The sequence below is a fragment of the Salvelinus fontinalis genome, chromosome 12 (assembly GCF_029448725.1).
Source record: "Salvelinus fontinalis isolate EN_2023a chromosome 12, ASM2944872v1, whole genome shotgun sequence".
NCBI lineage: Eukaryota > Metazoa > Chordata > Actinopteri > Salmoniformes > Salmonidae > Salvelinus > Salvelinus fontinalis.
The window spans coordinates 18,888,046-18,960,134 of NC_074676.1; the positions used below are offsets into that span (position 1 = coordinate 18,888,046).

Here is a 72,089-nt window from a genome sequence, read left to right on the forward strand (position 1 = left end):
TTGGAAAAAGTTTTGCCAGTGTCAGAAATGTTGAGCTTTTATGGTGTAGTGTGGCTGGTGTTACGAGTCGATCCCGGTGACTGACCAATAGGAACACAACCGGCACTGAGTATTGTTGTGGAAATTCTAATCAAGTAAGGGAGAAGAGACATTCAATTTCTTCAAACAATCAACCTTTAATATTGATACATTTTTGCAATAATGGAGCTGGTCAAGGACCACCCGTAGCTGATTGTTGAGAGCCCAATAATACAGAAAACGAAGAGAGGAACCATCCTTTCTCAGAAGCCCAGCATTGTTAGAATGGAAGTGTATTTACTATTGATAAGCATATAATTGATAACTAATAATATTCAACAAATGAAGTAAATACATACTTTTTCTCTCACAGTATACCCATAATAATACGATCATTGTGAATGGTCAGATTAATATAATAGTTTGATTTAAAACATTACATGCTTTGCAAAAAGAACGATTTCCATAATCTTGTTTACATGGACAAATCTGAAATCAGGCTACCTCAAAATAAACTTTCTACCGCGACAACCATGTTATTTTTGGGAAGCCTATTTCATTCTGAGTTAAGACATATCAAATTTGTATGTGAAAACTATTTGCATACTTTCAGTTTTTCAAAACTCACTTCACTTTTGCATAAGCATAGAGGGAGGCTTACGCTTCTGGTGCTGGAACATGCACAGACCAAATACACCGCTGCAGTTGACATACCCTACATCGGCTGACGTAGCCTCACAAGACAATCACAGAATGTGACGACAGAACTGAAGCGAATCATACAATCTGGCCATGTTGATATTAAGAATATAATTTGGTAACATCACACAATGTGACATGTAATAATCGTAAAAGACTAAATCCGACTTACAGTGTGGGAAGGAAGGCCTTTAGTCACTGTGGTTAATGCTTTGTCCTCTAGTTCCTACAGCCCAGTATGCCTCACTCAGGTTGATCCCATCATTATTCACACATGATTCACTCTCTCATCTTCTTGTGTAATACACAAGATTACAAAAGGATTTTGCTGTAAAATACAATCCACAGCCTGAAGGGCAGTCTAGTTCACATTCATGCCTCAAGTCAATTCAAGCTAATTCGGTTTTATCAGCAGTAAGTATTTTGCCTTCCACTTATCCACAGATCCTCTGGTCCTCTTGACTCACTGGCCTCTTGTGAAACCAGCTGTCTTCATCTCATATATGGTTATAAATCCCTGTACATTACTGCGTTCCATTGACGGGGCTAAGGCAGGTTGAGGAATAGGAAGTGGACAGGTTCTCTGACAGTGACCTGTGGGAACTTCATTGTTCCCAGTGTTTTCTACATTGTTACCAATTCCAGCAATTCAACTCACATTGTGTTTATTTACAGCGTTGGGTATTTCCTAATAAACTCCTGGGTTGGGAGGGATGATGAACGTGGCTGTTTAGCCCCACACTAGGTGTTTCCTTCATTTACAGCTGGCTGTGTTTCAGGAGCTAGCAGCAGTGTCAGCACTAGCAACAGGTCTAACAGCTGTTTAATGAATGGCTCAGGGAGAGCCACAGAAGAGTGGAGACTATGCCATGCATCATAATACTTTAGGGGAGTTTACTGTATGTTTGCTTTACTGTGTTGTTGGGATACAGATTATTCCAGTCACAATACATAGGATAGGACACACAAATGAATCAAAAGGACACTGAAGGACAATGAATCAAAAGGACACTATCAAAAGGATATCCACAGTGTTTTATTGCAATGTCATTGCTTTATGTGTTACACAAACCTGACTGTTTTCCTGTTAGCGTGAGATAAATGTGGCTTTTTACACAGAAAACACCTAGATGGCAACTTGCTATTCATAACACTCCCACACTGTCACCTGTCACAGTCACAAGTCCAAATCTCTAGAGATGTCATCGAGATGATAGATCATCGCCGATGGTGGGATTTATACAGCAGTGGTTATCTTTACCATCATCTTTCATAGGCGTGATAAAGATAAACTATAACAATGCTCTCTATATCTCTCCTGTGGTTAATGAACTGGACACAGTGCTTTATGTCTCACCTTTGCTCTCGCTATTACCTCATATAGATAATATACTGTAGATATACTTATAGCTATATACAGATACAATATATTTGTATTATATTGGCTTGTTGCATACAATATACAGTACATCATATTAATGTAGAATCACATATTCAAGGTGTTTTACATAGACTACTTTAGATACACATGTTTAGTTTATCCTGAAAGGTGCTTGCCTGACAACACAAACTGAATTCTTCCGCTGCTCTATACTGTCACTACATACTTCAGTCTGAGACTGCAATCATTGAAGTTGTTCGTGGTGATGTCAAAATGAGGGGTGTTGTACAAAACAAAGTCATCAGCGATTGGATCATCTCCAATAAATCAGAGTATCAAAGCCAATGACACATTTTCTAAATGTTGCTTTACCCACGTGTTCTGGCTTTGGCTCAACCCATCGGTTTCTGGGACCAATCAAAAGGTCTAGAACGTATTTTCATTGCAGAAATTGTCGGGAAGGTACTCAGTTCGAGACTCATACTCAGATCGAGACTTACTGCAGAGAAGAAACTAATGTCCATGGGTGTGGCATAGCATTTGGCCAGAGCAAGGAGTTTGGGTAGCCAAGCAAGTAAGGTGCCGTGGGTTACTTGAAATTAGTATCTGGAAAATTACTGTCCAAAATGGCCGCTCTGAAATCTCATTCGACATTATTCGAAATCGATTGTCCAGTGAAAGGGCCAAATAGAATCAATTGGGTGCCTTTGTGCTGGCCTTAACTCCTTGCCAGCATTGTGTTTTCACAGTGGGCCATTACAACATTCTTTATGCATGTTTGGTAAAGGAGCAGAAAACAAGACAACTATAATACAGCATTCATATTGTTGACCTGTTGTAAGTACATGGAAATGTAGAAACATTTTGTCTGAGTTTTTTCCTTTAGACCTGAAAGAACCAGTGTATTTTAAGTTAGAAGTTCAATATGAATGTCATAGTGATGATATCACCCTCATGGAAATAGAAACGGTGTGGTTGATAACGTTATTAAAACCTGTTAGGGGGGCAGCCCGACACCGGTACACTTATGACAACATCCAGCTCAAAGTGCAGGGCGCGAAATTCAAAAGATATTTTTTTTAAATATTTAACTTTCACACATTAACAAGTCCAAGACACCAGATGAAAGGTGCACATCTTGTGAATCAAGCCAACATGTCCGATTTTTAAAATGTTTTACAGGGAAGACAAAATATGTAAATCTATTAGATAACCACGTTAGCAAAAGACACCACTTTTCTAACTCCATCACTTTCTTACTCCATCAGGTGCTATCACAAATTCGACCAAATAAAGATATAAATAGCCACTAACCAAGAAACAAATTCATCAGATGACAGTCTGATAACATATTTATTATATAGCATATGTTTTGTTTGAAAAATTTGCATATTTCATGTATAAACCATAGTTTACATTTCAGCTACAATCAGAAATTGCACCGAAAGCAGCCATAATATTTACAGACACCAACGTCAAATAGCTAATTACTCATCATAAAACATTTCTGAAAAATACATAGTCTGCAGCAATTGAAAGACAGGCATCTTGTGATTCCAAACAATATTTCCGATTTATTAAATGTTTTACAGCGAAAACAAAATGTATCGCTATATTAGCGTAGCCACAATAGACAGAAACAATTGGGCGCCCACGGCCAGTTCACATGCACGACGGATATATGAAATAACATCATAAAATGGGTCTTACTTTTGCTGATCTTTCATCCGAATGTTGAACAAGGTGTCCTCTGTCCAGATGAGTCGTTGTTTGGATTCAGAATGGCAAATTTCCCTCTTCAATTAGCATTGGCACTAGCCGAGTGGCACAAATTTCTCCAACGTAAACACAGTCAGAGGACGGAACACGGCAAAACTCCCGAAAAAATTTCAATAATCTGATTAAACTATATTGAAAAAACATACATTACGATGATATGGTCACATGTATCAAAGAAAATTTGAGCCGGAGATGTTAGTCGTTCGTTACGGCAGCAAAACAGAAGTCAATCCCACTTCCTTCAGAGTACCGGAAGTGGATGGTCACGTCAAAGAAATAGTTTTTTTTCCACAACAGACCAAGATGAGCACAAAATGTCTTCTCTCACATCCTCTTTACACCAATAGGAAGGCGTATGGAGTGTAAGTAGACTCCTAAGTGTCAAGACCATGTATAGGCATCAAGTTGAAAAGAGCATCGATTTCTGACATTTCACTTCCTGGTCAGGAAAAGTGCTGCAGAAGGACTTCTGTTTCACTCAGAGAAATAATTCCAACTGTTTTAGAAACTAGAAAGTGTTTTCTATCCAAAAATAATAATAATATCCATATTGTACGAGCAAGATTTGAGTAGGAGGCCGTTTGAAATGGGCACAATTTCACTGGCTACTCAACACTTTGCCTTGCAGCCATATTAACAGCTTGCCTAATCTTCACATAGTTGCCATCTAAAGGTAGCTGGCAAACTATACAAAACACTTTCAATATATTTTCCACACTGGTGTGGTTCCTAAGTGAATTAAGCAATTAAAACATTCCATTTTTAGGGTCATGTATAAAAATGCCTAGTTGACCATTATTTTGGCTACCATGGCTAGAAGAAGAGACAGTGACTTTTAAAGAAGGGACTCGAAGGATAATAGGGGGTTTAAAGTGTGTGTGTGTTCAAATCAAATGTTATTGTCACGATCGTCTTGAGGACAATGAGTGGACCAAGGCGCAGCGTGTGAAAAATACATATTCTTTTATTTGGAAGACGAAAGCGAACGAAAAACAAAACAACAAACGTGAAGCTATAATAGACTAAGTGCACACATGCAACATAGAACATAGACAATTACCCACAAAAGCCTATTGCCTATGGCTGCCTTAAATATGGCTCCCAATCAGAGACAATGAATGACAGCTGTCTCTGATTGAGAACCATTCAGGCAACCATAGACATACCTAGACACCTACACTCAAACACAAACCCATCTACTCTATCTAAACCCCCTATACCATACAACCACCCAAGACAAGACAAAAACACAAACTTCCCCCCTGTCACACCCTGACCTAACCAAACTATTACAGAAACAAAGATAACAAAGGCCAGGTCGTGACAGTACCCCCCCTCCAACGGTGCGGACTCCAGACGCAAAACCTGACACAAAAGGGGAGGGTCCGGGGTGGGCCTTATATTGGCGGCGGCTCGGGTGCGGGACGTGGCCCCCACTCCACCATTGTCAATACCCGCTTTGGTGGCTCTGGTAGATCCTGGCTGACTGGCGGCTCTGGTAGATCCTGGCTGACTGGCGGCTCTGGCGGCTCCGGCTCTGGATGACGGCTCTGGCTGGTCATGGCTGGATGACGGCTCTGGCTGGTCATGGCTGGATGACGGCTCTGGCTGGTCATGGCTGACTGGCGGCTCTGGCAGATCCTGGCTGACTGGCGGCTCTGGCAGGTCGTGGTTGACTGGCGGCTCTGGCTGGTCATGGCTGACTGGCGGCTCTGGCTGGTCATGGCTGGCTGACGGCTCTGGCTGGTCATGGCTGGCTGACTGCTCTGGCTGGTCATGGCTGGCTGACGGCTCTGGTTGGTCATGGCTGGCTGACGGCTCTGGCTGGTCATGGCTGGATGACGGCTCTGGCTGGTCATGGCTGGATGACGGCTCTGGCTGGTCATGGCTGGATGACGGCTCTGGCTGGTCATGGCTGGATGACGGCTCTGGCTGGTCATGGCTGGATGACGGCTCTGGCTGGTCATGGCTGGATGACGGCTCTGGCTGGTCATGGCTGGATGACGGCTCTGGCTGGTCATGGCTGGATGACGGCTCTGGCTGGTCATGGCTGGATGACGGCTCTGGCTGGTCATGTCTGACGGAAGGCTCTGGCTGCTCCTGTCTGACGGAAGGCTCTGGCTGCTCCTGTCTGGCGGAAGGCTCTGGCGGCTCCTGTCTGGCGGAAGGCTCTGGCGGCTCCTGTCTGGCGGACGGCTCTGGCGGCTCCTGACTGGCGGACGGCTCTGGCGGCTCCTGACTGGCGGACGGCTCTGGCGGCTCCTGACTGGCTGACGGCTCTATCGGCTCCTGACTGACGGACGGCTCTGAAGGCTCAGGACAGACGGGCGGCTTTGAAGGCTCAGGACAGACGGGCGGCTTTGAAGGCTCAGTACAGACGGGCGGCGCAGGCGGTGCTTGGCAGACGGGCAGTTCAGGCGCCGCTGAGCAGACGGGCAGTTCAGGCGCCGCTGGGCAGACGGCAGACTCTGGCCGGCTGAGGCGCACTGTAGGCCTGGTGCGTGGTACTGGGCTGGGGCGGGGAGGTGGCGCCGGAAATACCGGACCGTGCAGGCGTACTGGCTCCCTTGCGCACTGAGCCTGCCCAACCTTACCTGGTTGTATGCTCCCCGTAGCCCGACCAGTGCGGGGAGGTGGAATAACCCGCATTGGGCTGTGTAGGCGAACCGGGGACACCATGCGTAAGGCTGGTGCCATGTATGCCGGCCCGAGGAGACGCACTGGAGACCAGACGCGTTGAGCCGGCTTCATGGCACCTGGCTCAATACTCAAACTAGCCCGGCCGATACGAGGAGCTGGTATGTACCGCACCGGGCTATGCACACGTACAGGAGACACCATGCGCTCTATCGCATAACACGGTGTCTGCCCGTACTCTCGCTCTCCACGGTAAGTACAGAGAGTTGGCTCAGGTCTCCTACCTGACTTCGCCACACTCCGTTGTAGCCCCCCCCAATACATTTTTGGGCTTGATTAACAGGCTTCCAGCCTCGCCTCCGTGCTGCCTCCTCATCCCACCGCCTCTCGGCTTTAGCTGCCTCCAGCTCTTCACGAGGGCGGCGATATTCTCCAGGTTGAGCCCAAGGTCCCTTACCATCCAATTCGTCCTCCCATGTCCAGAAATCCTGTGTAGGTTGTTCCTGCTGCTGCTTGACACGCTGCTTGGTCCTTCTTTGGTGGGTAGTTCTGTCACGATCGTCTTGAGGACAATGAGTGGACCAAGGGGCAGCGTGTGAAAAATACATCTTCTTTTCTTTGGAAGACGAAAGCGAACGAAAAACAAAACAACAAACAGACGAACGTGAAGCTATAATGGACTAAGTGCACACATGCAACATAGAACATAGACAACTACCCACAAAAGCATACTGCCTATGGCTGCCTTAAATATGGCTCCCTATCAGAGACAATGAATGACAGCTGTCTCTGATTGAGAACCATTCAGGCAACCATAGACATACCTAGACACCTACACTCAAACACAAACCCATTTACTCTACCTAAACCCCCTATACCATACAACCACCCAAGACAAGACAAAAACACACAAACTTCCCCCCTGTCACACCCTGACCTAACCAAACTATTACAGAAACAAAGATAACAAAGGCCAGGGCGTGACAGTTATTTGTCACATGATTCGTAAACAACAGGCGTAGACTCACAGTGAAATGCTTATTTACGGGCCCTTCCCAACAATGCAGAGAAAAAATATATTCAAAAAAAGAATAACACGAGGAATAAATAAACAATGAATAACGATAACTTGTGTAACACACTAGGCGTAGTGGGTGCAGAGTCAGGTGCAGGAGGCAGAAAGTTCAGAATAGCGCTTTATTGCGCACAGGGAAAAGTAGTACTCTCCACGAAACTGGGCGTAATCAAACAAATGCCCAAAACAGGTAACTAAACAACACGCACTACCACACGTCAACACAGTGGGAAAAATAATCAAGCCCGCACAAAGAGCAGGCGGGCCTACCGGCTAAAATAGCCCAACTCAAAATCTAAACAAGAAACAGGTGAAAGAAATCAGACAAAACCAACAGAAAAGGGAAAAGGGATCGGTGGCAGCTAGTAGGCTGGTGACAACGATCGCCGAGCGCCACCCGAACAGGAAGAGGAGCCACCTTCGGTAGGAGTCGTGACAACTTGGCTATATACACACAAGGTACCAGTACCGAGTCGATGTGAATAAGCATTTCACTGTGAGTCTACGTTGTTTATGAATTACTTTTTCCACATTTTGTTACACCTTATTCTAAAATGGATTGAATTAAAAAAAAAAATCCTCAGCAGTCTAAACACAATGACAAAGTAAAAACAGGTTGTTTTTTTGTTTGTTTTAAACATAAATACTTTATTTACATAAGTATTCAGACACTTCTATGAGACTCGAAATTGAGCTTAGGTGCATCCTGTTTCCATTGATCAACCTTGAGATGTTTCTACAACTTCATTGGAGCCCACCTGTGGTAAATTCAATTGATTGGACATGATTTAGAAAGGCACACACTTGGCTATTCAAGGTCCCACAGTTGACCAAGCCTTGAGGTTGAAGGAATTGTCCGTAGAGCTCAGAGACAGGATTGTGTCGAGGCACAGAACTGGGGAAGGGTACCCAAAATGTCATGCAGCATTGAAGGTCCCCAAGAACACAGTGGCCTCCATCATTCTTAAATGGAAGAAGTTGGGATCCACCAAGACTCTTCCTAGAGCTGGCCTCCCGGCCAGGTGAGGTGGCCAAGAACCCGATGGTTACTCTAACAGAGCTCCAGACTTCCTCTGTGGAGATGCCAGATTCGTCCAGAAGGAAAACCATCTCTGCAGCACTCTACCAATCAGGCCTTTATGGTAGAGTGGCCAGATGGAAGCCACTCCTCAAAAAAAGGAACATGACGGCCCGCTTGGAGTTTTCCAAAAGAATGCTAAAGGACTGTCGGATCATGAGAAACAAGATTCTCTGGTCTGATGAAACCAAGGTTGAACTCTTTGGATTGGAAACCTTTCTCCATCCCTAAGGTGAAGCATGGTGGTGATAGCATCATGCTGTGGGGATATTTTTCAGTGGTAGAGACTGAGAGACTTGTAAGGATCTAGGGAAAAATTAACGGAACAAAGTACAGAGAAATCCTTTACATCTAACATCGATAAACAGTCATCTTATTAATCATTACCTTTTATCAAATACTCAGTCAAACGATCGTAACCTTTTTGGATTTGCAAATCTCCTTCTTGGGTTATTCAGTTCTAAACAAATTGGTAAAATCATTCATTTACTAGCTAACTAAATAATAACACAGAATACCCACACACACCTACATGAAACAAGGTTCTTAGTGAACTGTCAAGATATGACGGCTTGTTACAACATAGATGGGAGGGGGTAGAGAGAGAGAGAGAGAAAGAAAAAGGGACACTTTCTATAACTATTCTCACGTTAACCATATACTTTGCACACAAACCGCTGCCCGTTTGTAATACAAAATCATGAATGTATTTACATGTGCCTTCGTCATCTCGGTCCTGATTGTCTGAAAGTGGTCTCCCCTTTCCCGTCCTCTACTGTTGTTCACTCTGGAAGATAACCAGCCATGTCGACGGTTCCCATTGGTGATGAGTGTAGTAGGATAGTCTCACTTAGATTCACTTTTCTCGATATCTGACTTAAGACAGCTAATCAGTTGTACCAGTGATTGTCTGAGGTGAGCTTCTCACCGCTTCCTCCTCGTGTTGGTATTCAGGATTCGGACCACGATGGACTTGAGCTGCAGCTCGTCGTCTTTCTGGTCTAAAGGAAGGTGAGTTTATTTCTTCACCTCGTGTTGACGTTCAACATTTCAACCATTTCCAACATGAAGCTACCGCTCCATGCCTTTCTGTTCTAATGTTATTTTCGTTACCAAGGCTTTTTATGCACTCAGGCCAAAAGGGATGTCTCTGTCTGTCTGACACGCTGTCTGACCTCACTTTGGGCATGGCTACTTACTTATGCACAGTTTATAGGAGTTAGATTTTCTTATCCCTCCTAAAATCACATTCATATCATAGCAAAAATATGTTCATAATTGTTCATATTGTATTCACAACATATTGGATGAAAACATGACAGATAAAGGGGGTATCCTTTCCAAGTTACAGTATTTGGTCCATATAATTTTTAATAACATCACAAAATGAAAAACAATATGACATTAGTGACCACTTCCCACATTGCTGTGTTAGAAATATTGCTCCATTATCACTTTTTGGACATTAGAGTTTGGGTGGGAAAAAGTCTCTCTAGACAAAGTTATTCCTTTGGTTGATACGAAACGGTAGAGAGAGAGTTTTCCCCTGCTTAAATTTACGACCGGGTGTGAGCTGTCTGGTTATTGTCAGCAATTGCCAAGCTGATTCATTGAGATCCTCCCAGGACAGTCATGACATCGGTCAATGCAGATAATCCAGGTAGCTATTTGATTAACTATTTAGTGGTCTTACGGCTTGGGGGTAGAAGCTGTCCAGGGTCTTGTTGGTTCCAGACTTTGTGCATCGGTAATGCTTTCCATGCGGTAGCAGAGAGAACAGTCTGTGACTTGCATGGCTGGAGTTTTTGACCATTTTTAGGGCTTTCCTCTAACACTGCCTGGTATAGAGATCCTTGACGGCAGGGAGCTTGGCCCCAGTGGTGTACTGGGCCGTAAACACTACCCTTTCTAGCAACTTGCTGTCCGGTGCCAAGCAGTTGCCATGCCAAGTGGTGGTGCAGCCAGTCAATATACTCTCAATGGTGCAGCTTTAGAACTGTATTGAGGGTCTTGTATTGACACTTTGCGTGTTTTATGGCTCATCAGAAGTTGTAGTGGGATTTCTTATAAGCGTTTCGATTCATGTCCCGCTCCTTGAAAGCGGTAACTCTAGCCTATATCTCAGTGCGGATGTTGCCTGTAATCCATGTTTTCTGGTTGATATGTTGTATGGTCACTGTGGAGACAAAGTTGTCAATGCATTTATTAATAAAGCTGGTGACTGTTGTGGTAAACTCCTGAATGTTATCTGATTAATCCCGGAATATTTTACAGTCTGTGTTAGGACGCAGTCCTGTAGTTTAGCATCCACTTCATCTGACCACTTCCGTTTTGAGCGTGTTGGTGGTACTTCCTGTTGGAGTTTTTCCTGTAAGCAAGAATCAGGAGGATATAGCTTTCCCATAACAGTCTAACAGCTATATGGAATTGTTTAAAGAAAGTTATACCAAGGATCCTTTTGCTATTTGAGTTGGAATTTTAAGACACCTTGAAGTATCCAAAAAAATAAAAGTATTTGATGAAAATTACATGTGTGGCCTTACTGCTATTAGCCCATACAAACACATTGAATAACTGATTCACTACATGGAACAACAGATAGTCTCTCAAAAAATCGGAAGGAAGCTTGTTCTGAAGTGTCTGTCCTATATCTGAGAGTGTCACACCCTGACCATAGAGAGTTTTTTATTCTCTATTTTGGTTAGGCCAGGGTGTGACTAGGGTGGGCATTCTATGTTCTTTATTTCTATGTTTTCTATTTCTTTGTGTTTGGCCGGGTGTGGTTCTCAATCAGAGGCAGCTGTCTATCGTTGTCTCTGATTGGGAATCATACTTAGGCAGCCTTTTCCCACCTGTGTTTTGTTTTCTGTATAGTTTAGTTACCTTACAGAACTATTTGTTTTTCTCTTTATTATTTTTGTTCAAGTGTTCTGATTTAATAAAATATCATGAACACGTACCACGCTGCGCTTTTGTCCAGTCATTTCCAGGAAGAGGATCGTGACAGCGAGATATAAGAAATATCAGGAATTGTTTTGAATTGTTTAAATGTATTTAACTTATTTTTGGCATTTAACAGTCTCCATATATACAGTACCAGTGAAAAGTTTGGACTCATTCAAGGGTTTTTCTTTATTTTTTACTATTGTACATTGTAGAATAATAGTGAAGAGAAAGGAGAAACTTGATTTAGAAAGAAACACACCTGTCTATATAAGGCCCCACAGTTGAGAGTGAAAGTCAGAGCAGAAACTATACAATGAGGAAGATCTCCGAAATAGAATAGTGAAGGTTATAAAACTATTTCTAGAGTGTTGAATGTTTACAAGAGCGCAGTGGTCTCCATCATTGGGACATTTTTAAAATATGGAACTACCCAGACTCTGCCTAGAGCTGGCCGTCCAACCAAACTGAGAAACCGAGCAAGAAGGACCTTGGTCAGGGAGGTGACCAAGAACCCAATGATCACTCTGACAGAACTACAGAGTTCATTGGCTGAGATGGGAGAACCTGACAGAAGGACAACAGTTTCTACAGCACTTCACCAATCTGAGCTTTTGGGAGAGTGGCCAGACGGAACCCACTCCTGAGAAAAAGGCACGTAACAGCACGTTTGGAGTTTGCAGAAAAAGCATGTGAAAGACTGAGCGCATAAGGCAAAAATATTCTGTGGTCTGTGAGACAAACATTTTACTCTTTGGCTTGAATGCATAGCGCTATGTCTGGAGAAAACCAGGCACAGCTCATCACCCGTCTAACACCCTCCCTACCTTGAAGCATGGTGTTGGCAGGATCATGCTATGGGGAGGCTTTTCAGTGGCAAGGCCTGGGAGACTGGTAAGGATAGAAGGAACAATGAATGGAACCAAATACAGGCAAATCCTTGATGACAACCTGCTTCAGAGTGCAAACAACCAACAGAACAATGACTCCAAGCATACAGCCAAAGCTATGAAAGAATGGCTTCAGAACAACAATGTGAAAGTCCCTGAGTGGCCCAGGCAAAGCCCGGACTTGAATCAAATTGAAAATCTGTGCAAAGACTGGAAGATTGCTGTTCACCGTCGCTCCCCATCTAACTTAACAGAGCTTGAGAAAATATGGGAGAAAATCCACAAATCCAGATGTGCAAAGCTGATACAGACATACCCAAGACGACTCAAAGATGTAATCGCTGCCAAAGGTGTTTTTACAAAGTATTGACTCAGCGGTGTGAATACTTATTTAAATGAGATATCTGTATTTCATTTTCAATCAATTTGAACATTTTTCTAAAAACATGTTTTCACTTTGTCATTATGGGGTATTGTGTAGATGGGCAAGATTTTTTTTTATTTCATCCATTTTGAATTGAGACTGTAACACAACAAAATGTGAAATAAGTCACAGGGTATGAATCATTTCTGAAGGCAGTGTATGTCCAGTCAGTTCATGGTTCTGTTTCATATAGGCTCACCTTGAATTCTCATTGGCCAGTGATCTATAATATGAATATGGCCGAAATCCATCTAGTCGTTTGACCTATTAGTTACAATGGAAAAGAGACTCGGATAGGGAAGGTCTTGAAAAAAAAGCCCATGGTAAGAATAAAAGTGAGCTTTATTTCATCGGATGACAGTGTCACTGTATCATGGCAGTTGTTGAGATTGGGAAGAGAAGGGGGAGAAAGAGGGGGAGAGGTTTACTGGAGAAAAATGAGATTAAATGAAAGCAGAGCAAGGAGTGAACAAAAGACCAGATGCACTCAGAAACTGTTGCTGTCAGAGACAGAATTTAAGAAAGGTAGAAGAGGGAGTGAAGGAGAGGGGATAGTCAGCAAAACACAAGAGAGGGGCACCTTCCAAGCTAATAAAAAATAAAAAACAAACAGTGACAGGAAGGAGAAAAGAGAGTGTGAGAGAGAAAAAGAGAGAGGCTGCACAAGGTAGGGAAGGAGGGGGGGAGGAAGCAAGAGAGGGAGAAGCAGAAGGGTGTGTACACACCGGCACCACCCTCTTCCCCCTTCTGCCTGTGTGTCACTAAGCTCTGAAACCCTCTCTCACACACAGAATATAAAAAAGTTGGCTAAAGTCAGTCTCAGCTCCAATAGCTACCAGACACCCACAACAACCTCTCTCTCTTTTTATCGCTCTCTCTCTCTCTCACACACACACACCACCCCTCACTCCTGGCACAGAGAAGACAGGACCACTGGAGAGACCATACACACCTCCTCCTCCTCCTCCAGTCACTCACCCAGCCATCGCCAGACGCTAAGCCCAGGATGTGGACTTTGCTCTTGGGGGTCACCTTTGGATTACTGGCCTCCTCCAGGTCGGAACCGGCTCAAGGTGAGGGCACTGCATCTCTCTCTGCTCAGCGGATACCTCTTTGTCTGGGGCTTTTTTCCTCTGGTTTCAGCCTGGAAACACTCTCCTTTGTTGGTGGATTTTATGGCTAGACAGTTGATGAGCATGTATAGTGTGTCTATTTGTGTGTAAGGAGAGAGAACGATAGGCTGGGGCAGTGCCAAATGGATGTGTAGACGCTGGTAAAGCAATGTGCGCTAGGCTACACTAGCTTACGTCTGGCAGTCTGAGACTCATGACAGCACAGACACAAAGGAGACAGTTGCTTGTGCTCTCTCACACACGCACACTCAGACACACACTTACCGGAGAGTGTGTTAGGGAAAACGATGAGCCCATTCCGGGCAGCTGCTCTTTTCTCATGCTTTCAGACAGTTATCTTGGTATTGTATTGCCACTGTAGCCTTCAGAAAGCATCTATCTGCTCTTCATTCAATGTGAGGGTACGAAAGAGCTCTACTCATTGTCTGACCACAGCTTAGGGATATGTCGATGTGCTTTAATGCTAATTTTCTAATTCAAAGGAAGAAATTCATAAATTCCTCTGCATCTCTTTCTCTTTAATTTTCTTTGGCTTTCGCTCCCTCATGCTTTCAGTGAGGGATCTTGATTGGATGTATGTCAAAGGGGCATCTTTTTGAGGAGGGGAAGTTGGTGCTGAATCAAACAGGTCTGGCTTAGTCTCGCTCTCTTTGACTTGGCTGGGTGGGGGGAGGGGAGGGGTATCACTGTGCCTCCTCTCTGGCTCTGTGCCATTATACAGCTATAAATATGAACGGTTTAAAGGCAAACAAGAGAGGAGGTATAAGGTAGTTTGTGCGTGTGTGTTGTATGTGTTTAAAGGTTTAGAAACAAAGGGGTGTGTGCTCACATTTCCCCCATGTGTTCCTACTGTATATTTGTTTGCCCAGTGGTTTAAGCTTAGGGCATGCAGTGTTGTAAGAAACTGATAGCTGTGTGTGCGTGTGTCTATGTGCGTGTGTGTGTGTGTGCGCGCGCGCGTGTGTGTTAACAGTAATTGGGTGTCTGGCGAATGCAGTCCTGGGGTGGTTACAGCTCGTCCTACCCTGGCCTTGTCTTTGAACCCTACATGTGCTGCAGTCTTTCCTCCTAAAGCACACCATTAACAACAGGACTCATGGACATGTGTTTCGTCCAGACATCCATGTAAACCAAGATCCTATTAATGGAAGCTTTTTACAATGGCTCTCGCATTACTGTGGATCCAGTCCACATGTGGTTCTGTAAATGTCCAAGGCAATAGGAGGTACCTTGAAATGTGACCTTCAGAAAATGTTTTGCTCTCCTACCCATTCTGGTTAATGACGCCTCCTATTGGATCCACTTTTTAAAAATAATGTTCTGCTTTAGACACACTCACTCGCAAACACACACAAAAAAACATTCATGCAACATCCATGCATGTCCATGTTATAGAAATATTATGATGGCTGTTTTCATCGCTAGGTTGTTTGCTCAGGGTGACTTGGCTAGTGGCCAGCTTTACTCCGCTCCTCAGAGCATGTTAGACAAGCCCTGTAAGATCAGATCCTGGCTAAAGGAATGCACAGGGCCAGATCAGGCTGTGTCCGTCCAGGCTGGACACACACACCATCGAGGCCAGCCGGCCCCCAGTCTGTGTGCATGTATTGGCTCCCCTGGCGTAACTACCCCTCCCGTACCTGTGGGTGTCACATTTCAAGTTGAGGGTCGGTGAGAGGCCCCTGTGGACCAGGACTAGGGCCTCACAAAGAGGGCTTGTGCCCATGCAAGCTGGGAGTACTGTCACCTGCCATCTGATCTGCATGGACACGTGCTTGACCCTTGTACTACCCTCCTCTAGCTTTCTCTACCAACCAACCACCCGTAGGTGTCACAGCCTGGCCATCACTAAATTCAGCAATTGCTTTTCTTCCCTTTTCATTGAGTTTCAGCCTCATCCCCCTCTCCAGTGCTTTTGGTGGCCCCTTCTCTCAGTCAGAAGCTGATCTGCATTTGAACTGTATTTCAGCCCTACTGTATCTCCCAGAACGTTGTTCAACCAATTAATTACGCTGTAATGCCTCTCTGTGAGTCTCAGGCTCGCCGGTAGCAAGGCTGTACCCCCGGCCCTGCATTCTCTTCCCTGATCATATACACTGCAGTCTTTGTAGCCCAGGCAAAGCTTCTCCAAAGGCCTCTCTCTGTAATGTATACAGATCCTTAATGCATGAGGCAAGCCCAGCCATCTCTAACCCCACCCCCCCAAATCTCCAACCAGACTACATTTTGTAATTGGTACCAATACAGCGGCTGTAGCTAAGTGTATTTTTCTATGGCATTTCTGTGAGCTTTCACTGCGAGTCGGTAATCATGTAATAACTCAAATGTTTTCTCAATTTGGATGTAAGAGGTGGGAGCTGAAAGTCTTTGAAAGACATAATGGTGAAAATGAGCGGTCACTGAGATTTGAGAAGCAGAACCTCTTCATGCCAAGCCTTCAAAAAAGTAAGAGAAGAAGAAAGGCGGAAAAAGGGAGGGTCGGAGAAAGGTTGAGGAGAGGGAGAGAAAAAGAGAGTCCTTCAGGTGACTTTGCTTTGGTGAGTTTTGTGTGAGAGGGATCTCATGTTTCTCCTGTACCACTGGTCTATTAGCTCTGTGGATCTTGTGACCAGCAGAGTGAGGGCTAGCCACAACATACATGCTGACAGCACCGTCTTCTACTGAGAGAGAGATGAACAGAAAGAACATGGTTCACAAGATCAATGTCACACTGATGTTGCCAGAGTTTGTGAGAAATGTACACTCTTAGAAAAAGGGTTCCAACAGGATTCTTTGCAGAAGGAACCATTTTCTTTGAAAGAACCCTTTTTGGAAGACGAGGGTTCTTTGTAAGGCAAAGTGTTCTACCTAGAATATTTGTCATCCTAAGAACCGTTTTTTGTTGTAAGACTGGGTTCTTTGATATTCTTTGGGAGGCCAGAATGATTATTTGGAAGGCAAAAAGGGTTTTGCATAGAACCCTTCTGAATCTGAATAAGCTTTTTTATTGTAAATATTTTTCTTTCTTTTAAATAGTGCCTGAGCATTAGTCAGTGTTTAAACTTTACCATCAGGAGTTTGAATAATCTGATCCATTTAAAAAGATAGGTGTGAGAATGGTTTAAACTGTACCTACTATATATGGGAATATTTTTGCATTTATTTGGTATGTCCTTACATTTTTTTATATATACACTACTGACATATTTGATATTTGAGAGAGAGAGATGCATCAGAGAAATTCAGACAGGTGGGAAAGAGCTGTTTGGCTTTCAAGTCTGATAAGACAGCTAGGAGAGCACAAACTGCAAATTGACTAATGTGTGTGGTGGTGGTTGCCAGTGTACAGTGTTTACTAGAGTATGTGGTGTAATATGCTGTGTATAGCAATAGGAGAGAGAGGAGCCTTTCTCTTCCAGTCAGAGCACCTGGAGGTTCTGGCATGCGCTAAAAGCTCCCTTTTCTCCTAGCTAGCAGCCTCTGTATATCCAGACCCTCTGTGGTCTCTGGCCCTTTCAACTCCATTAACTGACAATAGCAGCTTTTCTAGAGTCACTGCCTTGGAATAGCAGGATCTTGGAGTGACAAAGCAGCACATGGCCACTCTCCTTGCATGCTAATGGTAACACCTCTGAATCATGGGTTCCCTCTCTTTTCAGTCGTCCAAACGCTGTGTTCACTTTGATCCACTCTGGGCAGGTCTGTGATGCCAGGGGTTGTTTTTCTCAAGTTTAGAGACATTGTGGTGTGTGTGGGTATGTTTGTGTGGTTGGGGAGGGGTTTGTGGTTGTGAGTCTGTGCATGTGTCTCTGTGCCCAACCGTCACTAATGGTAAAGTAACTTCCTGTTCAACTTCCTGCCTCTGCTAGGACTCTAGTGTACACCAAAGGGCTGGGCCAGGCAGCTAAACTGATGCCCTAAACATGTGTTTACTTTCTAAATGTGATACATCATCAGTTAACGTACCGGGTTGATAAGGGAACTGCTGTGAGTGCATTGACTCTCCACAACTCTGTGATGTGGGTGGCAAAGCAAACTGCAGTCGGACAGGTAGAAGATCTAAGCCAACTATTATACGCTCACCTATCCACTCCAAACAACCACCCTACTTTTATTTTTTTTACTTAATTAGCTATCTGTCTCATGTAACCATATTAAATGTAAGATCTCATAATTTACTGAACAAAATATAAACGCAACATGTAAATGTTGGTCCCATGTTTGATGAGCTGAAATAAAAGATCCCAGAAATGTTCCATTAGCACAAGAAGCTTATTTCTCTCAAATTTTGTGCACAATTTTGTTTACAGCCCTGTTAGTGAGCATTTTTCCTTTGCCAAGATAATCCATCCAATTGACAGGTGTGGCATATCAAGAAGCTGATTCAACAGCATGATCATTACACAGGTGCACCTTGTTCTGGGGACAATAAAAGGCCACTCTAAAATGTGAATTTTTGTCACATAACACAATGCCACAGATGTTTTAAAGGAAGCGTGCAATTGGCATCCTGACTGCAGGAATGAGCTGTTGCCAGAGAATGGAATTCCCTACCATGAGCCGCCTCCAAACGTCGTTTTGACAGTACTTCCAACCGGCCTCACAACCGCAGACCATGTGTAACCATGCTAGCCCAGGACCTCTACATCCGGCTTCTTCACCTGCGGAATTGTCTGAGACCATCCACCCAGACAGCTGATAAAACTGTGGGTTTGCACAAGCTGTCAGAAACCGTCTCAGGGATTCTCAACTGCATACTCGTCGCCCTTGCCTTGACCTGACTGCAGTTCGACGACGTAACCGACTTCATTGGGCAAATGGTCACCTTCGATGGCCGCTGGAGAAGTGTGCTCTTCACGGATGAATCCTGGTTTCAACTGTACCGGGCAGATGGCAGACGTCGTGTGGGCAAGCGGTTTGCTGATGTCAATGTTGTGAAAAGAGTGCCCCATGGTGGCGGTGGGGTTATGGTATGGGCACTTATAAGCAACGGACAGCGAACCAATAGCATTTTATCAATGGCAATTTGAATGTACAGAGATAGCATGAGGAGATCCTGAGAACCATTGTCGTGCCATTCATCCGCCGCCATCACCTAATGTTTCAACATAATATTACACGGCCCCATGTCGCAAGGATCTGTACACAATTCCTGGAAGCTGAAGACATCCCAGTTCTTCCATGGCTTGCATACTCACCAGAGACCTCATTGAGCATGTTTGGGATGCTCTGGATCAACGTGTATGACAGCGTATTTCAGTTCTCGCCAATATCCAGCAACTTCGCACAGCCATTGAAAATGAGTGGGACAACATTCCACAGGCCACAATCAACAGCCTGATCAACTCTATGCGAAGGAGATGTGTTGCGCTGCATGATCTACACCACAGGTGTCAAACTCATTCCACGGGGGGCCGAGTGTCTGCGGGTTTTCGCTCCTCCCTTGTACTTGATTGATGAATTAACATCACTAATTAGTTAGGAACTCCCCACACCTGGTTGTCTAGGGCTTTATTGAAAGGAAAAAACAAAAACCTGCAGACGCTAGGCCCTCCGTGGAATGAGTTTGACACCCCTGATCTACACCCCTTCTTTTCTTGTTTTACATATCTTTGACTAACAGATGCATATCCGTATTCACAGTCATGTGAAATCCATAGATTAGGGCCAAATTTATTTATTTCAATTGACTGATTTCCTGTAACTCAGTAAAACATTTTGAAAATGTTGCATTTATATTTTTGTTAAGTGTAATTTGAGTGTACTCCATTTACGTTTACTATGTTGCGTGTAGTCTATTAGACCAGGCTGAACTGTCAGATACACAAGTCAAATCATTGAGACATCAAAACAGACAGCTGTAAAATAATGAAGACAGCTAGGTTTCCATCCAATTGACGATTGATTTTCAGGCAAATATTTTTTTTATCCACATAAAAACTAAATGCAAATCTTGCCAGCATGTTTCCATAAAAATAACTTTTGCTGTTAAATTCCCATTTACCGAATAAAACATACAAGTAAAATTGGTTTCCATCGCATTTTTAACTCTTCTGATCATTTTGTCACAAATATTTTGCGTTATATATTTCGAAATTGCCCTCTCCGTTCTTGGCACGGGTGCTCTAGCCAACAGCTCGCAGATACAGTTTGGGTAGGCTAACTACACGATGAGATTATTATGGACAAAAGAGCAATATTATTTTCATTTGTGAAAAGGCAGCTAAGCTGTAATGGGTATGCTAGGAGTCGAGAAGCAAGTAAAGGGAGTGAATTTCATAATAAATGAAACAAGGAACAAAACAAGAAACACAAGTAGCGTACAGATATATAACACAGGAATAGAATCAATAACACCTGGGAAAGGAACCAAAGAGTGACAGATATAGGGGAGGTAATCAGGAAGGTGATGGAGTCCAGGTGAGTCTCATGAGGCACAGGTGCACTTAACGATGGTGGCAGGTGTACGTAATAATGAGTAAACTGGCAACAATTAGCGCCAGAGAGGGGGAGCTGTAGTAGACGTGACATAAGCATCAAGCTCATCACCATGCATTTTCACCAATACTTTCTCCTAATAAACTGCATGCTTTCCCGAGTCATAGTGGGAGGACCACAAAACAAATAAACGCGTTAATGATACGTTTACTTAAATAAGTTTACTTCGATATGAAGGCTATTATATCAACATTTGTTTATAAAGGTGTTTCCACCACCATTTCTCACATAATTAATTTTACAGACACAAAAATATCCCACCTTATCTAGCGTATTTTGTAAAGTTTACCAGAAATGTACGGTTTCCATCAGGCCTGTAGTAAAAAAATATATATATTCTACATGTACTTTGGTTGCATACAAAGGTTGGATGGAAACCTGGTTACTGAGACGATTTTTCTCTGGTATAGTAATTTGTCAGTAATTTAACAACATCAATTCAGCTGATGTTTTATTTTTCTGTGTTATCTTGAGTTCATGGACAAATTCTGTGACATTAGTGCTAGTACGAACTCGGACCCAGGTGAGAGAACCACAGCAGGCAGAAGTAATGGTAAATCCAGAATATTTACTTAAGGTCTTCAAAGCAAAACAACAAAGCAAGGGCACACGAGAACACTGAACAAAACATGAGACCTGAGCAACTGGACCTGTCCACAGAGGATCCTAAATAGCCATCCAGCAGGTGATCCCAATAAGCCCAATCAGGGTCACCTGGATACTAGATGTAACCCAAGGGTGTTCTCCAGTGACAACCTCAGGTTGTACCCTCAAGGGAGAAAACCTGACCTGTGACAAATTCAGGCCTACATTTCAAAACCAACTATTAAAGTGGCCAAGGCTGCAATCCAAACAAGTTATTTCAACCCCCTCAGCCCTCGTGCTAGCCACTTTCCCCAGGGAATCCCTGTCGAAACCGGATGCAGTTGAATTGCCATCTTAAGTGGAGGTCCAATTCACAAACGTTGCCCCCTCGGCCCTCGATTTAGCTCGAGGGAACGAGTGAAGAATTTTGATCACTTCTGGGGTAGATACAGTATGAGCCACAATTCAATGCAAACTGTAGTCACTTGTCAAACTCCGGTCACTGCGAAGTGTCACATTTTATCAACAGGTCTGTATTTTGGGCATGTCAGACAAAATTATCATGATAGCCTGCTATAAAATATATATACAATACCGTTCAAAAGTTTGGGGTCACTTAGACATTTCCTTGTTTTTGAAAGAAAAACAATTTTTTTGACCATTAAAATAACATCAAATTGATCAGAAATACAGTGTAGACATTGTTAATGTTGGAAACGATTATTGTAGCTGGAAACTGCAATTTTTTTATGGAATATCTACATAGTTATCAGCAACCATCATTCCTGTGTTCCAATGGCACGTTGTGTTAGCTAATCCAAGTTTATCATTTTAAAAGGCAAATTTATGATTAGAAAACACTTTTGCAATTATGCTAGCACTGATGATCTTCTTGGCCTTCCTGCGGCAACGGGTGTTGTAGGTGTCTTGGAAGGCAGGCAGTGTGCACCCAGTGGTGTGTTCGGCTGAGCGTACCACCCTCTTTAGCGCCTTGCGGTCCGCGGCGGTGGTGTAGCCGTAACAGGGTGTGATGCAGCCCGACAGTATGCTGTCGATGGTGCTCCTGTAGAACACTGTGAGGGCTCTCGGGGACAGACCACATTTCTTCAGCATCCTGAGTTTGAAGAGTCACTGTCATGCCTTCTTCACCATGGTGTCCGTGTGATTTCACAATTTCAGCTCCTCAGAGATGTGCAAGCCAAGAAACTTTTTGACCTTCTCCACAGCGGCCCAGTTGATAAGGATGGAATGCTCGACCTGCTTCCTCTTGAAGTTCACAATCAGCTCCTTTGTTTTGCTGAAGTTCCGTTTTTTTACCTGACACCATGCCATCAGACTGCCTACCTCCTCCCTGTAGGTCATCTCATCATTGTTGGCATTTAGACCTACTACTGTCATCAGCAAACTTGATGATAGAGTTGGAACTGTGTGAGGCCACACAGTCGTGGGTATACTGGGAGTAAAGGAGGGGACTGAGGATGCACCCTTGTGGTGCCCCTGTGTTGAGAATCAGTGTCGAGGAATTAATGTTGCTTATCTTCACCACTTGGGAGGGGGCCCGTCAGGAAGTCCAGGACCAAGTTGTATAGGGAGGAGTTCAGTCCCAGGGCTGTGAGCTTTATGGTGAGCTTAGAGGGCACTGTGGTATTGAAGGCCAAGCTGTAGTTGATGAAGAGCATTCTCACATATGTATTCCTTTTGTCCAGGTGAGTGAGGGAAGTGTGCAGTGCAATAGAGATTGCGTCGTCTGTGGATCTGTCAGGGCGGTAGGTGAATTGTAGCGCCAAACCCATGAGAAGAGAGAGAGATGGAGAGAGGCAGGTTCGGACAGAGATAGATGTAGACAGGTATTGAAGCGGGTGGCTCAGCACTAGGGGGACCCATTGCTTTCGTGGTCCATCGTCATGGTCTGTTGCTCTGCCAGTGCCCAACACTCTGGAGACACAACACAATTCTCACTTTCGCAACTGATGTTTGTGCCTGTCGCCATGGTAATCCTATATCAACAAGTACCATGGAGATAGAATATCTGGGGTGAGATATCCTGTGTGCACATGATGTTAATGCTTTTGCAGTCTGTAGATTAAAAGGCCTGACACTCTAAGAATATTGATGTTACAGTATGTGGAGGGAGATTTTTTTTTAAACTGAATAACTCAATGTCCATTGATGATCAAAGCTGTGTATAGCCAAACCCATGAGAAGAGTGATAGATGGAGGGAGAGAGAGATAGGTTCAGACAGAGATAGATGAAGACAGGCATTGAAGCGAGCGGCTCAGCCCTACGGACCTCGCTCTTGACATCCCTCTTGTCCCTACACACTTATCCTCTTGGCCTGTTATTCTGCCAGTGCCCAACACCCTGGAGACAAAAGACAAAACACAATGCTCGCTTGAACCACATCTTTCGCAACTGATGTTTGTCTCTGTCGCCATGGTAATCATGTATCAGCAAGCACCATAGGATAGGATATCTGGGGTGAGATTTCCAATGTGAGTGTGTGTGCGTGTTCATGATGTTCATGCTTTTGCAGTCTATATACATATTTATGTAGTATTTCTATCCATTTTATCCTGACTATCTTTACAAACTTCCTCAGAAGGTGAATATATGTACTATTCCCAAGTACTCGGAAGGCCCTTTTCTGGAGGTGAAATCACAACCACACTGTGAAATAACTCTTGCACTTGAATTCTTTCTGAGCACTGACTTTGCTGATTGAAGAAAATGTATAAGAGCGTGTGCTAAATGACGAAAATATAAATGTAAAAAAAGCCCCCGTTCAAACGTTTGGGGCCACTTAGAAAATATCCTTGTTTTTGAAAGAAAAACACGTTTTTTTTGTCCATTAAAATAACTTCAAATTGATCAGAAATAGAGTGTAGACATTGTTAATGTTGTAAATGACTCTTGTAGCTGGAAACGGCTGATTTTGTATGGAATATCTACATAGGCGTACATAGGCCCATTATCAGCAACCATCACTCCTGTGTTCCGATGGCACGTTGTGTTAGCTAATCAAAGATTATAATTTTAAAAGACTAATTGATCATTAGAAAGCCCTTTTGCAATTATGTTAGCACAGCTGAAAACTGTTGTCCTGATTAAAGTAGCAATTAAGCTGGACTTCTTTAGAGTAGTTGAGTATCTGGAACATCAACATTTGTGGGTTCGATTACAGGCTCAAAATGGCCAGAAACAAAGAACTTTCTTCTGAAACTCGTCAGTCTATTCTTGTTCTGAGAAATGAAGGCTATTCCATGCGAGAAATTGCCAAGAAACTGAAGATCTCGTACAACGCTGTGTAGTACTTCCTTCACAGAACAGGGCAAACTGGCTCTAACCAGAATAGAAAGAGGAGTGGGAGGCCCCGGTGCACAACTGAGCAAGAGGACAAGTACATTAGAGTGTCTAGTTTGAGAAACAGACGCTTCACAGGACCTCAACTGGCAGCTTCATTAAATAGTACCTGCAAAACACCAGTCTCAATGTAAACTGTGAAGAGGCGACTCCGGGATGTTGGCCTTCTAGGCAGAGTTCCTCTGTCCAGTGTCTGTGTTCTTTTGCCCATCTTCATCTTTTCTTTTTATTGGCCAGTCTGAGATATGGCTTTTCCTTTGCAACTCTGCCTAGAAGGCCAGCATCCCGGAGTCGCCTCTTCACTGTTGACATTGAGACTGGTGTTTTGCGGGTACTATTTAATGAAGCTGCCAGTTGAGTACTTGTGAGGCGTGTGAAACTAAGCACCTGACCTGACAAGAGCAAAGGGTCACCACAGTGACAAGGTAGAGACATGGCAATTCCCACTCGGCTGCCCCAATACTGTAGTTTCCATTTCTCATTTCGGTATGTCACAAGACTGTATGATTGTGTCACAGAATAGATTCTCACCCAGATGCAAATGTGCTGTTTACCATTTTAGGAACTGACTGTGGAAAAGTGATCAGAAGCGTCCCTTAGTGTGAAATATGATAATGATTCTGTTTGTTGCTGTGTGTGTGTTGCTATGTGTGTGTTTCTGTGTGTGTGCTTCTGTGTTTGTGTGTGGGCGTGCCACATCCTGTTAATTTGCAGTTCAACCCGTTCATTTCTGCCAGAAGATAGTTCCGTAGAACTCTCCCTTTTATCCAATGAGATAGTGTTGTTGTACCCTACAATGAGGGGCACATCAGAGAAATGTTAGCCATATTGTATTTAACCTGTCTAGGATGAGCGTGCCGCTAGCGGCACAGCCCCCCCCCCCCCCCACTGAAAAACCAGTGCCGCGAAATTCAAATAAAATATTTTTTTTAAATATTTAACTATCACACATTAAAGTCCAATACAGCTAATGAAAGACACAGATCTTGTGAATCCAGTCAACATGTCCGATTTTTAAAATGTTTTACAGGGAAGACACAATATGTAAAGATGTACATCTATTACCTAAAAACACATTAGCATAATCCACCATCTTTTATTTGTCCACCAACACCAGTAGCTATCACCAATTCGGCTAAACTAAGATATTTATAGCCCCTAACCAACAAAAAAACTCATCAGATGACAGTCTGATAACATATTTATGGTATGGGATAGGTTTTGTTAGAAAAAAGTGCATATTTCAGGTAGATGGCATAGGTTACAATTGCACCCACCGTCACAAATGGACTAGAATAATTACAATGAGCAACGTGTTTACCTAACTACTAATCATCAAACATTTCGTAAAAATACACAGCATACACTAATCGAAAGACACAGATCCTGTGAATACAGACAATATTTCAGATTTTCTAAGTGTCTTACAGCGAAAACACAATAAATCGTTATATTAGCTTAGCACATAGCACATAGCAGCCCAGCATTGATTCTAGCCAAAGTGAGCGATAAAAGTCAACATCGCCAAAATATATTAATTTTTTCACTAACCTTCTCAGAATTCTTACGATGACACTCCTGTAACATCATATTACACAATCCATATAGAGTTTGATCGAAAATGTTTATATTTAGCCACCAAAATCATGGTTAGACAATGTGAAATGTAGCTCAGCTGGTCAGAAAATGTCCTTGCGCCACTTAGACAGTGATCTACTCTTATACATAAATACTCATAAACGTGACTAAAAAATATAGGGTGGACAGGGATTGATAGACAATTTAATTCTTAATACAATTGCGGAATTACATTTTTTTAATTATCCTTACTTTTCAATACAGTTTGCGCCAAGCGAAGCTACGTCAAAAAACATGGCGTCCTAAGCCACTAACATTTTTCGACAGAAACACGATTTATCATAATAAAAATGTCCTACTTTGAGCTGTTCTTCCATCAGTATCTTGGGCAAAGGATCCTTTCTTGGGAGTAATCGTCTTTTGGTGGAAAGCTGTCCTCTTGCCATGTGGAAATGCCAACTGCGTTCGGGATGAACTGAAAAGCGTGCCCAGCTATTCACAGAGTTTCAAAAATAAATGTCCCAAAATCGCACTAAACGGACATAAATTGCTATAAAACGCTTTAAATTAACTACCTTATGATGTTTTTAACTCCTATAACGAGTAAAAAGATGACCGGAGAAATATAACAGGCTAAACTAACGCTTGGAACAGGAGCGGGTCGGTGTCCTCCACGCGCGTTACGCACCAAGAAAAGACTTGCTAGCTACAGGGTTTTTTAATTTATAGTGCCTGTGAACGCGCAATCGACCCCATTCAAATCGTCATCACGTAAAGGCATCCAGGGGAAGACGTAAGCAGTGTCCGTATAGTCATAGCAATAACAGTGCCCTTTTAACTGACTCCAGAACAGTGGCCAAAATTTCTGAAATCTGACTCCATGTCAGGGAAATTGCTGTAGAATGGGCTCTGTTCCACTTAGAGACAAAATTTCAACTCCTATAGAAACTATAGACTGTTTTCTATCCAATAATAATAATAATATGCATATTGTACGATCAAGGATTTTGTGGGAAGCCGTTTCAAAAATTACACGATTAGCATAAATAGTCACAACAGCGCCCCCATCCTCAACAGGTTTTAAACAATTGGTTACATAATCTCATCTAGTTAATTAACCTCTTGACGCACGGAACCCTTTAGTGGGATCATTTTCGTAAACAACCGCTGAATTGCAGGGCGCCAAATTTAAAAGAAATACTACAAATATTTATAATCATGAAATCACAAGTGAAATATACCAAAACACAGCTTAGCTTGTTGTTAAGGGTGCTGTTGTAATTGCAGTTTTTCATAAGTTGTGTTTAGGAAAGTTTTAACTCTATGTTTCTCTGAGGTACAGGCCAAAGAACAGGGCATGTTTACAGAAGGAGTGAAGTCATGTTTAAATCCTTGACCTTTTATACTCATGGAAATTGGCCTATGTGGATCGGGCTAAATTGAAATGTTTTTTAAAGAAGAATATTAAAAGTATACGCATAAGCATCGTAGAAATTTAAAGGGAACATTTTGGAGATTATGGAAAAATTATTACACCAAAGTTGAAGGCACAACAGTTCACCTGACACCAGACTGACACCAGACTGAATCCAAACATTACACTGTTTGGCACATTTGTTGTTAATGAAATCTGAAAATACTCTGGATACATTCAGTAACATGATGCAAATATTACTGGAAAATCTGGGATAGATGCAAGTTGCAACAAAAACGGCCCATTTTAAATCGCAATCTGGGTCAGGTAGTCATCATTTGAAAGCTTGTTCTATTATCAACATGACTACCTAAGTTATAAAATATGATCTTACAATGTCAGGCTTTCACAAGGCAATTCCGAGAAACAGTTTGTCATTTTGGTGCGCATACCCACTGTGCACACACTGGTTGAATCAAAGTTGTTTCCACGTCATTTCAATTAAATTATGTTGAACCAACATGAAATAGACCTTGAACTGACGTCTGTGCCCAGTGGGTATATTCAAATGCATGATATATTTTGGTGAGTGTTCTGTGGCAAATTTTTGTCACAATAGACAAACATAGGTTCAGAACAACCCAGGGTATGACGCAACGTCATCTTGTAACCCTATCAGACCCGAGGCCCCAGCAAAAATTGGCTTTTCATTCATTCATTCTTTCTTTTACCTGTATATCCAGTGCTTATATTTAGCCTCACATTGAAGTGTTTCACCATTTTCTTTTCAGGACAACCTGAGTTACAAGTATAAAACAACACAATTTGACATAAACAGTTGCATTCATGAGTTATATTGACAAATGTCAAAATAGAAATGTCAGCCAAGGCAAAAACCTGATAAAAAATGAATTTATATGAATGCTGTAAGTACAGAAAATGTTGCTTAGTGGAAAATTAATATCCAACTAGTGATAATTGTTTGCAGTTTGTGACAGCAACTATGTAAACTATTATAGACACGATGTCCTGGGATTTCCTGTGATTTTCTATGCAGAAGAACCACTCACCTTCTAACGACTCTAGTGTAGCTTGTGAACGTCATTGAGCAAAAAACGTTACACGTGCGTGTCCGTTAGAGTCTCAGCTTTTCAATAGTTTGTAGTTCAAACCCTTCTGACTCTACGACATTTTTATAAAAAAGACCCAGCTCATGGCCTCTTTGGGATCCTACATTGTCTTACAAACACCGATCTAGGTCAGCCCCTGTTAATCACACAGACCAATTGTACAACCCAGAAGTCTGTAGCTCAAACACACAATGTTTAAACAGGGTTAGAAGACCTAAGTCACACTGGCGAGACAGTGGGACTAATATAACTTATGACATCAAAGCAGTATGACATTGTTTGGCTTGCTTGTATGACATTAAAGCGATATTTATAATAATCCTCAACTTCTCATCTTTCAAAACACATTGAGTCCTCTTAATTTACAGCATTTCCCTCACTCAGACAACAAACAAAATTCTACATTTGCCCAATTAGTGGGTTCTTTAACAAGGTACTGAGTAAAGAGTCTGAATACTTATGTAAATGTCATATTTATGTTTTTCATTTTTAACAAATTAGCAAACATTTCTGAAAACCTGTTTCTACTTTGTCATTATGCGGTATTGTGTGCAGATTTATGAGGGGGAAAAAACAGTTTAATACATTTTAGAAGAGGCTGTAACCCGAACAAAAAGTGGAAAAAGTCAAGGGGTTTAAATACATTCCGAAGGCACTGTATACTATAGTAATCACTGTAGTGTTTTTGTTTTTTACATTACCGTAGTATTCACTGAAGTGTTTTTGCTGTCTGTATAATACCTAAGTAATAATGCCCAAGGGGGTGTGGTAAATGGCAAATACACTCTGCCATGGCTAAGGGCTGTTCGTAAGCATGACACAAGGTGAATAGCCATATACCACAAACCCCCGAGGTGCCTTATTGCCATTATAAACCAACGTAATTAGAAGAGTAAAAATGAATTGTTTGTCATAACCGTGGTATACGGTCTGATATACCACGGCTGTCAGCCAATCACGGACAAACTGAAATGGTCCACCCATACAGACAGCGTGGTGAAGAAGGCGCAACAGCTCCTCTTCAACCTCAGAAGGCTGAAGAAATTTGGCTTGTCACCAAAAACACTCACAAACTTTTACAGATGCACAATCGAGAGCATCCTGTCGGGCTGTATTACTGCCTGATACGGCAACTGCTCCGCCCATAACCGTTAGGCTCTCCAGAGGGTAGTGAGGTCTGCACAACGCATCACCGGTGGCAAACTACCTGCCCTCCAGGACACCTACACCACCCGATGTCACGGAAAGGCCAAAAAGATCATCAAGGATAACAACCACCCGAGCCACTGCCTGCTCACCCCGCTATCATCCAGAAGGCGAGGTCAGTACAGGTACATTAAAGCTGGGACCGAGAGACTGAAAAACAGCTTCTATCTCAAGGCCATCAGACTGTTAAACAGACATCACTAACATTGAGTGGCTGCTGCCAACAAACTGACTCAAATCTCTAGCCACTTTAACAATAAAAAATGGATGTAATAAATGTACCACTAGTCATTTTAAACAATGCCACTTTATATAGTGTTTACATACCCTACATTACTCATCTCATATGTATATACTGTACTCTATACCATACTGCATCCTGCCTATGCCGGTCGGCCATCCCTCACCAATATGTACAAATTCTTATTAATTCCTTTACACTTGTGTGTATAAGGTAGTTGTTGTGAAATTGTTAGATTACTTGTTAGATATTACTGCATGGTCAGAACTAGAAGCACAAGCATTTCACTAAACTCGCGTTAACATCTGCTAACCATGTGTATGTGACCAATACAATTTGATTTGATTTGATTTAAACAGCATTCAGGGCTTGATACCTCAGTTTATAGTACACTCCAATCTCATCATTAAGCTGGAGGCCCTGGGTTTCAACCCCGCCCTGTTCGATTGGGTCCTGGATTTCCTGACGGGCCACCCCCAGGTGGTGAAGGTAGGGAACAACATCTCCACTTCGCTGATCTTCAACACTGGGGCCCCACAAGGGTGCGTGTTCAGCCCCCTCCTGTACTCCCTGTTCACCCCTGACTGTGTGGCCATGCATGCCTCCAACTCGATCATCAAGTTTGCAGACGACGGGCCTCCCAAGTGGCGCAGTGGTCTAAGGCACTGCATCGCATCACAGTGCTAGCTGTGCCACTAGAGATTCTGGGTTCGAGTCCAGGCTCGGTCGCAGCCAGCCTCGACCTGGAGACCCATGGGGCGGCACACAATTAGCCCAGCGTTGTCCGGGTTAGAGGAGGGTGGCAGGGATGTCCTTGTCCCATAGCGCACCAGCGACTCCTGTGGCAGGCCACTCGGAGTGTGGTGTCAAGAAAATAACCTCATACTCAATGTCATCAAAACAAAGGAGATGATCGTGGACTTCAGGAAGCAGCAGAGGGAGCGCCCCCCCTAAGCACATCGATGGGACAGCAGTGGAGAAGGTGGAAAGTTTTAAGTTCCTCTGCGTACATATCACGGAAAAACTGAAATGGTCCACCCACACAGACAGTGTGGTGAAGAAGGCACAGAAGGGACAGCGCCTCTCAAACTCAGGAGGATGAAGAAATGTGACTTGTCACCTAAAACCCTCACAAACTTTTACAGATGCGCAACTGGTGACCTAGAGGCCGGAGAGGGAGCACACATGACACATGTGATTAGCATGAGGTTGTAAGTAAGAAAAATATTTCCCATGACATAGACATGGCTGATATGGGCAGAAAGCTTAAATTATTGTTAATCTAACTGCACTGTCCAATTGACAGTAGCTATTACAGTGAAAGGATATCGTACTATTGTTTGAGGAGAGTGCACAATTATGAACTTGAAAATGTATTATTAAACCAATTAGGCACATTTGGGCAGTCTTGATACAACATTTTGAACAGAAATGCAATGATTCATTGGATCAGTCTAAAACTTTGCACATACACTGCTGCAGTCTAGTGGCCAAAATCAAAATTGTGCCTGGGCTAGAATAATACATTATGGCCTTTCTCTTGTATTTCAAAGTTGATGGTACAAAAAAACAAGAAAAAAACGCATGCTTTTTTCGTTGTATTATCTTTTACCAGATCTAATGTGTTATATTCCCCGACATTAATTTCACTATTCCACAAACTTCAAAGTGTTTCCTTTTAAATTATATCAAGAATATGCATATCCTTGCTTCAGGTCATGAGATACAGGCAGTTAGATTTGGGTGTGTCATTTTAGATGAAAATTTAAAAAAGGGTCAGATCCTTAAGAGGTTTTAAATCTACTGGGCACAGACGTCATTCAAAGTCTATTCCACGTTGGTTCAACATAATTTAATTGAAATGATGTGAAAACAACATTGATTCAACCAGTGTATTGTGTGTATTGTTGTGAAATGATTAGATATTACTTGTTAGATATTTCTGCACTGTTGGAGCTAGAAACACAAGCATTTTGCAACACCCGCAATAACATCTGCAAATACGTGTATGTGACCAATACAATTTGATTTGATTTGTGTGCCCTGTGGTGTGTTTCTCATGTCTGTTATACATTTGTTAACCCAAAATTGTGATAAAAATTATAACTTTATTGCAAATACCACTGGGAAATGAATTTGTTTCACCCATCTGTTTTATTTGTCACCAGTTGATCTTGTGTCTAGTACGTTGTGTGAAACTGACCACCTGACCTGCCAAGAGCAAAGGGAAAATTGTGATGGAAACTTGACTGTGAATACCAAATTTATTGCAAATGCCAGTGGGAAATGAATTTGTTTGACCCATCTGTTTTGTTTGTTACCAGTTGGGCTTGTGCCTAGTTAGGTGTGTGTAACTGACCACCTAACCTGACAAGAGCAATGCCTCGTTATTTTTGGACATATTGAAAAGTAACCTTTCTTCCACCATGTGTTCTTTCAGTCTTTTGATGATGTCCAAATATGATAGTTTTCAAATTCATAGTAACAAAATGGCCGCCATGCAATGTCTCACTGGCAAATTTCCTTAAAACTAACCTCTCTCCCACCTTCTCCTCCTTCCCTCAGCTACAGTAAAATCACGTAGCTGCAGCCATGCCGGAGTGTTCCACGTGGAAGGAGAAACTCGCTACTCATTGACCTTGGACCTAGCCAAGAAGCTGTGTGAGAGCCTGGGTATCACCATTGCCAGCAAGGAACAGGTCATCGAGGCCCATGCCCAAGGCCTAGAGACCTGCAGGTGAGGTCACACACCTGTCTTCATGATAACAGAGCCTCTGCTTAGGAACCGCAGGACATGCCGTATCAAAGAGTAAAGAACAGCTTTAAGGAAAGAGATCAGCAAGATGTTTCCCTGAGACTAGTGGTCCTGTTCCAATATTCACACTAGCATACCACTTAGAATCAAGCTACGTATGTATTGGACATGTGTTTGTGGTATACTAGTATGGCCATTGAAAAATACTTGTGAATCCCTTCTGTAAGTGTTTTTAAAAAATGTGGTAGGCTTATCACTCACTGAATGACGTTCTCTAAATCAAAAACACCCCTGTTGAAAAAGAAGCATAGACCAGCATATGATGGTAACTAGTGCTGGTTTTGCTGGTAATCAGCCTTCGTTGTGATTTTTGAAAAACATTTCGGCCATACTTAGCAGCTAAAAGCTGAATTGCAGTACACGGCACATACAAGTATCTCGAAACACTTTAAAAACAAAACAAACATTAAAAAAATATGAATGATGTGAGTATGCAGAAGGACTGGACTACTAAGTTCTCAGTACGTTACTTCACGCCTCCAACAGATGGAGAGACAGTCAATAGCACAAGGTTTGAGCAGAGGGAGGTGCAGGTGGTCAACAGGAGGAGCTGAGCAGTTAGATCAGGTCGTCCAGGGGCAGGCAGGTAGCTCAAAGAGTCTCCCCATCTGTCTTCTCTGTAGTGGTAGGACACTTGTAGAATGAGATGCAGTTTGCATTTTAGCTCCACATGCAGGATTCAGTCCACACATCAATTCGGAGAAATACTCTTGAGTAATGAATTCCTCACTGCCAACTTGTCATGGCACTGTAGTCCCACTCTTGGATCGAGACCGTAGAAACATCCCAATGTAGGCCAATGTACTGAAATCAAAACAGCTTGTAACTAGCATTATTTACTTGCCAACTTTCAAAAGCTGGTTTGCAATTAAATCTTGGGAAGGAGGTTTTGTTTGTTTATCCAGACTAAATCTATACACATGTGGCTATTCAAAAACAAAAAGAAAGTAAAATGATTAATTAAAAAAAGTGTAAATATTTCCATATTTAGAAAATATACATGGGCTCTCTGCCTAGGCTGCCAATAGAGTGCCATGGCAACTGTACAACTTATGCTGGTGAAGTTGATATGCTGATGACCAGTACTAGCTGGTCACCAGAAAAACCAGCACCAAAGTGCCTAATTATTTAAGACAATATAATACATATCAAAAGGCCTGCAAATCACATTATGCTGGCTTACAAAGTGATGTTTCATTCCTATTAGTATCCAGACAGAGTGGGGATATCCAACAATTGAAACTGTTCAGTATGGGTTAGGATGATGAATAATTGAGACTACCTAAACATCTAAACTGGACAACCATTTCAGTAACGGTGCATTCAATCCAACTAACAGATTGGATTCGTTTGGAAACATTTATGTAATTTTTCTTTGTGTAGCATAAAACTAACAAATCAATCAATGTACATGCAAAAACACAGATATTGAATAAAAAAAATTAAAAAATCTAACTGCAATAGAGGATTCTGGGAAATATGATAATGATGGGCGTGGTTTTACCAGCTAGACCATGCTGGTCAGACCAGCTTGACCAACTAGACCATGCTTGACCAGCATGGACAAGCTTGGTCACCAGCATACCAGCATCACCAGCATATCAGCATGAGCTGGTCACCAGCATCAACAGCTTGACTAGGTAGTCAGACAGCCTTACCAGCTAGATCATGCTAGTCAGACCAGCACTGACCAGCATAGACCAACATGGACCTTTCGGTTTCGGGGGGTTTTGCAGGGAAAACGGTAATGGTCAATAAATTGTATGATTACGGAGCCCTGTATGGTGTTCCTTATCTCAACTTAAACACTGCTAGCAGTATTGATTTATTGTGTCAATATAAATGATTGTTTACCTTAATTGACATTTAATCTCCTATTTAGATCAAGTACAAGGACACACCGAAAATAAAAAGTATTGTGTTATCTTGCTTCACCTCTACTTTAACTACATACTTTTTTGCCTATATTTGACATATTTCTTAAGTATTGCTGATAATTCTGTGGTGTAAGCTACAAACATTCTAAAGCTAATGGCTAACATACTATAGCAATTGGATCTTAAATTCTATTTGCCATTTGATTCTAGATATGGTTGGATCAGCAACGGAAACACCACCATCCTCAGACAAAAGGCTCGTGTTAACTGTGCAAACAACACCACTGGGGTCTTCTTCCATCATGTCTCTCCGGAACAACCCTTTGATGCCTTCTGTTTCAATGCATCAGGTGAGTTTTTATTTTTTCATTGTTCATATTGACCAGGATCTGGCTTCCCAAAAGTATGTTAATGCTAAGATAATTGTTAGAACCTTTGTAGGAGCTGTAACGGCTTTCTTCCTGGGATGAAGGAGAGGACCAAAATGCAGCGCAGTTAGTGTTCAACATGTTTAATATAATGAACACTTACAACAATACAAAAACAACAAATGTGAAAAACCGAGACAGTCCTATCTGGTGCAGACCACAAACACAGAGACAGGAAACAACCACCCACAATCCCCAACACAAAACAAGCCACCTATATATGATTCTCAATCAGGGACAACGATTGACAGCTGTCTCTGATTGAGAACCATATTAGGCTGGACACAGAAACAGACAAACTAGACACACAACATAGAATTCCCACCCAGCTCACGTCCGGACCAACACTAAACAAGCAAAACACATAAGAACTATGGTCAGGACGTGACAGGAGCATCGTTAATTCTCAGAGCTGTTTCTCCAAACTATTGTAACTTAAGTTGAACTTGAAAACACTCATTAATTACCAACTGCCTCAGACCACTTATAGAACAGTGCGTTAATAGATGCTTTTTTGCCCTTTGTTTTATTGTCGTATGAAGCTGGTCTTCTTTTTAAACAATCTTTATTAAGAGTTGTCATTATATTGCGAGGATCTGCAGTTTTATCCGAATTTTTGTTCTGTTTTGTCCTCCGTTATTTGAGTGATTTATACACAGAAGATCTCCGCGAAACATAGAGACAATGAGATGACTGCAATCAAAAAATATACATACATTATAGGATACATAGCACATAGGCCTATATATTTAACTCATATTAAAATCTATTTCATGTTCAACCGAGTTCTATTTTGCTAATTGTAGGCTATTGTCTGTAATTTTTCAGTATATGTTTCATGATGTGTAAAAACAAATGTGCGCAATGATGTCCCAAATCTGTGATTTAGTGCATTATTAATGGGAAGCATTAGAAAAAGCAGCAATATTAGCAGCCATATAAGTGATAATATTTCTCTAGGAGCTGATCCGTCGTCAGTAAGTAATTCCAATGTTATGGGAAGATTTGAATGGAGAAAGCTCATCCAAGATTAGCGCTGCCTTTCTCCCGATCCTACCAGTATCGACACATGCTCCAACAACGCACTTAGGGAAAGTTCTCCCTATGTGTTGATTTGAGAAATGCATGTGTCGTCCGGAAACTGGGCCTAGTTTTGGCACAATGATCCCTTAAAACACACATAAATCTTAATGACTCTTGCCATCCTCGCCATTCTTAGAACTTGGACTATAATATATGCTGAAGATAATTACACATTTGTGCTATGTTTCTCATCCCTGATCCCAACCTCTGTTTTTGACAGATTTGGCTGACAAGAACTGTGATGCGGCCACCAACCTTGATTCAACAGGACCAGAGAGTGTTCAGGTGACAGATGTAGACCTTGCTTCAGATGCTGCAGGTCAGTCCTGTCTTTTTCACCAGTCACGTCATCAACACCACAATCAATAGAATCATCAAAATCATAACCTTTTCCGTCACCTCTGTATTTCATACAGTATGCCATTCCGCGGCTACACTTTGATTTATTAGGATCCCCATTAGCCAATGCCAATAGCTACTGTCTTACTAGGGTCCGACACATAACGAAAAGACATTCCAATTTAACATGTAGTGTGTGTGCGTGTATATCAGTTACACATACGGTACATACACACAACAAGTAGGTCACATGGGGGAGAGGCAGTGTGCCATGAGCTGTTGCTTTACTTGTTTTTTGAAACCAGGTTTGCTGTTCACTTGCGCTATAGACAATGGAAGGGAGATTCTTATTTTTTATTTAACCTTAATTTAACTAGGCAAGTCAGTTAAGAACAAATTCTTATTTTCAATGACGGCCTAGGAAAAGTGGGTTAACTGCCTTGTTCAGGGGCAGAACAACAGATGTTACCTTGTCAGCTCGGGGATTTTATCTAGCAACCTTTCGGTTACTGGCCCAATGCTCTAATGCACTAGGATACCTGCCGCCCCAGATTCATGCACTCATGGTTCTGTATAATACTGTATGTTTCCTTGAATGTGTTCTGGACCTGGGGACTTTGAATAGACCCCTGGTGGCATGGCTGGTGGGGGAAGTGTGTGTATCAGCGCTGTGTGTAAGTTGACAAACAATTTGGAATTTCCAACACAGTAATGTTTCTTATAAAAACAAGAAGTGACGCAGTCAGTCTTTCCTCAACTCTTAGCCAAGAGCACCTGGCATGCATAGTATTAATATTAGCCCTCTGATTACAATGAAGAGTTCGACGTGTCGCTCTGTTCAGGGCCAGCTGCAACTTAACTAGGTCTTTCTTTGCAGCACTTGACCATATGACTGGACAATAATCAAGATAAGAAAAAACTAGAGCCTGCACGACTTGCTTTGCGGAGTGTGGTGTCAAAAAAGCACAGCATCTCTTTATTACAGACATACTTCTCCCCATCTTTACAACCATTGAATCTATATGTTTTGACCATTACAGTTTACAATCTAAGGTAATACCAAATATTTTAGTCTGCTCAACTTGTTCAACAGCCACACCATTCATTTCCAGATTCAGCTGAGGTCTAGAACTTAGGGAATGATTTGTACCAAATATAATGCTCTTAGTTTTAGAGATGTTCAAGACCAGTTTATTATTGGCCACCCATTCCATAACCTCTCTGGGATATGTGGGACGCTAGCTTCCCAACTGGCCAACATCCAGTGAAAATGCAGAGCGCCAAATTCAAATAAATTACTATAAAAAAAAAATTCCCCAGAAATCACACATGCAATACACCAAATTAAAGCTACACTTGTGAATCCAGCCAACGTGTCAGATTTCAAAAAGGCTTTACGGCGAAAGCAAACGATGCTATTATCTGAGGACAGCACCCCAGCAAACAAACATATACAATCATATTTCAACCCTCAAGGCGCGACACAAAACGCAGAAATAAAGATAGAATTCATGCCTTATCTTTGACGAGCTTCTTCTGTTGGCACTCCAATATGTCCCATAAACATCACAAATGGTCCTTTTGTTCGATTAATTCCGTCGATATATATCCAAAATGTCCATTTATTTGGGCGTTTGATCCAGAAAAACACCGGTTCCAACTCGCGCAACATGACTACAAAAGTTACCTGTAAGCTTTGTCCAAACATTTCAAACTACTTCCTAATACAACTTTAGGTATTTTTTTACGTAAATAATTGATCTAATTTAAGACGGGATATACTGTGTTCAATACCGGAGGAAAACAATGTGTAGCGAGCCTCTGTGTAACGTGCCTCTAACAATGATTACACTTCCCTCTAGTCTCGTTCTGAACAGTGCTACTTCTTAATTTCTCAAAGGAAAAACCTCAACCAATTTCCAAAGACTATTGATATCCAGTGGAAGCAATAGGAACTGCAAGAAAGTCAATTGGAAATCTGGATTCCCAATGAAAACACATTGAAAAGAGAGTGACCTCAAAAATAAAAAAAATCTGAATGGTTTGTCCTCTGGGTTTTGCCTGCCAAATAAGTTCTGTTATACTCACAGACATGATTCAAACGGTTTTAGAAACTTCAGAGTGTTTTCTATCCAAATCTACATAATAATACACATATCTTAGCTTCTGGGCCCGAGTAGCAGGTAGTTTAATTTGGGCACGCTTTTCATCCAAAATTCCGAATGCTGTCCCTTATCTTAGAGAAGATAACAAACTGTAACTCTTTGTAAAGGTTATCAGTGACTTCATTAGCTGTGGTTGCATTAGCTGTGGTTGCTGATGTGTACATGGTTGAATCACCAGCATATATGGACACACATGCATTGTTTATTGCCAGTGGCAGTTCACTGGTCAAATTAGAAAAGAGTAGATAGCCTAGAGAACTGCCCTGTGGTACACAACACTTTACATGTTTGACATTAGAGACGCTGTAAAGGGTGCGTGCTGGTGTCAGGGAAGTCAGGCGCAGGAGAACAAACTTGGTATAAATGGAGTCGTTTAATAAGTAACATATACAAAAATAATGAAAGTGGGTACAAAACCTGTCACACACCAGAATATAATAAGCACCAATACATGCAACAAACAATCACCGACAAGGACATGAGGGGAAACAGAGGGTTAAATACACAATATGTAATTGATGGGATTGGAACCAGGTGTGATGGAAGACAAGACAAACCCAATGGAAAATTAAAAATGGATCAGTGATCTCTAGAAGGTTGGTGACGTCGACCGCCGAACACCGCCCGAACAAGGAGAGGGACCGACTTCGGCGGAAGTCGTGACAGACGCTTCCATTAAAGAAAACCCTCTGAGTTCTATTAGATAGATAGCTCTGGATTCCCAATATGGCAGAGGTTGAAAAGCCATAAAACATACATTTTCTCAACAACAGTTTATGGTCAATAATATCAAAGTATGCACTGCAATCTAACAGTACAACTCCCACAATCTTCTTATTACCAATTTCTTTCAACCAATCATTAGTCATTTGAGTCAGTGCCGTACATGTAGAGTGCTCTACTCTATAAGCATGCTGAAAGTCTGCTGTTAATTTGTTTTCAGCAAGCTGATAGGTCTGCAGTTAGAACCAGTAAAGGCCGCTTTACCACTCTTAAGTAGCGGAATGACTTTGGCTTCCCTCCAGGTCTGAGGACAAAGACTTTCTTCTAGGCTCAGATGAAAGATATGACAGATAAGAGTGGCTATAGAGTCAGCTACCATCCTCAGTAGCTTTCCATCTAAGTTGTCAACGCCAGGATGTTTGTCATTACTGATCGATAACAAAACATTTTCCTCCTCTCCCACACTAACTTTACTAAATTCAAACTTGCAATGCTTTTGTTGTTGGCATTTCCCGCCTAAGGTTTGCCCACTTTGCCAATGAAGTAATCATTAAATTAATTGGCAACATCAACATCTTATTAGTTGAAAGATGGAGTTGAATTTGTCTTTTTGCCCACTATCTAGTAGTAAGTAAGCCTTGGACAAGTAAGGATTATCTAAGCCAGAACGGCCCATAGGGGCAGGAGCCTATGTCCTGATTCTGTAGCATATGGCAGCTTGATGTACAAGTATAGCCCCTGGACAGGGCCTACACTATCTTCCTCTGGATTTTTGACAGAACGGATTTCCTCAGATATTCACTACTAGGATGTCCGAGAGAATGCCAAGAGTGTGCAAAGCTGTCATCAAGGCAAAAGGTGGCTACTTTAAAGAATCTAGAATATGAAATATCTTTTGATTTGTTGAACACTTTTTTGGTTAGTACATGATTCCATATGTGTTATTTCATAGTTTTGATGTCTTCACTATTATTCTGCAATGTAGAAAATAGTACAAATTAAGTAAAACCCTTGAATGAGTCGGTGTGTCCAAGCGTTTGACTGGTACAGAATATCTCTGGTCTGTTTTTCACACAGGCCCTGAGGATGGAGCCCAGCCTGAGGCCACCGTCAACCCCGATCCTGACACCCAGGACACCACCTCCGCCCCTGGAGAAAAGGGAGCAGAGAGCACCACTGAGGTAATGGAAGCAGTGGACACAGACCAGCCTGCACCCACTGAGGCCAGCCCAGTAAACCCAACAGCATGGGCTGAGGATGATGCTTCAGAAGGGGCAGCCACAGAAAGCTCTGTCATTAAAGAGCAGGTTGAGGGAAATGAGACCCAGGAAGCCAGCCCCACGGAGCACCCTGTGATGGTCACTGAGATGGAAGAAACCACTGTGTCTGGGATGTTGCCTTCTGCCTCAGAGGAGGAGGGGGCCTCTTCTATGGCACCAGCTGTTAAAGAGCCAGGAGAACCACAGGGCCGGGCCAGAGAGGAGGATTTACAGGAGGAGGTGGAGGTACAAGGTAAGGAAAGACTGTTTGTAACATACATAATATTACATACATAATGCTGTTTTTTGCTTTGTCGTTCAGTTTGGTATCTTGAAAAAAATGCTGACAATTCATTTCAATAAAATAGCACACTTTAAAATACAAATACATCTCAAGTAAATCATCTCTCATGTCAGAACAGTAAAACATAACATTCATAAAACATGTTTGTCATAGGATGTTTGTCATAGGATGTTTGTCATAGGATTGCTCTGACAGGATGACAGCTCACCACCACAAAGCTTCCCCTGAGCCTAAGAAAAAGCTGTTTCAATACTCAAGTGCAGAATTTTCAAAGGGTAGAATGTCCTTTTGTACATTAATGCATTGCTTTTGGCAAAATGTTGAACTAGCAACCTTTGTCCAGTCAGTGTTATCACCTGTGAGAGAGCGAATTTATGTGAATACCTTATGTTATTTTTAGTGCTACATTGATATTGGTTACTGCATTGTTGGGTTTGGAGCTTCCAAGAAAGGCATTTCACTGTACTTGTGCACGTGACATTAAAACTGAAATATTTATATACATGAAGGTGTTCTTCTTTAGACACTTGGTGACACCCCAGCGAGAGAAACGTGGTGGGCTGTGGTTAGGAAGCCTAAACTAAAGACACACTCTATGATTATTTCAAATAGCACGTCAAATAGCACGTTTAGCCTAATATAAATATACTTTGACGACTTTTATTCCAACAAAAAAACACCAACAAAAACATAGACAAATCTCCACGATGAAACTTTAATACTATGACATGAATCTATATAAGAAAACAAAATATCCTGAAAGTTGTACAAGACTTTTACAGATGTATCAACGAAACATCTTCAGTTCTACTGAACGGATCAACGCCATGTAAGAACTGGTCTTGCCAGAATCACTAAAACACATCACTATAATATCACTTCTCTTCTCTGTCCGTACTGGACTTTTCTACTGTTTCCAAGGCGACTCAAACATTTAGTGCTTTGAAGGTGATTCATTTAATCATATGAATCTCTAAATATACATCTGCATGCTCGTCATTCTCCTTAAAACTTCTGTCAGGATGCATTATCATGCAATCTCTAATACAGTCTTCTATGACTTTCCTCTGCAGCTGAGATGTTAAAAGTTCATATTAAAAAAGTGAAGAGCAGAACTAACACCATATTTACCTGTTGAAACTGAATGACTTTTTGACATTTAGAACTATCCCTAACATTTTCTTGAGAAGGATTCTTGTAACAGATGGCCGACCACCCACACACAACAAAGTTTGGTCCGACTCTGGAAAGTTAGAGAACTAACCTCGCCCCCTGGTGTTGGGGTGTGAAAATGATTGTGGATTAAAACTCAGAACTCTCACTTCAATTTCAACTGTTGTTTGTGGCTCACTATGTTTGGGCATTTAGTGTTATATAGGACATATGGTAACAGTTCTAAAAGCTATACCCCACTTTATAGAAACCTTCTCAAGTGCAAGGATTCATTTGTATTTACATAGTCCGCTCTGGTTGCTGAAATAAGAAGCTAGAATCAAAACAGTAAAGCTGTATTTTAATTACACTCAGATTCATGAAAACATATTCCATAGAGACTTGAAAGTTTGTCTTTCTGTGCGTGTCCTCTGAGGAGTTTGTTTGAAGAGGTCTCCCCCTGTTGTGACCAGATAAGGGAGAGGGAGAAAGAGAGGAACACTACTGACAGTGTCACAGAATGACTCTTCCTCACAACTCTGAGTCTGCACTGGCTCAAATTCTCAATGCTTTACGTGACCTCTCTCTGCATAAATGGTTTAATGTAAACTGTTTATAGTACTGCTGTGCAACACTGAGCTATATATTCATCCTGATTAGTGAAACCCAGGTTGGGTTATAAAATAACATCTGCTGCCTCACTAGCTTTTATTATGTGAATTATATCACATTATGGTTGGATTCTTATTATTGCATTTTTTTCTGTATTTTGAGACAGTTTCTAAGTGGTAGAGAGGACGACAGTAGGAAGGGTGGAAATGGGAGTTGATCCGGTTCCGGCAGAGGACATAGGCCTATTTCTATGGGGAATAGCTCCCCATTCAACCAAATCATGCACTACCTTTCCACCAGAGCCCTGTGTGAGGAATATGGTGACATTGATTTACCCTATGAGATAGAATCTCAGATCAAAAATCACGACCTGTTCTGTGACTGGTTAAAGTTATGGGCAGTGTATTACATTGCTCTCTTTATTCCACTTGGCACAATGTCACTTACTCATCAATAATTCATAAATCACGTTATAATATTCCATGAACAGATTCACGCAGGTGACCAAATTACTCAAGATTTTACTTCTGGGTTACATAGACAAATCACTTTTCAATTAAATGTTGGCATTCACTCTCAGGTTCCAACTCTCAGGTTCCAACTCTCAGGTTCCAACTCTCAGGTTCCAACTCTGCCCCAAAGGAACAGTTCTGCATTTCTTAGTATGTTCGGTGCATTCCACAGCTAATAAATCTGCCCTATAGTAGCACATGATTCCTGGTCATCAAATGATTATATTCATGACATGATTCCTGAAGTTGGCATCTACGTGTAAACCATGTGTGAGACGTTCGAGATGTTTGTTTAACACTGTCTCTCCCTGTTATCCCCATAAAGCCTCCACGCAGCCCATTCCTAATGGGAAGATGAATCCAGGTATGGGAGCAGACCCTACTCCAGCTGGGCAGGAGATCAATAGCACATCAAGTGAGTGGCCCACTACCCCTAATAACGCTACTACATGGATGGGCATGCGGCCCACTGCCCACCTTTTGAAGGCCCTCATATTGTTTTACTCCAGTCGGGGGTCTCAACTTCCTGTTGCGAGTTTGAATAGTAGACTACACAAGGTGCAATTTCGAAATGTGCGTTGTGCATCAGCAGTCTTCCTCTTGTCATGTCAGTCACTGATAGTCACTTAATTAGCACATGTCAGCTAACATTAGTTTAGGGGCCAGCAATCTAAACTTGTAGTTATCAAGGTCAGATTACCGCCTGGGGGGGCCCTATTGATTTTGTTAGTCATTCACAGTCAGATATCAAATTAAAAACAGCTCACTTTCCTCTCCACCCATGGTAAAATGAGTAATGGGCAGTTGGCGGGTGGGGGTTGGCGGCAGCGGCACAACTGCGGCCCCTCATGATGAGGTCAGATCTTTTGTAACCCCCCCTCCATCAAAGTTGCCAATCCCTGCTCTACTAGTAGTAATAATACGATTACTGTACATGACATTAGTGATCCATGTAATAATGTTAATGTCATTTTAATGGATTATATGGTTTAATGGATTAATAATGGAGAAAATAATTACATCTACATAGCGCTTTACAAATCACATTGTATGAGGGTACACATTAAGAGGCATTTGCTACACGTCATTCAACTTTTATCATTATGTTCCTCTGTGCAGATTTGCTGATCATTGTGGTAGTGCTTGTGGCACTGGTTGCTATTCTCCTCACGTGTGTTGTTGTGGTCAAGTATAAGAGGTAGGTCTCACTTCAGCAGTCCGAATTCTGGTCGGAAAATCTCTCTCTCTGTTAGCTGGTAACAGCAACCTAATGTGTACACTGTTCCCTCTCTCTGTCTGTTAGCTGGTGCGGTCAGCAGCAGACCCTGATGATCACCAACAAGGATGGGAATGAGGGTAACGGTGCGGCGGCGTCAGTGGCTAGCTCCCGTGCCCAGGAGAGAGAGCAGGAGATGGTGACCCTGATGAATAAAGAGAAGATCCAGGAAAACGGAAACACGGAGGAGTTCACCGCCATCACACTGGAGGAGTCCCCAGAGAAAGAACAGCTAGCGTGAGACAGTAGAGGAGGAGGAGAGTGAGAGAGGCAGAGAGTGTGGGAGGGAGAGAGTGAGGGAGTGAGTGAGTGAGTGAGTGAGTGAGTGAGTGAGTGAGGGAGTGAGGGAGTGAGGGAGTGAGGGAGGGAGGGAGTGAGTGAGTGAGTGAGTGAGTGAGTGAGTGAGTGAGTGAGTGAGTGAGTGAGTGAGAGAAGAACAGGTATGGGGGTCATGACACAGGGGCAGGACTAGAGAGAGGCTGGCTGGGATGGAGATGGACACTTTGGCCTGGTACCAAGCAGACGGACACGCTGAACATACCAGCTGGGGTTGGGGTGGTTGCTTTGTAAATGGAAGGGGTGGGTAATGCTGTATTGATTCTGTTTGTTGTTGTATTCTGGTGAGCATGGCTGGTTTGCCCCACCTACTTTTTACTAAGGTTCAACATCTGAAACTGGACCGACCCTTTCCCTGTCTGTAAGATGGGCTAGATAGTCCATAAAACCAAGACGAGCAAAATGATGATTTATAGCCTCCTATGTCACGGTGGTTAGAATGGGATAGTTTCCAGACCCAGGGTTTGGACTGAATTTTCAACAGCAGGGGTGTCAACCCAGGCTTCTGGAAAGACACAGAGATACAAACCTGTTGATATTCACCCCTGCCTTTCAATCAGGGTCTAATCTAAATCTGAGAAAATCATACTGGCTTCTCTAGCCAATAGGTACCATTAATTAATCATTTGAGTGCCAGGTTGAAATGAACCCTGCAGACCCTAGATAACTGGAGGTTGACAATGACAACCCTGATCTAAAGCCTGATGTATGCTTTTCTCTAAGTGGAGATGTTGATGGTGTGTGTGTGTGTGTGTGTGTGTGTGTGTGTGTGTGTGTGTGTGTGTGTGTGTGTGTGTGTGTGTGTGTGTGTGTGTGTGTGTGCGTGTGCGTGTGCGTGCGTGTGCGTGTGTGTGTGTGTGCGTGTGTGTGTGTGTGCGTGTGCGTGCGGAGAGATAAAGTGCGTTCATAAAGTTACAGGGATATAGGTGGGAGTTTTAAAGGTGGGGGATAGAGGGGCTTGGATGCCCTCTAAGTTCAATAGGAGATTCAGGTTTGAAGGACATTGTTGATAATGTGTCACTCAAAGCCTTTGAGGCATTGGGTTGGAAAATAGACACACGAACCCGCACACTCACAGAAATGTGAAAACTAAACAGATGTGGGTGGATAATTTGGCTCAATGTTCATTGTTTCTGATGATGGGTAAATGTGTGATGTTGTGGCCCACTGATGTCGTTTCTTTTGATATTAACCTTGTGTATATTTCACTTGTTTCCTGTGGATTGGGGTTTTATTTTGTTTTTACAAGAAAACACAATATTACTATTTAAATTTGTGCAGTTTGGATATTATTATTATTTTTTGCTTCTGTAAATAATGTATGGATATTATTCCAAATGGCTTAGAAATAGTGGTCAATCATCTTTTTGGCATGCACATGCCCTTTAATGATTAAAGAAAAGCTGCCATATTTGAGTTATTTAATCAAATGCAGAATTTAAGGAGGTGTTCAGTTGTGATAGAGCATTTGCAGTAGAGTGGATATTGTATGAATCAACTTGATGTACAGTATTCAAGACTGTGCATTTTAAATACCTTTATTATGATGTCAATTAACATGGTCTGTATACATGATTAAGTCATGTTGGATAGCACACAGGATTGTATGGAATATCAATAGCTTTCGGAGAAATGTAGCAATGCTCAGATTTGGATGTTGGGGTTCACATATATTGTACCATATAATTCACTTCATACTATATTGACAGAAGCGTGCAGTCTACAATGACCTGCATTGTGTAGTAATGCATTAAACTGTGATGAATATCATCCAATGGCACCTAACAGATAGAGCCCTAGGAGTGCTGGAGCACCTGCCCTTTTGCCCTCCTATGAAACATGTTCCCTTTTGATTGGTGGTGTTTTTAAAAACTAGTTTATTTTTCTCACTTGTAACTTTAAATGCAATGAATTTCTTATAAAAGTAGATAATTTCTCATGAACTCATTAATCTTGAAAAAAAGTCCCCTGCCACCGGAACAGTGCATTGCTACGCATGTCGTCATCACATGCACAAGCTTCCAACCTGTTCTAATATTATATTACAATATGTAATATGCATAAATATTTGCAGTGTACAAACTTAACATGATAAACAGGAATTACATTTATGCTAAATGGTGGCCCAAAATAACTATCTGAAAGCCACGCTTCCAATAAGCCATGCCTCCAATCTGATAGGTTGCCACCTCCACAATATATTATTAAAAAGGTTCATAATTGAACCCCCCCCCATCACAAAAAGGTTCCGGCTTGAACCTTTAACACAAGGGTTCCTTGAAGACCCTTTTCAGTTGGAAAGGTTTGCCGGTGGGGCAACCCAAACGGTTGTTCCAGTCACCTTTACTTCTAAGACAGTACCTTAGCGCTGATCAGCTGATATAGCCTAACCACCCCAGGAGTAGTTCAGGCTAGCAAAGAAGTAGTGATTCTTTCTAACTTCCTTTCTGTTTTTTTTTGTAAAATGAAAAAAAAATTGAATCTGGCTACAGGAGCAGTAGATATGTATGAAGGGAATTAAGGTCAATTTTTTTATTTAACTTTGAACACCTGCCCCATCAAAGGTCTGTGCATTGCCCAGGCACCCAATAACAATTGTTAACTGCCAGCATAACAACCAATCTACAACCCTGAGGAGTGACTGCCTCCCTCACTGACAAAACTATTACAAATGACCAGGACACACAGATGTTACAGTAATGGGCAGTAAAGTAGAACTCCAAGAACAGTTCTGGATTGTAATTCTCTGGTTTCCTTTGTAACAAAGGAGCGGAGGCCATCTTGTTCTGTGGCTTTCCCTTTTATGTGCAGCAGATGGAGGGATCAAATCAAATCAAATGTTATTTGTCACATGCTTTGTAAACCACAGGTGTATATGAACAGTGAAATGATTACTTACGGCCCTTCCCAACAAAGCAGTTAAAAAATAGTAGAAATAATATAAAAATATAAAAATATTAACATGAAAATAAATGCACAATTAGTAACAATAACTTGTATGGTTGTGTGTGGGATGGGGGGTAATGAATGCATGTGTCTCTGGCCAGGAGCTCTGTGTCTCCATACTGATCCAGGTCCCAAAGTGCCCATTGCTCCACACATCTAAATGACTACATATTCATCTTTATGCTGAATCTTTCATTCGTAGGCAAATCACTTCTATGTGTGGTTGTGTGTGGGTATTGTGACAGTACATTTGTCATGCCTTTTGAGTAAGAGGCAACCGATTTGAATCACTCCTTGTGTCCCAAGTTTTTTGAGGGCTTTTTGCCTCCATTTTTGTTTGCTTTCATGTGATTCACTTTGAGAAAAATTTGTTAATAATTTAGTGTAGGAGTGTGATGAATTAACAAAACTTTGTTAATGATAAAGATTTGTAAAGTCATGGATGAAATAAATGTGTATAGAGGAAATTATTGATTGTGGTGTTCATTCAGTGAAAAAGGGTGAGAGAGGGAGAGAGGGAGAGAAAAAAATAGAGAGGGGACGGAGAGAAAATGTCTGAAGTGCTGCTCAGGAGCAGGAAGAAGTATGGTTGCCATGACATCCATGTCATCATGCAAGAGTATGTTTAACCTGTTGGGGATGGGGGCGCTGTTTAGACTATTTATGCTAATGTGGCTAATTTTTTAAACGGCTTCCCACAAAATCCTTGATCGTACAATATGCATATTATTATTATTATTGGATAGAAAACAGTCTATAGTTTCTATAGGAGTTGAAATTTTGTCTCTAAGTGGAACAGAGCCCATTCTACAGCAATTTCCCTGACATGGAGTCAGATTTGAGAAACGTTGGCCACTTTTCTGAAGTCATTTAAACGGGCACTGTCGTTGCTATGACTATACGGACACTTCTTACGTCTTCCCCTGGATGCCTTTACGTGATGACGATTCCAACGGGCTCGATTGCTCGTTCACAGGCCCTACAAATGAAAAAAACCTTTAGCTAGCAAGTCTTTTCTTGCTGCGTAACGCGCGTGGAAGACACCGACCCTCTCCTGTTCCAAGCATTAGTTTAGCCTGTTATATTTCTCCGGTCATCTTTTCACTCGTTATAGGAGTTACAAACATCACAAAGTAGTTAATTTAAAGCGTTTTATAGCAATTTATATCCGTTTAGTGCGATTTTGTGACATTTATTTTTGCAACGATGTGAAAAGTTGGACACGCTTTTCAGTTCATCCCGAACGTAGTTGACATTTCCACATGGCAAGAGGACAGCTTTCCACCAAAAGACGATTTCTCCCAAGAAAGGATCCTTTGCCCAAGATACTGATGGAAGAACAGCTCAAGGTAGGACATTTTTATTATGATAAATCGTGTTTCTGTCGAAACATTTTAGTGGCTTAGGACGCCATGTTTTTTGACGTAGCTTCGCTTGGCGCAAACTGTATTGAAAAGTAAGGATAAATTAAAAAATGTAATAACGCAATTGTATTAAGAATTAAATTGTCTATCAATCCCTGTCCACCCTATATTTTTTAGTCACGTTTATGAGTATTTATGTATAAGAGTAGATCACTGTCTAAGTGGCGCAAGGACGTTTTCTTTACCAGCTTGTCTACATTTCACATTGTCTAACCATGATTTTGGTGGCTAAATATAAACATTTTCGATCAAACTGTATATGCATGTTGTAATGTGATGTTACAGGAGTGTCATCGGAAGAATTCTGAGAAGGTTAGTGAAAAAATTAATATCTTTTGGCGATGTTGACTTTTATCGCTCACTTTGGCTAGAATCAATGCTGGGCTGCTAATTGCTATGTGCTAAGCTAATATAACGATTTATTGTGTTTTCGCTGTAAGACACTTAGAAAATCTGAAATATTGTCTGTATTCACAGGATCTGTGTCTTTCGATTCGTGTATGCTGTGTATTTTTACGAAATGTTTGATGATTAGTAGTTAGGTAAACATGTTGCTCATTGTAATTATTCTAGTCCATTTGTGATGGTGGGTGCAATTGTAAACTATGCCATATACCTGAAATATGCACTTTTTTCTAACAAAACCTATCCCATACCATAAATATGTTATCAGACTGTCATCTAATGAGTTTTTTTGTTGGTTAGGGGCTATAAATATCTTAGTTTAGCCGAATTGGTGATGGCTACTGGTGTTGGTGGACAAATAAAAGATGGTGGAATATGCTAATGTGTTTTTAGGTAATAGATGTACATCTTTACATATTGTGTCTTCCCTGTAAAACATTTTAAAAATCGGAAATGTTGACTGGATTCATAAGATCTGTGTCTTTCATTAGCTGTATTGGACTTTAATGTGTGAAAGTTAAATATTTTAAAAAAATATTTTTTTTGAATTTCGCGGCACTGGTTTTTCAGTGGGGGGGGGGGGGGTGTGCCGCTAGCGCCACGCTGATCCTAGACAGGTTAACCCAGGCAAGATAGAGAGACAACCAGACAAAGACAGCCATTTTGAAAGCTGGAAAGGGCATGTTCTTGTACGTGTCTGTGAGTTTGTGATTTAATTGTGAAAGGTTAAACCAGTCTCATATGGCTACACTTGAGCTAAGCCATCCAATATTCTAAAATAGGTAGGCTAAGTATTCTTGGTGACAATACAACACAAAAAATTGTGAAAGTTTACACAACCCTTGCACAATTTAAAATTAAATCTTCAAAGGGATTAAAGATTAAATGCAGCCTCAGGATATGAGGTCTCCAGTTTGCACATAGTCCAGTGTATTGTTTTTTTATGTGTTATTTCTTACATTGATACCCCAGGTAATCTTAGGTTTTATTACATACAGTCGGGAGGAACTATTGGATATAAGAGCAACGTCAACTCACCAACATTACGACCAGGAATACGACTTTGCCGAAGCGGATCCTCTGTTTTGCCCACCACCCAGGACAATGGATCGGATCCCAGTCGGCGACCCAAAACAACGACACCGTAGAAGGGGCAGACGGAGCGGTCTTCTGGTCAGGCTCCGTAGCGGGGCACATCGCGCACCGCTCCCGAGCATACTACTCGCCAATGTCCAGTCTCTTGACAACAAGGTAGACGAAATCCGTGCAAGGTTAGCCTTCCAGAGAGACATCAGAGACTGTAACGTTCTTTGTTTTACGGAAAAATGGCTCACTCGAGACACGCTATCGGAGTCGGTGCAGCCAGCTGGTTTCTTCACGCATCGCGGCGACAGAAACAAGCATCTTTCTGGTAAGGAGAAGGGCGGGGTGTATGCCTTATGATTAATTCCTCACAATCAAATGCCGACCGCATTATCTACCTAGAGAATTCTCTTCAATTATAATCACAGCCGCATATACCCCCCCCCCCCCCCCAAGCAGATACATCGATGGCCCTGAACGAACTTAAAATAACTGTAAACTGGAAAACTGGAAAACTGGAAACCACATATCCTGAGGCTGCATTTATTGTAGCTGGGGATTTTAACAAGTCTAATCTGAAAACAGGGCTGCCTAAATTCTATCAGCAAATCGATTGCGCAACCAGGGCTGGCAAAACCCTAGATCATTGTTATTCTAACTTCCGCGACGCATATAAGGACCTCCCCTGCCCTCCTTTCGGAAAAGCTGACCACAACTCCATTTAGTTGCTTCCAGCCTATAGACAGAAACTAAAACAGGAAGCTCCCGCGCTCAGGTCTGTTCAACGCTGGTCCGACCAATCGGATTCCACGCTTCAAGATTGCTTCGATCACGTGGACTGGGATATGTTCCACATTGCGGTGAACAACAACATTGATGAATACGCAGATTCGGTGAGCGGGTTTATTAGCAAGTGCATCGGTGATGTCGTACCCACAGCGTCTATTAAAACATTCCCAAACCAGAAACCGTGGATTGATGGCAGCATTTGTGCAAAACCGAAAGCGCGAACCACTCCTTTTAATCAGGGCAAGGTGACCGGAACATGACCGAATACAAACAGTGTAGCTATTCCCTCCGCAAGGCAATTAAAAATGCTAAGCATCAGTATAGAGACAAACTAGAGTCGCAATTCAACGGCTCAGACACGAGAGGTATGTGGCAGGGTCTACAGTCAATCACGAACTATAAAAGGAAAACCAGCCCCGTCGCGGACCAGGATGTCTTGCTCCCAGACAGACTAAACAACTTCTTTGCTCGCTTTGAGGACAATACAGTGCCACTGACACGGCCCGCTACCAAAACCTGGGGGCTCTCCTTCACTGCAGCCGACGTGAGCAAAACATTTAAACATGTTAACCCTCGCAAGGCTGCAGGCCCAGATGGCCTCCCCAGCCGCGTCCTCAGAGCATGCGCAGACCAGCTGGCTGGTGTGTTTATGGACATATTCAATCAATCCTTATCCCAGTCTGCTGTCCTCACATGCTTCAAGAGGGCCACCATTGTTCCTGTTCCCAAGAAAGCTAAGGTAACTGAGCTAAATGACTATCGCCCTGTAGCACTCACTTCCGTCATCATGAAGTGCTTTGAGAGACTAGTCAAGGACCATATCACCTCCACCCTACTTGACACCCTAGACCCACTACAATTTGTTTACCGACCCAATAGGTCCACAGATGACGCAATCGCAACCACACTGCACACTGCCCTAACCCATCTGGACAAGAGGAATACCTATGTGAGAATGCTGTTCATCGACTACAGCTCAGCATTTAACACCATAGTACCCTCCAAACTCGTCATCAAGCTCGAGACCCTGGGTCTCGACCCCGCCCTGTGCAACTGGGTCCTGGACTTCCTGACGGGCCGCCCCCAGGTGGTGAGGGTAGGTAACAACATCTCCACCCCGCTGATCCTCAACACTGGGGCCCCACAAGGGTGCGTTCTGAGCCCTCTCCTGTACTCCCCGTTCACCCACGACTGCATGGGCATGCACGCCTCCAACTCAATCATCAAGTTTTCAGACGACACTACAGTGGTAAGCTTGATTACCAACAACAACGAGACAGTCTACACGGAGGAGGTGAGGGCCTCTGAAAATAACCTCACACTCAATGTCAACAAAACAAAGGAGATGATCATGGACTTCAGGAAATAGCAGAGGGAGCACCCCCCTATCCACATCGACGGGACAGTAGTGGAGAGGGTAGTAAGTTTTAAATTCCTCGGCGTACACATCACGGACAAACTGAATTGGTCCAACCACACAGACAGCGTGGTGAAGAAGGCGCAGCAGCGCCTCTTCAACCTCAGGAGGCTGAAGAAATTCAGCTTGTCACCAAAAACACTCACAAACTTTTACAGATGCACAATCGAGAGCATCCTGTCGGGCTGTATCCCCGCCTGGTACGGCAACTGCTCCGCCCACAACCGTAAGGCTCTCCAGAGGGTAGTGAGGTCTGCACAACGCATAACCGGTGGCAAACTACCTGCCCTCCAGGACAGCTACACCACCCGATGTCACAGGAAGGCCATAAAGATCATCAAGGACAACAACTACCTGAGCCACTGCCTGTTCTCCCCGCTATCATCCAGAAGGCGAGATCAGTACAGGTGCATCAAAGCAGGGACCGAGAGACTGAAAAACAGCTTCTATCTCAGGGCCATCTCAAAAGCCATCACTAACATTGAGTGGCTGCTGCCAACATACTGACTAAACTCCAGCCACTTAAATAATGGAAAAATGTATGTAATAAATGTATCACTAGCCACTTTAAACAATGCCACTTTATATAATGTTTACATAGCCTACATTACTCATCTCATATGTATATACTGTACTCTATACCATCTACTGCATCTTGCCTATGCCGTTCTATACCATCACTCATTCATATATTTTTTTATGTACATATTCTTATTCATTCGTTTACACTTGTGTGTATAAGGTAATTGTTGTGAAATTGTTAGGTTAGATTACTCGTTGGATATTACTGCATTGTCGGAACTAGAAGCACAAGCATTTCACTAAACTCGCATTATCTGCTAACCATGTGTATGTGACAAATAAAATGTGTTTTGATTTGTTGTTCCTTGAGAGCTGTCGCGGTGGCGGCTTGGATGTGGGGGGATATACACGTCAGAGACGATGACCGAAGAAAATTCTCTCGGGAGGTAATGCGGTTGACATTTTATGGTGAGGTATTCGAGATCAGGACTTTCACCACTTTTCCATGGAGTTCTTTCTTCCTGTCTGCACGATAGACAGAGAACCCCGCTTTGGACTTCTGAAGATTTTTTCAATTTTCTCTTTGAAATTCTATGCAGAAAACAAAAATCAAAACATTGTTAACTGAGCTGAAGTGTTTATCATATTCTTCTGTGCATCAGTCTTAAAACTTCTTATGGGCAGGTGGGACGGTAGCGTCCCACCTCGACAACATCCGGTGAAATTGCAGAGCATGAAATACAGAAATACTCATAATAAACATTCATAAATCGTTTTGTTCAGTAATCCACTGGCTCAGAGGCGGTTACAACAGGCAGACGAATAGATCCAAATAGTGTACGGTTAAATAAAAGTGAAAAAAAATTATAAATACAAAACAGCAGGGATTTTCTCTCTGTAGAGATTTTCTTTATGCATCACCTGCTTTAAAATGTAAGTATTATGTGTGTCATGATGGTGGTTTGTCTTCTGTTGTTTGCACTGTGGTTTTAGGTTTAAACTTTAACCTGGTTTAGGTGTGTGGCAGGTGTATTGAATTATGGAGAAGTGTCAATCAGTTTACACCAAGTGTGCTCACCTATCATTCAATTGATATTGTTACTCCTGTGTATAGAGTTTTCTGTTTGTCCTCCAGTTCGTATGTTTGGCTTGTCTTTAATGCTAGAAATGCAGAGCAATACAGTAAATTAAGGAAATGTGTCCATACTACTTATTCATTTTCATCAATACAATAATAATTCATCACCTTTGTTACGCTTTTGTTAAGTTTTGTACCGGTATCAATCTATTTCTCTATATTAATCTGTCTATGTCTCGAGCTCTATCTCAATGGAGATGTGGGGGAAGGACACTCATAATTACTGAGCTTTAATTGGAGAAGCACCACAGAGACAGGGGTCCAGTAGAGCCAGAGCAAAAGGCTGCAGTGAATTATTCATAACTTGTCAGTAAAAGATTTGTGTGTGTGTGTGTGTGTGTGTGTGTGTGTGTGTGTGTGTGTGTGTGTGTGTGTGTGTGTGTGTGTGTGTGTGTGTGTGTGTGTGTGTGTGTGTGTGTGTGTGTGTGTGTGTGTGTGTGTGTGTGTGTGTGTGCGCGCGTGTCAATCAACTGACAGTCAACCCTCAGAGTACAGTACAGTATGCCATGAAAAGTCAGGACTTTATAGTTGGGAGAATGTATAAAGGTAGCAATTATACAGGTGTCACGCCCTGGCCTTATTATTCTTTGTTTTCTTTATTATTTTAGTTAGGTCAGGGTGTGACATGGGGAATGTTTATGTTTTGTTGTTTTGGGTGTTTATTTGGTAAAGGGGTTAATGGGTGTAGTATATGGTTTTGTGTTGAGTGTAGATGTTTAGCATTGTCTATGGTGGTTAGTTATCTAGGAGAGTCTATGGTTGCCTGAATGGGTTCCCAATTAGAGACAGCTGATTTCGGTTGTCTCTGATTGGGAACCCATTCAGGCAACCATAGACTCTCCTAGATAACTAACCACCATAGACAATGCTAAACATCTACACTCAACACAAAACCATATACTACACCCATTAACCCCTTTACCAAATAAACACCCAAAACAACAAAACATAAACATTCCCCATGTCACACCCTGACCTAACTAAAATAATAAAGAAAACAAAGAATAATAAGGCCAGGGCGTGACAACAGGACAAAATTCCATTTTGGTCTCAGTCTTGTAAGTTGTGTTCATCAAAAAATAAAAAAGGACAGTCCGCGTTTAGTTATGAATCAACATTTATTAGTTATCATAATCATATGTACACCAAAGGTACAACACTTATTGATATGAACATACTTTAATACCACAGAGCTGGTAAAGAAAATAATTCATATATGTTTTGCATTTATTTTTTAATATTCTATCTCCCCCCCACGTAAGCTCTCCCTTTACATCAACATTACAACAACAACTTTTCAAATAGATAGGTTATCAGGATACTCAGGATGATCCTATCAGAAAGACAGAGACTTCTGTAGAATACAGACTTATAGATATAAAGATCTACTGGCTACTCTTAGAAATACTGTGCCAATCAATTTCCATTTTGACATCGTTTACTTAATATATTGGATTTGTTCGTGCGTGCAGACAATTGTGATGACAATTAGGAAAAGCAAAAAGGCAAATTGATCAATATGTGTCTGGAGGGTTTATTGAAATGGTGCTGGTGGTTTGAAAGTGCTGGTTCGACAGAGGCTAGTGCGTGGATATGACACTTGGGCTCACTACTGTTACAGTTGAACTCTTAGGCAGAATCTAAACATGAACCTTTACTGTTTGGTGTAGATATCCATGTCTTGTAATTACCACAGCATAGTACATACTGCACAAGACAAGATGGTGGACACTAACAGTGTGTTGGTGTTCTCTGGTAGAAAGTCTTGGTACTGCACCTGACATTCTGATCAGATTTGCTATTTCAGTCATATTGAAGTAACGAACAGCTCGGCTGTGCTTGTTTCATTCGTTAATAGTACGTACAGGGTCAATTTGATGTTTCTCTTCTTCTGCAAACCTAGTCATGATAACATCCACATCTCACCAAATTAGAAAGAGCCCACCACCCCATATGCACTCCCTTCTTAAATCAGATACTTTCCTTCCTCTTTCGCTTTGTCTTGCCAGTTCAACATGTTTGCTTCAAAATCATTGTAACCTCTGGAACGTTCTGCAGTGCCATTGAACAGAGTAATTATATATATATATATTTATGTACAGTGAAAAGGAATGCACGCAACATATCTCCATGGAACAAACATTCAAAACGCTTACATTAGATACAAAACAATATATTTATATATTGGTGTGTGACAGCTAAGTGAGACAACTAGTTAACAGCTATTAAATGTAAAAAATAAAATAAAAATTCTTGCACATTATTTTCTATACATTTTGACTAATCTATTTTTATTCAGAACATAGATTATATTTTTCTAGAGGATTACAAAAAATGTCACAGCAATTCATTTCTATTTCTACATACCATGTCAACACCCCCCCCCCCCAAATAAAACAAACAAAAAAAATATCTGTTGCCTACAATATATACACAAAGTGCAAGGAGGCACCTCAATATCATGCTTTTAAGATAGTGGTGTAAAAAAATTATACTCATTTTTTACTTCATGCAAACAGTGAGTTTGAACGTAATAGTGGTCCAACACTCAATCCCCATTGATGACATACTGGTCTGCATCCGCTCCCTACTGGAGGACTTGTTACTGAAGGTCACAAGGTCAAAGGTTAGGCCCTAGGGCCATCGGGGGTTTCAATGCTGTGCTCTTTAGCTCACTCATTGCATGTAAGAATGTGTGTGGTGACCTTCCAGGTTTAAGTGTGTAAGTGTGTGTGTGTGTATGCGTGTGTGTGCGAGTGTGCATGCGTGAGTGTGTGTATTTGCATCTGTGTGTCTGTGTGTGATGGCAGTTATACAAGCTTAAAAGCAACGTGGCGTAGATCTTCTTACTGAGAAAGTGTTTAAGGTAACTAAGGGACTGTGTACTGCACTATGAACGTGAGTGTTCATTGTTCTAGTGTTACTTTAATCAGCATTGTCATGACGGTCAAACTGACTGCACAGTTTAGAGTTAACATCTTCAAGGCAAGGTTGTCATTGAGCAAAATGATCAAAACAGGACAAGAGAGCAGGACACGACACGGATAAAGAAATTACATCCACACCTGCAGAACGCCTCACCTGCACAAAACGTCTCTCATACAATCACATATGCGCATTAAATATTAGCAGCCGGTGATCTAACTTTGTGTGTGTTTCACTTTTTAGACATTTATGTTCCATTAGGGGGATAGAATTCTCCTACCTAATAGTTGGGAAGCCTGCAGTAAACATTTCAGGCATCCAGATGACTGCTCTACAGTAGTAACCATATGAGACCAATGATACATATAGCTGCAGCATACACGGTTTCTAAGAACAGTCGTCAGCATCTGTGGTAAGAGGTTAGAGTTGTTTAATCACTAAGGAGACCCCTCTAAGGGTCTGGAAAAAAATTGTTATGATGTAATAACTCCACCTGGCCACTAGTTGTGCAGGGAGTTATCAACCTGTTGAAACTTGCACTTTTATTTAAACTCTGTGGTTGTTCTGCACCATCTTTGATAAAATATGTGTGTTTGTGCTTTCATCCAAAAAGGGAACCCAAGAAAGTTTGAGTCACTGGAATGTTAATGTTGGAAAATTTGGCAAGTTTCTGTGTGCTGTTCCTAACAAGAATCCCTTAATAAAAGTAGCTTACTTATGAATAGTTGTAAAGGGAAACTTTATCTCTGTCATATAGGTGTAAGTATACAAAACATCTCTTTAAAAAATGTCAAGGTGGTAAACAGTCAACGTGTTCAAAGTCAAGCATTCATATCCAACTTGTGCTATACAAGGCAATTGTCAATGGCCTATTTTCTTTCATGAGCAGCTAAACGTGTTGAGGACTTTGTGAAAGTGTCTCTCTCAATTCCAAGGAGTTCATGCTAAAGCCTGAGTATAGTTTCCCTTATCGGGTTCCTCAAATTATGAATGATGAATGTGAAAAGAGATCAGTGTCAAAAAGGGATACAAAAATCAGACAGAACTAGTTTATACTCAAAGCTGCAATTGTGCTATATGGACTCAGTATTCAATGTATATTCTGTTTTTGTATTCTGTTTTATTAAAACAACTTCATTTGTGCTTTATATTTTCATACAAATTATGGTTCTAGATATATTTCGAGATCCTTCCCAAAAACTCTTGGTTCTCATTTTTGTTGGCCTCACATCATGAAATTGATAGCTTCCGAATATCTGGGAGGGGTATAATAAATACTTCCTAGTACTTAATATGAAATACAGCCCTGAACTGAAGATATTGATATATTTGTATTTGTGGACACATTTTAACTTTACTTTTGATTTTCATGTGTTGCAGTAATTGCGGGGCAGAGAGCTTTATCAATTTCTTAGTAACTAATTTGGAAGTTTAAATGAGTGATGAGACACTTTCTACCTGGAGTTAGCTACAAATGGATTGTGTGCAGAGTAAGAAACCCCAAAAGACGATATCAATGACTGTCAGTGAAGTCATGGAGGCGTTTCAAAGGCTTCTGGCTTGATTTATCATATGCCTGTTTGGTCCTTATTAGTCATGGGGAGATATGTCATGTTCTCACTCCCATCCCATACACCCCCCCCCCCCCCCCACACACACACACACACACACACACACACACACACACACACACACACACACACACACACACACACACACACACACACACACACACACACACACACACACACACACACACACACACGAATCACACACACACACAAATCACACAGATACAGTATATAATCTCACACTAGAGGCGACATTGAAAAAGTCCCTCTCCCTTACAGTAGTCAACAAAATGTATAACAATAAAATAGGGAGGAGAGGTTCCATGTTTCTTTTGTATTTTGTGCTTTTCAGAGAACGTGTGCTTGTGGAGTAAGGCTCAGTCTGCAGACCCTGCCTTATCTCTACATTCTACATTATCACCAACGTGGTTCCTCCATGGGATTGTGGGTAATAGCAGGTAGCAAAGACACTCAGATAGGTTACAGGGGCTCTGTCAGGTATAGGTAAAAGTTTATCTTGTAAGGTAAAAGGGGCCAGGGGTCAAATAACAGCTGTCTACTGTGGTATCATTGGTAATAGTAATGACACGCTTCTAAAAAATATAATGTGGAGTTTGATACAGGCATACCTTATGTTTAGCATGATTCAAACTCTTATGTCCCACACTCCGTCTGTTGTTAGACTGCCAGACTGCCAGACTGCCAGATTGCCAGTGTCAAACTCACAGCTACCATCACACTCTGAAGGACTGTTGTTCCAGTGTTACTCCCCCACACACTGACCCTCCCCCCTGTTTTGAATGCAATGCTCTCATAAAAACAATTCTAGGAATTATTTAAGTAACAGTTTGTTTTTCTCTTCCCACCCTCCCTCCCAAGCCTTGATGTCCGTTGTTCAAGTGTTTGCTATGATGCACACATTAGTGTTCTAACAGGTAAAACATGCCTCTGTTATCGTTTCACTGATAAGTTAATTAGTATTATTCATCTCAGTCAGTCAGATAGATGGTTAGAAACACTGTAAAGGGACTAATAAAAATGCAAAATAAAGCTACATAAGAAAAACAATTAGTAGTTCTGTTCGCATGACTCTTTTTTTTCGTTCACTCATTTTTTCACCAGATAGGAAAGCCTGTGGAGCTGGGGATCTGTGTGCTGGCTTTATTCACGTTTCCGGGGTTCCTCCTCAACAAGTGTGCGCTCCGCCACGGCTGCCGCAGCAGTAGAGCCGTTAGTGGCCAAGGTTACCTGAAAGCAATCACCATGGAGATCTAAACAGCAGGTTCACACATTTGTGTGAACAGGCACAGTGCATGCTTCATGATCTGGACTTAATGCTTTTGAGCACAGACACCAGAAGAACTGTAAACCAACTATGATCTTTTGGTTTGCATTTAATTGCACATGCAGTATATACTTAAAGCCTTTTACTTTAAATGGTATATCATTTGCAATGGTTTTATTTAAAAAAAGAAACTATCATAAGAAAAAATAGGTTCTGTACTCCAATGATAACATTTAAGATAATATAGAAGACAGGTGTATTCTGAAGGTATCAGGAAGCCCTGGACAACCACTGAGGATCATGCTGATGGAAGCACGGAAGTCTTAACGAGCACCAACCCTTTCTACTGACCTGAGAACAATCAACATATAATCACAACTTTGGCATGCAGTGACATATATAACATTTCTTAAATACAACGAAAAGATAAAAAAAAAAAAAAAAGGTACAAAATACAACAAAATGAGTGCAATGTTATGTTTTAGTCTGTACATATTATTTTGCAAAGCGTTCTACAATGGTTTGCGTCTTTGGATAAATGTTAGAACAGTTATTTGAGGTAATTTATATACAGCCAAGACATACAAGAAAATAAAGAGGGAAAACATTGGAAGAAAACAGCCTTTGTGCCATGCTTCGCTAGTTTAATGGATGGATACAAAAATGTCAGAATATATTGTCTTGGTCTGACCATTGGAGTGCAAGGGCCTCAGTGTTGCTAAGCAACACCCTTGATCCTGTAATAAATGAATGGGTTCATCAGTAGGCCCTTTGATAGTAGGGCCTGCTGCACTAGAAAACAAGCAGCCCAAATTCCTCCACATTATAATAGCAGCCAACACTTTCCTTGATCTATTCAAACAGTGGATTCAAAGTGTTACTGTTTCAGATTCTGCATGAGCTACTTTGCATCTTCCAATTTTGCAAGACAGATTTCTCACAACGAGCAAGAATAGCTAGTGTGTAAATGCAAAAGCATCTCAACTCTAAAGACTGAGAATCACTCAGTCCCAGTCTGGAGGGTGCCAGGGCTCAGTCAATATATGCAATGCTAATGAAGGACTATATCGCATTCTCTGAATATTTATATCCCAACACAAATTACATTCTCTTTAAAATGACACATTTAGACAGAGGACTTGAAGTCATTTTAAGGGATATGACAGAGTATGAAGAGAATGCGCCGCTACAGCATCTTTCTCATAAACCTCACAAAAGCTAATTTGATCACAAATTGATAAATGATGCCCCGAAGCAGCAGGAGTAATCCAGCACAGCCTCTGAAGCAGCCCAGGGAAAGACCTTAAGCCCCATCATTTGACAAGGGATTTGGGGCCAGAGATGTGGGGGTGAAACCTGCATGTGTAGTGAAGGGGGGTGGAGGTTTGCTGGGGCTCATCACGTAATTTCCTGAGGTCCTAGCTTAGATGGCTTTTCCTCTCTCTCAGATCCAACCCCAGCAGGTTGAAAGGGAAGGAACAAGGCTGGGAGGAGAGTGGGGGAGTTGGGGCAGAGCTCAGATTGTGCATTAGGGCAGAGCTAAGATTGCACTGCTTTTCATTGACATTATGAAAAAAGCATTTACATTTGTTCTGTTTTGGTTAGCACACGGATTTGGATTTGCACTTGTACTTGTGAGTGATGCTGTCTCACTTTGTGGGTTGCCTTTTTTCTGTCTTGCAATTTTTCACAAGAGGTGTTTGTGGTATTTACATGAACAGAAATACCTTCTGCAAGTTTGGAATGTATTCTTAGTCTTAAAAATGACACAAAGCTGCTACCAAGCGAATGCACACTGAAATATATACAGCATGTGTATTTTTTGGTCTTTATCAGATTTTCTTCTTAAAATAACGCTGTGTGTATTTACAGTGGCATCAGACAAACATGAAAAACGAAAGAGAGAACAGAAAAGGTGCAGTTCGAGCATGCAGCATGTTAGGCGTCTATATACAAGTATCTATGTGCGTAAGCGTGAATTGTACCTTGCACTCATCTACTACGACTGAATTGTGAGCGGCATACTGGACGCACTGGTTGGAGTTGTTTTCGTGGTGGTTCTTGAGGTCATCATAGTAGGACGAGGTCTTGTTCATCATCTCGATGTCGCCCGACTTGCCATGTGTAGCGTCCAGCTCATCCAGCTCAGCCTTGGACAGGTGGTACACGATACCCGCGCCATACGAGTCTCCCACCACATTCACCGAGGTACGGAACCGGTCCCTGGGATAGGAAAAAGGAATGGTTGGGAATACACCAGTGTTGTGTGGAGATAAAAACAAAATGGTTTGGATAGGGGTAGAACAAATTTAAATAACAATCATTGAAAGCATGGTGTACATACACTGACTGTACCAAACATTAAGGACACCTTCCTAGTATTGAGTTGCTCCCCCTCCTTCCTCCAACCCCCCCCCCGCCCTCAGAACAGCATACATTTGTTGGGGAATGGACTCTTCAAGGTGTCGAAAGCATTCCACAGGGATTCTGGCCCATGTTGACTCCAATGCTTCCCACAGTTGTGTCAAGTTGGCTGCATGTCCTTTGGGTAGTGGAACATTCTTGATACACATGGGAAACTGTGAAAAACCCAGCAGCATTGCAGTTCTTGACACAAACTGGTGTGTCTGGCACCCACTACCATACCTCGTTCAAAGGCACTTAAATATTGTGTCTTGCTCATTCACCCTCTGAATGGCACACATACACAATCCATGTCTTAATTGTCTCAAGACTTAAAAATCATTCTTTAACCTGTCTCCTCCCCTTCATCTACACTGATTGAAGAGGATTTAACAAGTGACATCAATAAGTGATCATAACTTTCGCCTGGATACACCTGGTCAGTCTATGTCATAGAAAGAGCAGATGTCCTTAATGTTTTGTATACAGTACTCAGTGTATACAATAAGCTCATTTTTACTTTTAATGCATATGACTACATGCACTTGGTTCTGAGTCACAAGCAATGCAGATCAACTTACAGGAGCCAGTCAACAGCAACCAGCAGACTGATGTCCTGAGTTGGCAGGCCCACTGCAGTGAGGATCAGAAGCATAGTCACCAGTCCAGCACTGGGAATACTGGCCGCACCAACACTGGCCAGGGTAGCTGTCAGACTGCATGGGGAGAAAGAGAGGCAAGAGAGAAACAACTTCATGGTTAAATGTGCTCTACAGATTAAGTTTAAAAGTCCAAAGGCCAATGACTGTCTTAATTAAAGAGCTAATGGGTACAGCTACTTCATGAAACACGTTCAGACTGAGATGGTGTGACTATAATAATAATATAGTGACTTAGAATATTGGGACTGGCATCACAGATTGTGTGCTCAATTCCTGCATGATCCATTAACACATAACTATGTATGCTAACTGTACGTGTCTTTGAATAATAGTGTTCCCTAAATGTAATGTCATGCTTATGTCATTACTTACATTAAGAAGGTAGGCAGTGAAACTCCCACCCTGATCAGAAAATATGTTCTATAGCAGTCCCTACCTGACAGTGACGATCTGACCAGCATCCAGGTAGATGTTGTTCATCTGGGCGATAAAGATGGCTGCCACGGCCTCGTAGAGGGCGGTTCCGTCCATGTTGATGGTGGCGCCGACAGGGAGCACGAAACGGGTGACTCTCTTATCGATGCCCAAGTTTTCCTCCAGGCAACGGAAGGTGACAGGCAGTGTACCAGCACTGACAGAGACAAACACAGGAACAGTAGGAGAGAGTAATGCTGTTGCGTACAGTATATTCCACAACATTCAGCACCGATATGAAAGATTTGACAGATGTTATACTTTTCTATATAAGGTTATCTGTAAATGTACAGTGACAGCAGTTAGATAGCGTAAATAGTGAGGCATCCATGTCTGTGGCCCTTGCCTGGAGGCTGTCCCCAAGGCAGTGATCCAGGCCTGGAAGATGCCCATGAAGAAGGTGTAGGGGTTTTTCCTGACAATGGCAAAGTAGATGGCAGGCAGGAAGATGGCTCCGTGGATGATCAAGCCCACGATCACGGTCACCATGTACATCCCCAGCTGCCTAGCAACCACCTCCAGATCATCAATGGAGATGATCTTACCACAGATCAGGCAGCAGATACCGAAGGGAGAGTACCTAGGGGCAGAGGAGAGGTTTAATAATGTATACATTCTGATGAGAAAGATGTATCCATCTCAGTCAACGTCTACAATATATGCCAGATTATCAAATGTAGATGTACAAACACTCATAAAGTAGACGCACATGTCTATGACTAGCATAAGTCCAGACAGAATGTGCTTGAAAGGCTAAATATCTCTTACCACATGATCATGATAACCAGGTTCATAACAATCTCGTTGAGGATGTTGAAGAACTCCAGCATGAGCTTGGCCCTCTCTCCCATCTTCCCCATGCAGATGCCGAAGGCAATGAAGAAGCCAATCACTCCTGCATCACACAATCACGAGAGAGAATCACAGCTGTTAATGAGCATAGTAAATGGGCTCAGAGACATATGGAGAGAGAGGATCATAGTGAATGGAGAAACTATTTTTAGGACGATGAATAAAAATATGATACAGTTAGTGAGGCAGAATGAGCTGCACCCAGGGCTCCGTTGAGGTGTGATATGATGCGATGCACTGGTTTATTCTCAGACAAAGAAGTAAAGACAATTTAAAAGTGCTGTTTCTTTCAGTTGGGCGGTTGTAGAAACAATTGCGACCTGGTCCAAAAGAGAAGCCGCCATACCTAACACGTTCATGCCACTCTTGAACTGGAGGGACTTCTTGATGATGAACTCAGGCTCCTTGGTGGCGTTGGACAGGAGGCCTTCCAAGGTGGTGGTGGCATTGATGTCTTCCTCAATCACCTTCTCCACCTTCTTAGTGACTGTTTGGATCTGAGGTTGGACAAGGGAAGACAGAAAAGTCTTTAATATCTTACATCTCAATCCATCTTAACTTTTGGTAAATGTGTTCTTCATAAAACTGAATCGTTCTGGGAGTGCCTCACCCAGGCCATTATTGACTCGCCTGGTTAAATATTTCTGGGTGATTTAGTGTACTGTACCTGCTGGAAGCAGGCCTGCACCAGGTTCTCAGGGAACAGGTTCCTGATGAGGTCAAAGAAGGCATCCAGGCTGGACACATCATCGTGCTTTTGGCCATCTCCCAGCTGCTCCTTCATCTTGGGGTTTCCAGGGTGTATGACCAGCACTAGGATGACTCCCAGCACTGCAGCAATCACTGTGGTGGACATGTAGTAAACCATTGCCCTGGTGCCCAGGCGACCGCTAGACTTGGCATCTAGACCAGCCAGACCTGCAGCCAAAACAAGCATTTTTAAGCCTTGCATTTCTCCTCTATTGTATCTAATATGTGTTGATATAGAAGTGTGAAATAAGTGTACTAAGTTACTTTTGAAGTGCTAATAGTGAAAGACGATGATTGATACTGTGGCAATTAATAAATAATAAACTGAATAAACTGTATTTAAAAAAACGAAATGTTTTATATCGGCATTAAAATATCGGTCTATAGTTACTGTATATATTAGGAGAAACAGCAGTTCTCTCTCTTCTGTTGAACCCATGACTCTACCATACTGTACCTGTGATTAAGCTGGAGATGATGAGAGGCAGGATCAACATCTTCAGCATCCTCATCAGGATGTCTCCAGGAAACGCAATCACCATGACAATGTCTGGGTGGATGGGAGAGGCATAACGAAGCAGCATCCCAGACACAGCCCCCAGAATCACACCTGGAGAATGAGAGGGGGAAGAGAGTTTCTATGAAGTGGTGTGAAAAAATGCTGTGTCTGGGAATGAGAGAAACACCATAAGACGAGAGGGGAACCAATGCTAAAGAGAGACCAGAAACAGTGCAATTCAGAGAGAGAGAGAGCAGTGGCGAGGAGGTCCTGTGCCACAGTGTTCATAACAAACATAGAGCAGGGAAAGCAAGATGTATACGAAATGCTTCAGTCTGGTTTTAGACCCCATCATAGCACTGAGACTGCACTTGTGAAGGTGGTAAATGACCTTTAATGGCGTCAGACTGAGGCTCTGTATCTGTCCTCGTGCTCCTAGACCTTAGTGCTGCCCTTGATACCATCGATCACCACATTCTTTTGGAGAGATTGGAAACCCAAATTGGTCTACACGGACAAGTTCTGGCCTGGTTTTGATCTTATCTGTCGAAAAGATATCAGTTTGTCTCTGTGAATGGTTTGTCCTCTGACAAATCAACTGTACATTTTGGTGTTCCTCAAGGTTACGTTTTAGGACCACTACTGTTTTCACTATATAGTTTACCTCTTGGGGATGTCATTCGAAAACATAATATTAACTTTCACTGCTATGCGGATGACACACAGCTGTACATTTCAATGAAACATGGTGAAGCCCCAAAATCTAAGATTTTTAATTGAAATAATATTTGTGTCCTTCAAACTTTGCTTTTGTCAAAGAATTCTCCATTTGCAGCAATTTCAGCCTTGCAGACCTTTGGCATTCTAGTTGTCAATTTGTTGAGGTAATCTGAAGCACCTCCCACAAGTTGGATTGGCTTGATGGGCACTTCTTACGTACCATACGCTCAAGCTGCTCCCACAACAGCTCAATAGGGTTGAGATCCGGTGACTGTGCTGGCCACAGATCTTTGTTTCGGGCCATTTTGAGCCTGTAATCGAACCCACAAATGCTGATGCTCCAGATACTCAACTAGTCTAAAGAAGGCCAGTTTTTTTGCTTCTTGAATCAGGACAATAGTTTTCAGCAGTGCTAACATAATTGCAAAAGGGTTTTCTAATGATCGATTAGCCTTTTAAAATGATACAATTTGGATTAGCTAACACAATGTGCCATTGGAACACAGGAGTGATGTTTGCTGATAATGGGCCTCTGTACATATATTTAGATATTCCATACAAAATATGCCGTTTCCAGTTACAACAGTCATTTACAACATTAACAATGTCTACACTGTATTTCTGATCAATTTGATGTTATTTTAATAGGGGAAAAATTATTTTCTTTCCAAAACAAGGACATTTCTAGTGACCCCAAACTTTTCAACGGTAGTGTATCCTAAACAGAAAACTAGACCCCGATCCCCCAACACCCCAACCTCTCCAACCATGTCCTTCCACCCCCAACCCCTCCTCTCTCTATTCTCCAGAGAGAGAGCTGGCATCTGAGTGCTCGTGCCCCCTGTAGCCTTGTCTGCACACTGGCCCTGTGGTCAGTCTCTGTTCCTGTCCCTGGCTCTGTCTCCCTCTGTCCTGCTCAGGCCAGACAAAACTAGGCCCAGACCCCAAACTACCCCCCTAGTAGGCAGCACTTTCTCTGCTGCTAGATCCCTGCCAAATATCACAGGCCCTGGGAGGCTGTTTCACAACACAGTCTGCAATTCAAACCTTTTAAGCTCACTGATAGCTGTAAGCTGTTTTAGATTCAAGCACAGCTTCAGAAATGTAACCTCACCCTGCTAATGCTGTACACCTGCTGGATGAGGAGGGCACTTGTTTTCCTGTGCATGGAGCATCCTACATCTCTAACCCTCTCTATGATCGATAATGATCAATGCCGCTATGGGAGCCGCGAGGGGAAAGAGAGAGAGCGAGAGAGAGAGAGAGAGAGAGATTGTGATATTGTGCTTGGTTAAACAGCTGATGATTGTACTGACCGAGTACAGTGAGCGTGAGCAGCAGGTTCTTGAAAAGAGAAGAGAAGCAGCTGATACACTTGTTCCTGGGCCTGGCCTCGATGGGCTCCAGGTGACTTTCGTGCATCCTCACCTCCACTTGCTTAGGCATGATGCTGGCACTGTATCAGAGAGAAAGAGGGAGATAGAGAGAGATAAAGAGGGAGACAGAGACAGAAAGAGGGAGACAGAGAGAGAAAAAGGGAGCCAGAGAGAGAGAAAAAGTTATTTAAACATGCATAATCTGCATTTGACAGGCCCCAGTTTGATACAGTAGTCACATGTCTGGCGAAACTATAGATGTACATTATATGATCATAACGCATGTCCTTGTGACTGTCCTCATATTGTGAGTGTGAAGAAGGAGGTTAGATTGGGTCTTTACAGTAAAATAGATTAACAATCCCCAATCCAACTGAGGCTTTGTTTTGGACGTTCAGGGTTGAATAATCTGCCTATCGATTGGTCCAGTTTACCACCTACTGTACATGCAACCCTATTTTTACAGCGATAAATTGGCCATGTCATAAAATCAAATGCTCTGTATACAAACATCATATAAGCAATGACGGTTTTATTTCGTCACTCTTGATGACGGGATCACCCTTCACTCTGCTTCAATAGTCTCTAAAGCGCTACGAAATGAACCCCTACTTTCAGTGTGAAGAAAATGTATCCTAAAAATCAACCAGTCAAATGCACACAAATACTCTAAGACACAACCAAAATCAGCCAGGGAAACACCAACTTGAGAACAATCTCTCCAGCATGGTCCCCGCTGAGGTAATGGGAGGGGTACTTTAACCATGAACTGATTTCAGCGGAAGTCTCCAGCAGCCCAGAGGACAACACAGGTTCCCCTAGGGGTGAGCCACGGTCCCCCTCTGAGCCTTCACTGAGAGAAGTAGAGGAAGAGAGAGCGATGGAGGGAGGAAGGGGAAGAGGGGATATAGAGAGGTGGAGGAGACAGTCTATAACAAGGCCTATTGGAGATGATGGGGAATGGTACAAGAGTAACAGACAAACTGACTGACAGTTTGAACTTATTTGGACAATGTATCTCTCTTCCTTTCTTTTTCTCACATATTCCTTCTCCACTCCACCCCCTTCTCCTCTCTCCTTCTACCTCTCTACCTCTTATTTTCTCCATTTCTCCATTATCGTATGTCCGGAGGTTCCACTCAATATGGCTGGTCTACAGGAACTGAAATGGGGCTTTTGACCAGTAATTATCTGTCTGTAATAATGGTATGGGAACAATAATGCATTTTATTTTCTGAAGTGGTTTCTTGCATCAAACAACACAACATTTTCTGTCACCTCCTTGTCTGAAGCACAAGTGGATAACCAGGTTAATGTCGAGCCCTACATGTTTTCTTCAAAAGTCTCATGGAATGTAGGCCTGCATTGAACACCACACACTGGATGCTAATGTAGACTGAATGATACAACAGCAATTTCCATGTTAAAATGTTATGGGATGCATTTTCTCCATTGTTTCTGATGGTAGGTCACTCTGGAAGTCCTACATTATGATCAAATAGCCACTCTCTGAAACTGTAACTTAAAGTGGGTACGACCTCAGTGTTCACAGTAAACGCACTGGAAGTATTTCACAAAGTTCAAGTTCACGCTCAGCAGACCTGAAATTTGCTCAGTGCCGGAAAAATGTTGGGCGTCAACGAGACTTTTAAAGTAGCTTTACAAATTGAAGTGTTTGCTCATTAGAGCAGTCTAAACAACAGTCTATTTGTGTTAATTGGAGAAATGAGAGGAGAGACAGCTGTGGCTGTCATACAACACTCACACAAGTGTGAAGGGAGATGACGATGACATGTCGGGAAGGAGAGGGAATGGTTTACTAGAGAGACTGACACATCTTTGTTTCTCAATTCATACATCTCTATTATGTCATTCACAATCCACTGTCCCAGCAATTTGTTTGAAAAACATCTTTAGAATTTCACTTTTAAAACATCCGTCAATTATCTCACAGAGATGATTGTTTAATATGTTAGTCACCATGCGCCCATTGACCCTATTCATGAAGCATGACAGTTAATAGATTACAAAGAAGGACGAAGAGGAAATAAACTGAATCAGTGATTCTGAACTTTGACCGCACCCCTGGGGTTAGCAGTACCACAGTCACAAATACACAGAGGGTGTCCCAGTCTCCTCAATAGACTGTTGCTCACATCCTTACCCTCATGGACACTAATGGCTAAACGGAATTGAGAGACTTCCACCTAGTCATCACTCATTAAGTCTTTTTTACAGTGGTAGAGCGGAAGACGGACAGAACACAGTTACAGAGCAATGTAGCTAAGGTTCTGTGTATTGTTTTGGGAAGAAGCCAAAGTATTGACACATTTTTTTAAACAACCTTATAGGTTCAGTGTTGCACAATGGGACACCATTCATTGGACACACAGGCAAACACACATACACACACAACCACACATGCTGAGGAGAAGATGTAAGAAAGGGGATCTCAGCCTCTATAATGATGTGTCTACGGCTTGGCTATAGGATAGAACAGCTGGCCTGTTCCTAGGCACACAGACGGAGCGAAGACTCCCACTTATTCACTTCCTATTTCGTACGTGTGAAAAGCAGAAAGGACATGTTAACACCATGCACAGGCACACATCAGTCATCATCACACTATCATCGCAGCTGTTATTGTTGCTTTGGGTTGTTGGAGGACAAGCCATATCAATTAGAAGGAAACGTAATACAAAACAATCTATTTGTAGTATGGAGAGATCTACTGCATGAATGCTGTTAATTGAATCCTTTTTCCTCTCTTTTCATTATAGTCAGACCGAGGGCGACGGGGACGTGGGGAGGTTTGTTACATTATGATTAACTATGAATGGCACTGGTATTAGTTCTCCTGTCACAGTACTAGCCGATACAAGATACATCCAGACAAGAGCCATCCGATTCAACAGAATAACTAGCAAATTAGAGCAAGCAACAATAATAGTTACAGGAACTCAGTTCCTTTCTCAGACATTTACATTTTAATCATTCAGCAGACACTCCTACTCCTATCCAGAGCCTTGCTCAAGGGCACATCAACAGTTTTTGCACCTAGTCAGCTTGGGGATTCAAACCAGCAACCTTTCAGTCACTGGCCCAACGCTCTTCACCACTAGGCTACCTGCCTGCTACCTCCCATTCATCCCTACTCTATTGTTCACTCCTCCTCTGTCTGATGGGATAGTCAGATGAACCAGATATTGAGCTGGGTCAGAGTAATTGAGTTACAGAACAGTAACACGTGGCTGCTGGCCCAGGTGACATGAAAGTTTCAGTCACTAAGCTAGGGCAATGGATCCACTCCCTGTGACCTCAGGTAACATACATTAGGACATGGGGGATGTCTACATAGCAGTGAACCCCTCCCATCACTATCACCCCTATTGCCATGACAATGATCTTACCCTGGAGATGTCAGGTTTAATAACATTTTCATTCTCCTGCATTGGTGGCAATTTCATTTTTCAGCTGAAAACACCCCGTTTATATCACATATCCATATTTTTGGGAACATCTAACTTCAAGTTTGTATCATAGGAACAGATAGGATAAGAAAATGCCATTTCAGTATATGACAGTATATGCCACATACGATATGTGTGCATTGTCACACATACTATACATTAGTACTGTATTACATAGTACAGCATAGCTTATTGTATTGTTACTACTGTACTTTGTATCAAGCTACAATGTTTATACACACTACATATTTATTTATATACTGGATTCTTGACATAGCTCACTCCAATATATCTACGGCTGTACATATCATTCTTTGTATATCTTGTGTAAATTATTCCAGTGTACATACGTATTGATTTCATTTTGATTACTGTTACAGTGCTATTTGAGATTTTAATTGGATTCGTCACGACGTTCTTGATTATTATTCTTGCTTTTATATTTGAA

At 42.1% G+C, this 72,089-nt stretch overlaps 2 protein-coding genes across 4 annotated transcripts in view; one reads left to right on the forward strand and one right to left on the reverse strand.

The window, feature by feature from the left end:
• The first annotated feature begins 13,638 nt into the window (after positions 1–13,638).
• On the forward strand, positions 13,639–48,346 carry LOC129866915 (CD44 antigen-like). Its single transcript, XM_055939943.1, has 8 exons — positions 13,639–13,997; positions 32,615–32,786; positions 34,952–35,091; positions 36,473–36,571; positions 40,557–40,991; positions 43,644–43,733; positions 44,438–44,516; positions 44,622–48,346. Exons 1-8 carry the CDS (start codon positions 13,931–13,933, stop codon positions 44,833–44,835), a joined length of 1,296 nt encoding a protein of 431 aa, XP_055795918.1. The 5' UTR covers positions 13,639–13,930; the 3' UTR covers positions 44,836–48,346.
• A 7,407-nt stretch (positions 48,347–55,753) lies between these two features.
• LOC129866916 (excitatory amino acid transporter 2-like) overlaps positions 55,754–72,089 on the reverse strand; it is a 43,230-nt gene continuing 26,894 nt past the window's right edge. For 2 of the 3 annotated variants that reach the window (XM_055939945.1, XM_055939944.1), the window contains exons 2-11: positions 68,112–68,251; positions 66,034–66,186; positions 65,494–65,744; positions 65,173–65,323; positions 64,743–64,869; positions 64,321–64,554; positions 63,937–64,131; positions 63,420–63,554; positions 62,421–62,658; positions 55,754–60,398 (exon numbers count right to left, since the gene is read on the reverse strand). In XM_055939945.1, coding sequence (XP_055795920.1) covers positions 60,312–60,398; positions 62,421–62,658; positions 63,420–63,554; positions 63,937–64,131; positions 64,321–64,554; positions 64,743–64,869; positions 65,173–65,323; positions 65,494–65,744; positions 66,034–66,186; positions 68,112–68,241 — 1,701 coding nt within the window. In that variant the 5' untranslated portion in view covers positions 68,242–68,251 and the 3' untranslated portion in view covers positions 55,754–60,311. The remainder of the gene's footprint in view (positions 60,399–62,420; positions 62,659–63,419; positions 63,555–63,936; positions 64,132–64,320; positions 64,555–64,742; positions 64,870–65,172; positions 65,324–65,493; positions 65,745–66,033; positions 66,187–68,111; positions 68,252–72,089) is intronic. The other variant, XM_055939946.1, reaches the window with a different exon arrangement.

Bases quoted from the DNA above. Each gene is read 5' to 3' on its own strand.
- LOC129866915 (XM_055939943.1), top strand. From the start codon at position 13,931: ATGTGGACTTTGCTCTTGGGGGTCACCTTTGGATTACTGGCCTCCTCC. The intron at 40,992-43,643 runs GTAAGGAAAGAC...ATCCCCATAAAG, and splicing joins GGAGGAGGTGGAGGTACAAG to CCTCCACGCAGCCCATTCCT. The intron at 43,734-44,437 runs GTGAGTGGCCCA...TCCTCTGTGCAG, and splicing joins GGAGATCAATAGCACATCAA to ATTTGCTGATCATTGTGGTA.